General features: G+C 44.1%; 1 protein-coding gene and 1 long non-coding RNA gene across 4 annotated transcripts; one reads left to right on the plus strand and one right to left on the minus strand.

The window, feature by feature from the left end:
* The first annotated feature begins 22,334 nt into the window (after window positions 1-22,334).
* LOC309339360 lies at window positions 22,335-24,898 on the plus strand. Its single transcript, XR_014155237.1, has 2 exons — window positions 22,335-23,718; window positions 23,947-24,898. It is a non-coding gene; the product is annotated as an uncharacterized lncRNA (long non-coding RNA).
* A 31-nt stretch (window positions 24,899-24,929) lies between these two features.
* On the minus strand, window positions 24,930-44,054 carry KLHL31 (kelch like family member 31). 3 transcript variants are annotated; one of them, XM_081857082.1, is made up of 3 exons: window positions 43,966-44,054; window positions 38,326-39,529; window positions 24,930-27,421 (listed from the first exon to the last, which is right to left on the minus strand). In XM_081857082.1, the coding sequence occupies exons 2-3, from the start codon at window positions 39,495-39,497 to the stop codon at window positions 26,689-26,691; spliced, it is 1,905 nt and encodes a 634-aa protein (XP_081713208.1). In that variant the 5' UTR covers window positions 39,498-39,529; window positions 43,966-44,054; the 3' UTR covers window positions 24,930-26,688. The 3 variants fall into 3 exon arrangements, with proteins under 3 accessions (XP_081713208.1, XP_081713206.1, XP_081713207.1); XM_081857080.1 differs by having other exon boundaries at window positions 43,861-44,038; XM_081857081.1 differs by lacking the exon at window positions 43,966-44,054 and adding an exon at window positions 41,748-41,891.
* Window positions 44,055-59,900: the final 15,846 nt, after the last annotated feature.

Raw genomic sequence — 59,900 nt, forward strand, 5'->3', positions numbered from 1 at the left:
GGAAAAATTCCTGTGGATGTCTATGATTGCCTCAATGCATGTTGACTCTGTGTTTGTTGAAAAGTGACTCCAATGATTTCAGCCTATTTCTAGTTGAAAGAGGCCATCTTCATGGGGGTATGTGTGGATAAAATGTAATATATTATTTTGGGGTGTGCTTTCCTTTACACCAAGGATCAGCAGACTTTTTCAGCAGGGGGCCGGTCCACTGTCCCTCAGACCTTGTTGGGGGCTGGACTATATTTTGGGGAAAAAATAATGAACGAATTCCTATGCCCCACAAATAACCCAGAGATGCATTTTAAATAAAAGGACACATTCTACTCATGTAAAAACACTATGATTCCTGGACCATCTGTGAGCTGGATTTAGAAGGCAATAATAATAATAATAATAATAATAATAATAATAATAATATTTATTTATTTATACCCTGCCCATCTGGCTGAGTTTCCCCAGCCACTCTGGGTGGCTTCCAATCAAGTGTTATAAACAATACAGCATTAAATATTAAAAACTTCCCTAAACAGGGCTGCCTTCAGATGTCTTTTAAAGAGAAGATAGCTGCTTATTTCCTTCACATCTGAAGGGAGGGCATTCCACAAGGCAGGTGCCACTACCGAGAAGGCCCTCTGTCTGGTTCCCTGTAACCTCACTTCTCGCAATGAGGGAACCGCCAAAAGGCCCTCGGCGCTGGATCTCAGTGCCCGGGCTGAACAATGGGCCAAATCCAGCCCCCTTGCCTTAGTTTGCCTACCCATGCTTTACACTAATCAGGGTGCATGATTATTATTATTATTATTATTATTAACCCCCCCCCCAAGGACCAAAAGGGTTTTGACTGTGATTGACATCTCTTCTGGAAGGCTGTCATCATGACTTATTGGAGGATTCCATTCAGTTTTCAGTCAGTGCATTGTTACTCCTTCCTTACCCAAAGGGAGAAGCATTTTTCTACCAGACTCATCGGCACACAATATACCTCCCTAAGAGCATATTGCTTGCAGTAATTGCACCTGTGGAATGTTGGGCAATGGAAGAAGTCATGTAAATGTCGTGACTCCTCCCCCGCCCTCACCAACAACAACATGGCAGATGTCACTTTTGGTATGGATCTCATTTGTCAGGAAATTAATTCTTTTTCACATTACAAGTTGCATACAACTTTCACTCAGTGTTTCGGAAGATAATATTACAATCATAGCTGTGCTAAGGAAAGGGTATTCTGAGGACATGAAATGCCCATGTCTGTTGCACTCAGATGGATGTTTTATTGTGAAATTGGTGCTCTTACATGCAAGGTTTTTGGCGGCATCAAAACAACATAATTGGCATGAAAATAGCAGCCCGTATTTCCCTTCCCCCAGATTTAATTTAGATTTACTGCTTTCCTTTCCACGGAAAATCCATTTTTAAAAAGTTGTCAATCATCCTTTTGGGATATCTGACCCATTTGCAATGCTACACCCCAGATTGGAAGCACCATTAATCATACAAAGCAGTATGAGAAGAATTGAGGGTGTACAGACCCAATTGGAAATGAATTTGTTCTAGATGCAGACCCTCTCCCTCACAGGTGACTCACTTCTGATCTGACTGCAATTTAATATCCGGGCTAGTTAACATCCTGCTTCACTATCTTAAAGCCATCTTTTTTATATATGCAGCCTAAATACTAATGGCGAGCCTTTTCATATGTGGCCAAAACAGAAGACATGCAGGTAATATTCTACCCAATCAAAGCCTGACACAGCCTAGGGAGTTTAAACTGATCTGGGAGAGACACGATTTGGAATCATGAGTCTCAGAAATAAATGGCAAGAGCATAAATAGAGTGCATCTGCTTCCCCAATGACAAATCACTGCTTGTGTTTACTAAGGTGATTCCACAATAGTCATTTCAGTCCAAAATATAAACTCGTTGGGTTGAATCCAGTGCTAATCCTGCTCAGAGCAGACCCACTGACATTAATGAATGTGACTAACTTAGGTTCATTCATTTTCTAAAGTAGAAACCTTCATTGTCAGCCAGCTACTGTACATGGAACACAGAATGACTGCTACTCCTTTACCACAATGCCAAGAACTGCCCCCCCTCCCCGAATCTAATGGCTTTAGCACCACCATATAGTAATCAGTGTCATGTTAAGGAAATCAAGCCAGTATTTTATGTGTTCCATTTCATCAGAGCCTATAGCATTTCAGCTGAAGTTTTAACACACACGAATGAAGTTGCAGGGTCAAAAAGAAAATACATGTCCCAGCATGTCTTTGAAGAAAGAAAGAAAAGAAAGACTGCCTTTCTTATTTTCTCTCCCCTTCCCTCTCCTCTTAGCATAGTCATGCTGTCTTTACAATTCCATCAGCTTTTAAACTGCTCCAGGAAACGCGTCAGAAAAACGTTTTTTTTTAACAGCTCGTCACCCCATCTATTAAAATAAATGCGTGTAAGTAAATAAATAAGTATAAAACCACAACCCATTTATTTTACAAACCTGAGACTCACAGTGTGTCCACGGAAACTCACATCAATAGTGAAAGAACTTTGCTTCAGGATGAGAACAGAAATTGTGCAGCGGCGCGGTGGCAGCAGGAGGCCCCATTAGCTAAAGTGGTGCTTCAGGTTAAGAACAGTTTCAGGTTAAGAACAGACCTCCAGAACGAATTAAATACTTAACCCGAGGTACCACTGTAATAAAGAATCAGACAACAAGACTGGCCGGGGAAGCTGTGCCCAAGAGCTTTGCTACTGTGTAAGTGTGGCCTTCAAGGAAACATCTCTGGGCATGCTCAGAACAGATGTGTTGATTCCTGGGTCTACTAGAGAAGTTAATTTTGCTGGATAGCCATCATGACAACATGGAGTGAGGGGGAGAACCAGGGCTAAGAGCCAGTAGCTGCATTAACATACAAATTTACTTCCACATTGTTTTTCTGCCTGGAGAGGGGGTGGGGCTGGGACCTCCTCGCCATAGGAATACTTTTGGACTGAAATTGGCTGACTGGTGCATAAAACGGATTGGCCAGAGAATGGGAGGGAGGGAAGGAGAAATGTTCCCCGTGTTTTTCTAAGGATGTGTGGTACAGGAAAGAGCATGGCGTTGAGATCTGGGGAAACTTTTTTTTAAAAATTGCTTGACATTTCACTAGTTGCCCGAATGGACTAGCCACTACACAAGTAGGAGAAACAAAATGTGGAAAAAAACACGACAAACCTAAATAGTGGAATTCAGCAGTGTCACATTTTAAAGGTATCTTCTCAGTTAACAATATGTACTAATATCATGGCAGCGTCTCAGCTGCATGGGGCCCTGATTCTGTGCAGACCGCACAAATCTGCCTCCGGGAAATGGATTCGATTTTTCTTGTTATGTTCCTTTTTGTCATGTGAGGTGCGCTCAAGTGCTGGAATGCTATTGAGTACAGTTACGTAGTGTGGCTGAGTGGGGGGGGTATCCTTTCTCTACGCTTGCTGAAGTATCCCCAGGAATAGGGTATTAAAAAAATACTGTATTTTTTGCACCATAACACTCACTTTTTTCCTCCTAGAAAGTAAGAGGAAATGTCTGTGCGTGTTATGGAGCGAATGCCAGCGGGTGGCGGGGGGGATCTGCTGCAGTCGTGAGCAGAGGATCCATGGTTTCCCTTCCTTCCCTCCTCCGTGGTTACAAAGCATGGATCCACATGGCTCCTCAGGATTTTTGCATTGGGCTACTCCAAACTCACTGTCAGATCACATGTCTGTGGCCACAGCATGAACCACAAAAATCATATATCCACTATTTCGTTTAGAATATTTTTTTTCTTGTTTTCCTCCTCTAAAAACTACGTGCGTGTTATGGTCTGGTGCGTGTTATAGAGCGAAAAATACGGTAATTCTTGAGCGTATGATTGAAAAAGGAGCTTATTAGGAAAACCACATTGCTGAACACGATATTGAAAAAGAATTTATTAGAGGGCAAAAGGGAGGGGATCCGTCACATAAATAGGAGGCAGCATATACCAGAGAGTACAATTACACTGCGCAGGAGAGCAAAACTTCTTCCTCGATGGCTGGGCATTCAGACACTGGATTTTAAGCAGGGAACAGTGAAGGAATGTAGCCTGAGCAGAGGTGGAGTTGCACATCACCAATGGCAACAGAACAAAACATGCATGGGGAGATGCCAAAGCCATTTTGGGTCTCCTTGCAGTAGAAACACAAATATTTCTGAATGGGTATAGCATGAGAAGCGTCCCTCTTCCAACATTTTTAATATAATGTTTTATTTCACAATATTAAAACCATACTGTCAGGGAACTGCCATCGGACCCAGAGGAGGAGAGAGGGCTCCAGAGGGATTCAGGAGAGTGTCCCGGGATGGGGAGAAGCAGCCCATCTTCTGGGGAAGGAAATCAGCATAGCACCAGTGGAGAAGGGGGGCAGATGAGGGAATCGGCGAGGCGGTCCCATGACTCCTCGCCGGGGACCAGCGGGGAGAGCACGGGTCCTCCGCTGCCCACACCCTCCTTGCGCAGAAGGCTTCCGTGCAGGGAGAGTAGGCGGAGACTAGGCGTCAAAGAGCTTCTTTGCTGGAAGAAGTTCGAGAAACGCCCACTGATGGATTCTGCCAGCGATTGAGACAGCCATGGGTGAGTGGCTGTCCGGACAGAAAAGGTTCACTCAGGCCACCCAGCCAGGTGTGGCGCCGGTTTACGCACAAGCAACCCCTAGAACCATCACACATATGTTTATTTTAGAGAGAAATATCCCTCTAACTTGGAACCCTTAGGCTATGTGCACGACAGTGTCTTAACATGCTACATGGGCAAAATTTCCTTAAGATGAAACCACAAGGATTTTTGTTTTAAAAGAAGGGCGATTGAAAGGTGCTTGCTAACTATCTAAGCCTGAGAAACAGTTTGGCTCAAGCTTATGCTAAATCACCACCCAGCCAGCTATGAAGCTCAATGACTCTCACAGCCTAACTTTATGCAGAAAATTTTTGCAAGGATAAAATAGGGGGAGAGAACCACATACAGTGGTACCTCGGGTTACATACACTTCAGGTTACATACACTTCAGGTTACAGACTCCGCTAACGCAGAAATAGTACCTCAGGTTAAGAACTTTGCTTCAGGATGAGAACAGAAATCGTGCTCCAGTGGCAGCGGGAGGCCCCATTAACTAAAGTGGTGCTTCAGGTTAAGAACAGTTTCAGGTTAAGAACAGACCTCAGGAACAAATTAAGTACTTAACCCAAGGTATCACTGTACATAGTGGGAGGATATCAGTGAAACAAACAAGCAAACTGTGCTCTCTTTGTTGGAATAGTTAGCATTTGAGAGCAGCTTAATTCGCCTGAAATGATAGCTAGCTTTTGAGCTCGTCATTCTACTGCAGACTATTGCTTTGCATCGACCCATTTGCAAGTGTGTAAATATTAGTAAAACCACATATAGTAAAACCATATACTGTACTGCCTTTTGCCAGTTCAACAGCAGCTTTTGACCCTACGGACAATGGAAAACTAGGGAGGTTTTTGGAGTGCTTCGCCTCACCCCTGGGTTTGCATGAAGTCAGGGTGTGGTTGGGGAGCAAAAGAAAAGTTAGGTTTGCACAAAAACAGTGTCCGTGTGAAAAGAGAGAGAGACAGAGGGAAAAGACAGTTGCTTGGAACAATGGGACAGATCTGAATAGACTGGGAAGGGAGAAACCTAGATGGGTCATTTGAGGGGGGAGGTTTTAACAAAGAGAAATAATTGAGATAGCTACAACACAGAAGTCAACACCAAAAAGTGAACACAACAAAGACTTTCTGAACTCCCTTCTCGCAGTACAGTACTCAGATCTCATTTTAAGAGGTTTGGTCTTAAGGGTCTAGTTATTTTAAAGTTACAGAGTAGCAACCATTTGTTTTTTTGTGTTACGAATTGTTGGGAAATGTTTCTTGATACTCGCACAGTTGTCTGTAAATTTGATTGATATCCATACTGGTCTTGGTGTATATTTTATTGCTATTATGTATGATGTGTTTGCTTCTGCTTCTTATGGATTAAACAAATGTATGATTCAAAGAAAGGCATAAAAGATCTGTTAGGTAGCAGCAGCAGTAGCATGCATTGTGTTGCCAGGTGTGTCAAGAATGAGTGCTAACACGGTGGCTTCTGTCATTTGCTGGCGCCCAGTCTAGGGGTGGGGACCAAACTCTGTATTTTCTTCTTGGTTCCCCCACCCAGTCTCACCCATGTTTTTGTTGTAAATTGATACAATGCAGCAGTGCTTTTTTTCCTAGAAAAATAGGTGCCGGTACTCACCATGAAGTTGTTGCAGTAAGTGCCAGAAACTCCAGCGGGTGAAGAATGCCGCAGCGAGACTCCTTACAGGGTCCTTGCTGTGGGATCACATTCACCCAGTGCTATACCAGCTGCACTGGCTCCTGGTGGAGTACAGGATCAGGTTTAAGGTGCTGGTTTTAACCTTCAAAGCCCTATATGGCCTAGGACCCTCTTACCTACAAGACCGCCTCTCCTGGTATGTCCCACAGAGGACCGTATGGTCTTCAAATAAAAACATCTTGGAGGTCCCAGGCCACAGAGAGGTTAGGCTGGTCTCAACCAGAGCCAGGGCTTTTTCTGCTGTGGCTCCGATCTGGTGGAAAGCTCTGTCACAAGAGACTAGGGCCCTGTGGGACTTGACATCTTTCCTCAGGGCCTGCAAGACAGAGCTGTTCCACCAGGCCTTTGGTCAGGGCGCAGCCTGACCCCCTCCTTTGGCAATCTTCACAGAACTCTAGCCCAATAGTTGTCATTAATCTGATTTGAATTGATTTTATAATGAAATTATTTTAGTATATTGTATCATTTTACTGTTGTTAGCCGCTCTGAGCCCGGCTTCAGCTGGGGAGGGCAGGATATAAATAAAATTTATTATTATTATTATTATTATTATTATTATTATTACTACTACTACTACTACTACTACTACTACTATTATTTTAACAACGAAAAAGAGGTGCCAGTACCGTGTACCCTTGCATACCCCCTGAAAAGAAGCACTGCAATGCAGACTTTCACTATATCCTTGCTCTGAACAGTGACACCATCAATGTTGCTTGAGACGGGCAGCTTACCGTATTTTTCCGTGTATAGCACGTCCTCATGTATAAGACGACCCCTATTATTTTGGACAGTGACAAAAAAAATTGGGGGGGGGGACATTGCCTAGGCCTGGCCGTAGCAACCAATCACACCCTGCCAAGCTCCTGTGACTGCCGCCACCAATCGCACATCCCCACTCTGTATAAGATGATCCCCAATTTTTGCCTTTTATTTCTAATGAAATAATATTGTCTTATACATGCAATTATACAGTAATTCCTGGCCTACACCTGCCCAAGGAGCTGTTGGCCCGGTCACACTGTACAACAACAGAGCCCAAGATAGAGAACCCAACTTAAAGAGCATCCCTCGCCCACTTGCAGACAGTGCTTTTTTCTTTTAAAAAAATGATTAGGGGCACTCTCATTCTGTCTGAGACTCAGGAAACACCATGACAGGAAATGAGGCTGCCATCAGAGATGGTAACAACAAAACTGACCAATCACCATGCCAACTCCTACTTCACACATTAAATGCTCGCTTCCCCCCTGAGACTCAGGAAACACCATGACAGGAAATGAGGCTGCCATCAGGGGTAGCAACGGAACTGACGATTCACCGTGCTAGAGAAGAAACTAAATTTTTTTAAATGTTTGCTTTCTTCTCTCGTTAGATTCACAAAATGTTTAGGGGTACCCCTAGGGAAAAAAACAAAACACACTGCCTGCAGACATGGTCTGTCTCCATCAGCTACAAATTGCCTCCTGTCAACCCAACAGGGAAACTTTACAAAAGCCACTTTCTGTGCTTCTTTTTAAGGAGCAGTCTGGTTATTTTTTTCTCGGTGTGCGGCTTAGTTCGTTTTCTGATTTTTTTAAGGCTGGAATGAGTGGAGGTGCTCTTAGCTGAGATTCCCAAAGAAAGGCTGTTCAATGGGCTAACAACCAACCATTGATGTCTCTTCCCACTCTCTCATACACCCCATAAAGGAAAAAGAAAAATGTATCCAGCCTCTGCTCAACAATTTCCATTATTCTCTGATTTCCCCTATACTGATCTGTCACCAACAAACTAGAAACCCTCGTGATCACTTGCCAGATCAAAGAGGGTCGGCTAATTACCTGGGCGGTCTGGCAGAAGACATCATCACTCATGCTCTGAAAAAGTCCCAGAGCTGTTGTCCCCCTCTACTACATCATTGCTTTTAAGACCACTGTTAGGAGCTCCATAACATTCTCCTCCATTCCAAATCTGAAAGGCATTTCTTTAATAGTGGCCTTCCAGATGTTTATTGTGGGACAGTAATAATCGGATGCAGGTGGCACTGTGGGTTAAACCACAGGGCCTAGGACTTGCTGATCAGAAGGTTGGCAGTTCAAATCCCCACGACGGGGTGAGCTCCCGTTGCTTGGTCCCTGCTCCTGCCAAACTAGCAGTTCGAAAGCACGTCAAAGTGCAAGTAGATAAATAGGTACTATTCCGGCGGGAAGGTAAACGGCATTTCTGTGCGCTGCTCTGGTTCGCCAGCAGCGGCTTAGTCATGCTGGCCACATGACCCGGAAGCTGTACACCGGCTCCCTCGGCCAATAAATCGAGATGAGCGCCGCAACCCCAGAATTGGTCATGACTGGACCTAATGGTCAGGGGTCCTTTTACCTTTAAATAATAAATAATTAATAATAATAATAATAATAAATAGATTATTTATACCCCGTCCTTCTGGCTGGGTTTCTCCAGCCACTCTGGGCGGCTTCCAACAAAATATTAAAAATACAATAAAACATCAGAAATAAAAAACTTCCCTAAACAGGGCTGCCTTTAGATGTGTTCTAAAAGTCAGATAGTTGTTTATTTCCTTGACATCTGATGGGAGGGCGTTCCACAGGGCGGGCGCCACCCCTGAGAAGGCCCTCTGTCTGGTACTCCTCATAAATGCAGGGTTTTTTTTGCAGAGGGCACATGACGTTGTTGGCATCCAAATGCCAGCCCATAATCGCTGCCCTATTTAATCCATATTTCCCTTCTCTGGGAAAATGTCAGTAAATGTAAAAGGAAAATCAGTTTATCAGCTACCCATTTTCACTGATAAGCTCCCGTTTGGAAACACCCATAAAAACCATAAACCACTTTAACAGAACCCAGCGCTGTTGACTTCTCTGGATGCAACTTCCCTGAGTGTGGCCGGGGGTGGGGGTGGGGGACGGGAAGGGACGACTTTCCTCTCGCCTCACTGGGGTTGCTGTAGCACCCAGGGCACACGGCCTACAAATAATCTATTTGCAGGACAAAAGGAAATGGGTCCAACATATTTCCTCTGTCATCTGATATCTCAGAGACAGATTGAAGGCTGGGATTTGCAGTGGTTTTCCCTTTGTTTTCCCGTTGAATTCATTATATAAGAGGCTTTTGTTTGACGTGGGCCCAGCCTTCTCTCCCCATTTAGCAATCCCTCTGTGGTTTGGATTTGTAGAATAGGACCCACTAGGGACTGTTAATGCTGATAAGCTCCCTTGTATTTCAGCTGGTGGTTCAGTAACATGACTGCTCACATGGTGGTGAGAATAATGGCACACAGTCCTAAATGAGGCTCCATTTTGGGGTAGCTGTCATCTTAGGAACAGCCTCTGCATCATTCTCTTGCACCTCCAGGAGCGCATGCATGTGTTCCACGCATGAGATCTGTGTCAGATGAGAGAAAGTGACTGATGGGCCCTCTGAAAACCAGTGTCTGCTTTTCTTTTAGCATTCTTCCCCTTGATATTATAGCATTCATTTCAATGAATCCTGGAGCACATGTAATAAAAGTGATCCTCAAACGTTTGGGAAGGATCATCGCTCAGCGACAGAGTATATACCCTTGTGAGCAGCAGGTCCCGAGTTCAGTCTGGAACCGTCATTTAAATGGGAAAAAGAACTCAGAAAATTGCCGCCAATCAAAGTTTGGATTTGATATCCCGCTTTATCACTACCCGAAGGAGTCTCAAAGTGGCTAACATTCTCCTTTCCCTTCCTCCCCCAAAACAAACACTCTGTGAGGTGAGTGGGGCTGAGAGACTTCAAAGAAGTGTGACTGGCCCAAGGTCACCCAGCAGCTGCATGTGGAGGAGCGGAGACGCGAACCCGGTTCCCCAGATTACAAGACTACTGCTCTTAACCACTACACCACACTGGTTGATATTGGGCTAACTGGACAAAACTCCTCCTTTTAAGTCAGTCAGTTGCTACAATGATTTGTGAAATTCAGCACAGCCTCTCCCTGAATTTGAAATCAGTTTGAACTTACAGAAGCATGCTTCGCCTGGCTGATTAACTCTTGCAGCCAAAAGGTGTGCTGGATTGCTTGCACGAACAGAGCTCACGCGGCTAATCCCACAAATGAAGTTTTAGGTCAGATAAAAGCTAATGACAGATTGAAAGTACAAGGAGGAGAATGACTTGGATGAGTGATACACCTCCCTCGCTTCTCATCTGGGGTGAAAAACAGTTAAACTTTTGAGAACCAAGACCCAGTGAAAAAGGACTCCCTGCCCCCACTGCCAATACTCCTTCTGCTGGTTGTTACTGCAAACTGGATTTACAGAAGCTGTCCTGGTTTCCGATTTTATCCTGGAATTTCCTGCTTTTCCTTGGGATGTCCCTATTTCCATTGGGGGAAATGCTGGAGTGTGTGGTAGGACATCCCTATTTTAATCAGATAAATATTGGAGTTATGCGACTCCTGAGCTAAGGAGATGAGTAACTATACAACCTTTAGAAGACATTTGAAGGCAGTCCTGTATAGGGAAGTTTTTTTTAATGCTTAATGTTTTATTATGTTTTTATATATGTTGGAAGCCACTCAGAGTGGTTGGGGCATAAATAATGAAATCATCACCATCATCTTCATTGGAGAAATGTTGGAGGGTACGGTAACTAACAGTACTTGAGCCAGCCTAAATTTTTCAAATGAGATCAGTCCAGTAGAATCATACCCAACGTTTCCTCAGGGCCTCAATCCCATCTGGTTGCAGGGCAAGGAGTTCAGAATACAGTATTGGCTTGCTATCCAAGTAGATTGTAGAGGAGGGATAAGCCAGGAGGATCATAGGATCTCTCTTAGTTGCCTCCCTCGACTTTTGCATCATTCATAGGAGGTTGTTCTGAAACCAGGCCTATTTAACCTGCCAAATTTGCAAAGGCATGACCAACTCAGTTTTTCCCCCAAGGCTTAAATTCCACCATAGGATCTAGCCTGCCATGCTAGCAGAGCAGTTAGTTCCAACCCTTCGTGTGTTTGTTTTGTTTTGTTTCTTTGTGGAGCTGATGCTTTCTGTCCCACCCACTGTCCTTGCTTCCTGCTTGCTAATTGCAGTCCCAGTGCCTTAACTCCAGGGAATTGCTCAAATGGAATTTCCCATTCCCACCCCTAGCATCAAACTAGCCTGCACTCTGTACCTCTGGCAACCATTAAATTAATTTGAATGGGAAACAGCAAACCCTACCAGCATAAATCTTCCATGACTGGTTTTTACACGCCCTGCCTCTGTAATATTAGTTGGGTAGCAGAGGACATAGTGGGTCTTCTTTTGCTGCCAAATAAGACCCTTAGGATCATGTCTGATCTAGCTAGTTTTCTAGCTGCTGTTTTGTCTGTTAAAAAGGAATGGGTTGATTCCCATATGACTGCCTGCCAGCACGATTTAGAATAATGGGGGAGGATAAAGAATGCCAGACTGTGGGCCCTAGATTACTCTCCTTGGGGCTGCCTTCAGAGGTGGACTTTGCCTCTGATTATTCCTGGGCCACAGCAAGCACGAGTGGTGGACTTTTCTAGGAAGCTGAAACTCCAGTAGGTGTTAAAGCTCTGCAGTGTCTGGTTCCAATCTCTAGCTGGAACAGAACCCATAAGGATCTGTGAATGGGATATACAGGGAAGCAGTTGAGGGCAGTACCAGCTGAGAACAGAAATTGAGGGTATTTGAGTTTAACTGTAGTAAGAGTTGTGGCATTCCGTTGGGCTCTCTCTGTTTCGTTCTTCAACTTCCCACGGCATCCATTAACAAAGCTTGCAGCCACAAATATGACACAGCATCAGAAGAGAATCTGGAAACAAAACAATAAAGCAAAAAACCAAAACCACCACACCAACCACCACCAAAGACAAACAAACCACAAAACACCAGCTGAATTCTAGAGCAGGCATAGCCAAACTCGGCCCTCCAGATGTTTTGAGACTACAATTCCCATCATCCCTGACCACCGGTCTTGTTAGCTAGGGGTGATGGAAGTTGTAGTCCCAAAACATCTGGAGGGCCGAGTTTGCCTATGCCTGTTCTAGAGAGAACTGAAATAAAGCCATCATTTGTGTTTCATTCACTACAAGGAGAGCAGGTAAGCATAAGACTTCAGTCAGCAGTGTTTTTTAATGAAGCTGGTAAAGAAGCAAGAGAGCTGTTTGATGACAATGTAAATAAGGAGTGGATTTTGAATTATTAAATATATATATATGTTTCAGCAAACTGTCCATGAGAGGATCCTGTAGCCTCCTAGATGTTGTTTGGCTTCCCAGCATAGACAATGTTCAGAGATTATGGGAGTTGGAGTCCAACAATACTTGTAGTGTCACAGATTTCCCAAAGGAGGATTTCTAGGCACAATTTGGTGATTTATACTGTACCTTTTGCATGCTTCTGCCACACCTGTGGTTCAACTCACTACATCTGATTAAGGGGCTGGGATGACAAGAGTTGATCCTCTGGCACTGGGAGAGCTTTTTAAAAAACCATTCCGTGCTTGGCTTAAAACACTACCATAGAATCATCTTTCAGCACTTATGCCTCATAGCGTCACGAAACCATTCGTCGGTTAATTATTGCCCTGCGGATCAATGTTTATAATCCTTTCCTTGAAAGAACTTGCTTGTGTGTTTCAGATCACTAAAACAGATGCCTCAGTCATGACATGCTGCTTGCATAGCAGCTAAGTAGTTCTCATTAGATCGCTTATAGGGCAAGTGAATAGAAGCCTTCCTATAGAAACAATGCCAATTCTTTTGCTGCGGACATGTTGTCCATAGTTCTCCTGCCTTTTCATTAGGGCCTTTGCCTGTGCTAGCTGCCTTCCACAGAGATATTTAGCAGGTGAAACATATCCAGCCATGGAGACAAAGGGACAAAGTGCACAACTTTCATGTTTCAGGAGCATGCATGTGCTGCAATCCTAGGCTTGGCCACAGCTAACAGCATTGATGCAAAGCTTCTTTATTTAGATTTAAAGTATCAACCCCCCCCTCTCTCTCTCTTAGTACGTGCTGGCAATGGCTGCTTTGCAATATGAAGTGTAAAGGTAAAGGTACACCTGACCATTAGGTCCAGTCGCAGACGACTCTGGGGTTGCGCGCTCATCTCACTCTATAAACCGAGGGAGCCGGCGTTTGTCCGCAGACAGCTTCCGGGTCATGTGGCCAGCATGACTAAGCTGCTTCTGGCAAACCAGAGCAGCGCACAGAAACGCCATTTACCTTCCCGCTGGAGCAGTACCTATTTATCTACTTGCACTTTGACATGCTTTTGAACTGCTAGGTGGGCAGGAGCAGGGAACGAGCAACGGGAGCTCACCCCATCACGGGGATTCAAACCGCCAACCTTCTGATCGACAAGCCCTAGACTCTGTGGTTTAACCCACAGCGCCACCCACGTCCCTAATATGAAGTGTAGCTACCTACATTTCCACCTCTGCATTTCTCAAGGCGTCGTAGTCTGATCATCGATGAAAGGCAGGGCTCAGACAGGCTCCAGACTAGGCTCAGGTTGAAGAAACAGCATCGGTTGTGGGAAGGTCTTGGAGAAAGGAGAAACAGGGGGTAGGACTTCTAGGTCAGCAAGATTACAGCTTCCCTATTTTTGCAGTGTGGTTGGGAGGACCTAACAGACTTGTATTGAATTCCTCCAGGAAAATCAGTGCATGCTGGGTTAAGCCCTGTGAACTGCCCTGAGACCTGTGGGTATAAGGTATACAAATTTAATAAATAAATAATAAAATAAAGTAAGCTGGGAAACTAAGTGGTGCACCAGCTGCTCTCTTTCCCTGCAGAAACAAAGGAGCAGCCACACCCTACTATCCTAGGTTTAAAGTGGGAGACTTATCTGGCCTCTAAAGAGGGGTGAAGGGAGGTGACACGAAGCCTTGATTTCTTGGCCAGTGGCTTCATAGTGGCAAAGGATGCGATTCACAACCATATCTGTATCAGAGCAATTCCTGTTGAACTTCGTGGCACTTAACTTCCAAGTAAATATGAATAAAATTAGGGGTGTCAGGGTGTGCATAAATTTCAATAATGACCTTCTTAGACTTTGATCAGTGTTTATTCAGAGCCCGGTGTCCTATGAGTGAGATTAGTGGTATTTGGAGAAGTTAACCCATAAATAGTTTTCTCTTCTGACTAGTAGTTTGGCCTTCTAGGCAGTGCCAAGGGAGAAATCATTCCAGTACAGCTTTGTGTAGTTAGCGAGAATGCCTTCCTGAAAAGAAAGTCCAAAGGGTGAGTTCTGGAATGCAGGCTGAAGGTAATGTGAGTTAGCTCTCATATTTGGCTAATGGATATCTGAAAAGGACAATCGGCTTATTTAAATTTGGCAGAGATGAATTCATGGATAGAGTACTTGGACTCTTACCTTTTGATCAAACCTGCAACATTTCATGGGGAAACCACAAAAACAGCTTTCACAAAATGCTGGCAGGTTGTTCAGTGAGAAGGAATGCATTTTTTGTTCAATGTGGTGGGTTGATGGGTAGCTACAAAGACACATAGCCTTGTGTCAATGCTCTTTGAGTGCAGCAGCTGGGGGTGCACATCTATACCTGCAGCCAGGTATATACCATAGCGATCTGACCAGCCATTTTGTATCCCTTTAGGATGTCAGGCTGCAATGCTGCTCTAACAAGGCAAGCCTCAGTTGCCAGCATTTCCCTGTCAGGATCGAGACCTAGCAATCCTGTGTTTCTTTGGCTTCCTGGTCCGCAAACCTCAGCTTCCCAAGCTCCCGGGCTCACCTGCCACAGCTCTTCCTGTCTCTAAGGCTTATGGTCACTTTTGCCCCCCCCCCCCCCGTTCTATGTTCTTCTGATATTCTACTCCTTCAACTCAAAGTTGCCACCACAGTTTATTTCCTAAGGTTATTGTGTTTCAGATAACTCTGCCCCTCTTCTGTTAGTCATTCTGTTGTTCCTTGGCCAGTTTCTCTAGTACTCAACGCGGCCATACCATACAGTTCCTCCTGATCTTAAGCACAATGAAGTTTGTTCAGAGTCCGTTCTCAGATTACACACTTCTTGCCTCAATGGAACATTATTTGATATTTGACGTTTAACTGCCCCTTTCCTCAAGTCTCGTTCATCCAACCATCTTTTCTCGCACTCTCAATTCATTGCCCACCCTCAGCGCTTCAGTTCCTCTGGCCTAATTGTTTGCTAGCTTCTTTATATCCCAGGAACCTCTTTGCCAATCCTCAGTCCGTCTCGTAAGGTTTTACTTTCAGCCATTCTGACCAATTTCCCTTCCCTCACAGAAGATGGACTTTGAACTGCTTGGTTCCCTGAACATGCCATGCCTGCGTGGCCCAAGCCAATGCATTTCAAAGGCTTCTCTGCCACAAGTAGAAATTGCTCGAATCCCATTGCTGCCCTCTAGTGCCAATTTCAGCAGAGACTTAGCAGCACATTTCTGTGGGAAGGAGTGCCATGCATATTCATAGCACAAAGGGTTATTTGAGGTTAATAATCTAAAGGTCAGGCTCCATGCTAGAGGAGGTGCTGCTGACAATATGCTCTCGAACATGTGAAAGCTGCAGCTGGCTTATCTTCATTATACGTTTTGCAGCAAACTTTTTTACCTAGTGAAGGACAGACAGCAGCTGTCTAAGATGGCAGTCATCAAAGAGAAGAGCCACACCATTACGCTGCAACACGAACAGAAATTTGTTATGGTGAACAAAGGAGAGGTTGCATTCAGTGATTGTCTCTTAACTGATGTTTTCCATAATAACTATTTCATGAATGGACCACGCTGGATAGCTCAGTTGGTTGGAGCATGGTGCTGACAATGCCAAGTTTGCGGGTTCAATCCAGCTGCATATTCCTCCACTGCAAAGGATTGGACTAGTTGCCCCTCAGGGTCCCTTCCAGCTCTGCAATCCAATGATTCTACTTTTCGCTCTATCTCAAACAAGGTTGGGGAAGCTCTGGCCAGAGCTGTCTTTCCCATAGGGCTTAGTGGTGCATCGCGCCAGGGCGCCGGCCTCTCAGGGATGCCCCAGCAAGTGGGGGAGCTGCATGGCTTTGCCGGCGGCCTCCCCTTGCCCTGCACACCCGCCAGCTGCGCCCCGTCAACCATAAGGCTGGTGGTTGTGCAACATCCCTCCCAAGCTTCCTCGGGAGGAGAGTGATCCCTGCAGAAGCTTAGTATGGAAGCTGCGCCCCCCCAACCTATGGCTGGTAGGCATGCAGCTTTCCTCCCAAGCCTCCAAGCCTCTGCAGGGATTGCTGTCCTGCAGCTGCATGGGGGAGAGTTGCGCCCTTCTGGGTGGCTGGCAGTGCACAGCTACGGCCACCCTAACACTAGCAGTGGTAACTTGGGGGCGCTGGGCGGATATTTGCACACCGCCGCCGGTAGCACCCCAGCTGCTAAAGATGGCTCTGGCTCTGGCCTTCTCATAGTGGCTCAGACTGTTAGTACATCCAGCCTAATATTTTCTGCACTGGCTGGCAGAGGCTCTTCAGACACGGGGATCTTCCAGCCCGAGTTGGAGATGCTTGGGATTGAACCATGTGCTCTACCACTGAGCTATGTCCCACTTATTATAAGAGTCCCAGATCAGAGGGATAATATTCTCTGTAAAATAAACATGTAGCTTTAATATTTTGAAATAAAACATTGATTTTGGGTCAGAGAAGAGAATATTTTCACACTTCACCCGTGCAGAAAAGTTTGCATTTGTACTGCAAGGAGATCCAAAGTTCTTAGAGCATCATGCGCCCCCAGGCATGTTTTGTTCTGTTGCCATTGGTGATGTGCAACTCCACCTCTGCTTAGGCAACATTCCTTCACTGCTCCCTGCTTAAAACCTGTTGTATGAATGCCCAGCCATTGGGGAAGAGGTTATGCGCTCCTGTTGCTATTCATTCATACTCTCCCGGACATGTACTCTCCTGTTTATGTGCTGAATCTACCCCCTCAATAATTCCCTCCCCCAATTGTGCATCATCACTCATGCATTCAAGCACTCCCCCCCCCCCAGGCATGCTTCCCCAAAACATTATCCAGGTGTTGTTGTGACTCCCCAGCAAGGCCAATGGTCAGAGATTATGGGTGCTGCAGTCCAACTACATCTGAAAGGCCAAAAATCCCCACTCCCGTTTTACGGAATGTATTGGACATAGCCTGTTGAGGCAGGTGACCCTATTCTAGTCAGGAAGAATTGGAACAAAATTGCATTTCAAGCTCAAAGAGAGAATTTACTGCTTTGTCCTATACATAATTGGCTTTGAGTTCATAAAGAAAGTGTTGTATTCTTGGTGTGAAATTCAAGAACGTTCTTCATGTCCTCCAGTTCCTTTATTCCGTCAGTTGTAATGTTGCCCCCACCACCACCGCAGTCTTTAAAAAGTGGTTTAGACTGACAGTGTTCGGATTCATTAAAATTATACAGCTTGCTCTGAACATTGCAGGTTTGTGGTACCCTACCATTCCAAATATGGTCCAAGACTTAAGGTGGCCTGCATATTCTTGATTGCTCACTCTCCCATTTTGGCAGTCGGGATGAAAATCACCTCTCCAAAGCTGCTATTTGCATTTTAAGGGAAGCTCCCATTGGTGCCCATGGAGGCTTCCATTGAAATGAAAATAGCAGCTTTAGAGAGGCATTTTTTTGTCAGTGCTGGCAGAGAGAGCAGAAGAACTCCCCACCCACAACCTGCAGGTGGCTCAAGAATCATGCCCCACCCCCTGTTATTTACATAACAAAACTGTGCAGATTAATTTCACACATGCAGTTAATATCACATCCCCCACCTAGGCAAGCAGCAAAACCCAGCAGGTTTAGCAAGCTCCTGGTGAGCTGTGTTCAGCTCAGCAGGTCAGATAGCTCAGGCAAACATGATAATGCACCTGAGTTGCTACCACATTTATTAGCAAATCACTTTACTCATCATAAGCACATCTATTGGTCTGATTTCAATGGGATTTACTTCCTGGCAAAATATTTAGACTTGGAACCCTATTAGGCTTCTCACGAAAGGAAAAGCCTGGTTGTGTGAATCTTATTTCAGCCAGAATTGTGTGAATTTGAATGACATTTTTCTCTCTTACAATTTCAGCCTTTGGCTGATACTGTATCTTTCAACTGCACATAATGTATACTGTGGGTTTGTTTGTTTTTTAAATACAATATATATTTCCAGTTTTAATTACAACAGCATTTCTTGATTTGGTTTTCCAATGTGTCGGCATCATTTTACTCCTTTGCAGAGTTGTAGCACAGTCTCATCTTCTTTGTTTACCCTTCTTCTTCGAAAGAGAGTTAGCACAGAAGCATGAAGAACGTACAAAAGAAGTTAATATGAAAACATCGCCTGAGGATTGTATAATCACGTGGCTCATTGATGTGTTTTAAAAGAAGAAAATGCACACATTTTATGTTAACAGGGCACTTTAAAGCCAAATGCATATTTAAAAATGCAGTACAGGGTCTATTGCTCCCTAACCTGCCTCACAGGGCTGTTGTGAAATAAAATTGGGGGTTGGAGAGAGGACCATTAATAATCTGAGTAATGGTGGGATACAAATATGATATAATTGGTAGAGAATCTGCTTTACCTGCAGAAGACCACAGGTTCAGTTCCCAGGATATGTAGGTAGAGCTGCATCTTCAATTGTCCATAGTGCAGACGTGACCCATGTCAGAGTTAGCCAGAGTGTTACCCTCCAGATGTTCTGGAGCTCCAGATGTTCTGGAGCTCCATCTCCTAGTCTGTATCCCAAAGCCTTGAAACAGCAGAAATGATGGACTGTACTTTCATGCAAGGAATCAGAAAATTAAGAACTTAATTGACAGTCAACACAGCTTTCCATAAAGTACACAGGGTGTGAAATAAATATTCCAAGTACTACATAATGGAGGGGAAAAATCACCAAGGGGAATAATAAAAAGAATATTTTATGGTCAGAGTACTTATATTACTTCAGTTGAGATGGGTTTCATTTCAACAGACTTCACAATTGCCTTGAAGGTTTTATGAGTAAATAGAGTGGCTGGATCCAGACACATCAAAGAAGCGTTTCAGTTAAACACGTAAATTTAAACAGGGAAACAAGTAGAGAAAAATGGGACCCCACTTCGCCATCTGGTGGCACATTGTTATATCGCACATAAATTGCTTTTCCTTTACCAGTCTAGCTCAGTCCGGTGTTTGCTGTGCTAGTAACACATTTACTGTTCCACCATAGTGCATCAAATTTTTAAGTAATAAATTTCTCAAACTACATTTGTGCATCTTCCACTAAGAAAGGTATGTGTTCCCTTGTACCTACCACAGTCTAGCCTGAAAGTGTTTTCATTTTATAACTTCATCTTTTGAAAACAAGGAAACCTGAGCCCCTCCAAAAAGTTGTTGGACTCCCATCAGGTCCAACCAGCACGGACAGTGGTCAGGGGTGTTGCAAGTCCAACAAAAACCCGGAGTGTCAGGTTTCTCACCCCTGTTTCTAAAGCACGTCTGTGGACGTCACAATATTGGAAACTGCTCAGTGTCGTTAATCTCTGTTAACTTAGATCTATATCTTAAGTGAAGCAGAGAAGAAAGAGGAGACGAGCAGATGTATACCAGACAACGTGTTTTCCCCATTCATATTTGTTAGTGAGAATATGAAAGCTACCATCATTTTATTCCCTACAATCTAATAAATCATAAATCAGTTGAACCTTCAATCAGTTTATTAGTATAACATTAGATTTTCATTGACAGCAACCTCTCTCTCACACATCGTACAACATGGATCCAGGTATTTTGTCCAACATTCACTTACCCTTAGACTCGCTCAAGTTTTTCCAGAGATAATAGTGCAAATGGCATCACACTGTCTTATTGTGAATGACACCTTCCTATCCGCAAGTTTTATTACCATGCTTCAATCCTGTCAATGCATTGCAGGCTTAGCCTCTGTGGCAAGGTTTACCAACAACCTCCTTTTACTGCTGCAGCTACTGTGCTTCAAGCTCTAGAACAGGGAACATGTGGTATTTATTGGATTCTAGCTGCTGCCACACACACAGAAATTAGCAGCTGAAGCGACTAATTATCTCCATGCCACTTATTACAATGCCAGGAAGAGCATGTCAGGTTTCTGTTAATGACACAGGAACAGGGCTTGCATAGGAGGTAATAACCTTTAGCAAACAGTAACACACAACTATTATTCCTTTTTTACATTTCTTTTGCTACAATCTCAGTTTAATTTTGAAAAGTATTATTAACTCCACTGGGATGCGGGTGGCACTGTGGGTTAAACCACAGAGCCTAGGACTTGCTGATCAGAAGGTCGGCGGTTTGAATCCCTGTGACCGGGTGAGCTCCCGTTGCTCGGTCCCTGCTCCTGCCAACCTAGCAGTTTGAAAGCACATCAAAGTGCAAGTAGATAAATAGGTACCGCTCCAGCGGGAAGGTAAACGGTGTTTCCGTGTGCTGCTCTGGTTCACCAGAAGTGGCTTAGTCATGCTGGCCACATGACCCCGGAAGCTGTACGCCGGCTCCCTCGGCCAATAAAGCAAGATGAGCGCCGCAACCCCAGAGTTTGTCACGACTGGACCTAATAGTCAGGGGTACCTTTACCTTTACCTATTATTAACTCCAGTCTGGAGTTGCACTGACTGAAGACTGCTCATTTTGAAATTATTAGCTCCAGAGGTGTTTTGGACTACCATGCCCATGAGTCCCAGCCAGCACAGTAAGGAACATGATCATGGCCATGCTGGCTTGAGCAGATGAGAGTTTTAGTCCAAAACAAATGGAAGGCAAAGGCTGCCCCGACATGAGAAATTTTGCACGTATTTGTATCCCTGTTGAAACTGATGGGACTAAAGGCCCATGGACACTTCTGCTTGTCTGTTGTCTAGAAAGCACAGGCCCAAGCAGTTTTCCTCTTGACCCACCATTTCTAGGCATAGGTTGGAGTGGTTTCCCCCCTTGACCCACTCCTTTCCCAGGGAAAACCCACTCTTTAGTGCTAGGTAAAGGTAAAGGGACCCCTGACCATTAGGTCCAGTCATGGCCGACTCTGGGGTTGTGGCGCTCATCTGGCTTTATTGGCCAAGGGAGCCGGCGTACAACTTCCGGGTCATGTGGCCAGCATGACTAAGCCGCTTCTGGCGAACCAGAGCAGTGCACGGAAATGCCGTTTACCTTCCCGCCAGAGCGGTACCTATTTATCTACTTGCACTTTGACGTGCTTTCGAACTGCTAGGTTGGCAGGAGCAGGGACCGAGCAACAGGAGCTCACCCCGTCACGGGGATTCGAACCACCGACCTTCTGATCAGCAAGGCCTAGGCTCTGTGGTTTAACCCACAGCGCCACCCGTGCCCCTCTCTTTAGTGCTAAATGGGAGCAAATGTCAATCCGGAGCAGAGACCCCATCTCCTCAATCTGATTGCGACATCACGCGTGGGAAGTCGCTTGACTTCCTGACATTTCAAGGAGCCAAGGGGTGGTGCCAAACTGCCTCTGAACTTTGAGGAGGTCCAGCTCCCTCAAAACAAAAACATGGGGTGGGGTGGACAAAAGTGCCTCGGCCATTAGGAGCTGGCACCTATGATCTGGAGAAAAAAGCCGAATTGTCATTTGCTCCAATTAAGCTATAAAGAATGATTTTCCCTGGAGGACAGCATCAGGACAAGAGGAAGCGAGGGTGACTCTTACTGCAGAATCGGCAAAAGATGCCACCACACCTGTAGTAGCCATTAATACAAGACTCCTGGAGCCATGAACCTGTCACATTGGTTCTACAGTGGTACCTCGGGTTACATACGCTTCATGTTACATACGCTTCAGGTTACATACTCCACTAACTCAGAAATAGTGCTTCAGGTTAAGAACTTTGCTTCAGGATAAGAACAGAAATCTGACGGTGTGGCGGCAGCAGGAGGCCCCATTAGCTAAAGTGATGCTTCAGGTTAAGAACAGTTTCAGGTTAAGAACGGACCTCCAGAACCTGAGGTACCACTGTATTTCCATGTGGTCTCTCATTCATTGTTTTCCAAAATCTTACATTATGACACTTTAGGTGGATTGGAGTTTTAAAGGGCCACTTGTTATGATGAGAGGTAGCTTAAGAGCCTAAGAAAAAACTTGTGACGTTAGACCAGTAGTCCATCTAAGCCAACATCCTGTTTTCAACAGTGGCCAACCAGATGCCTGCAGTCACCCACTGCTGTTGTTCCTCAGCAAATGGCATTCTGTGGCAAATTGTCTCTAAACGTGGAAGTTTCATATAGCCAGCAATAACGGCTATTAGCTATTGGTAGATGGGTCATCTATGATGTTAGACCTTTTCATCTGTTACATTGAACACAGGTAAAAGCCATCTCCATTATGCTTATACAAATTGTTTTGTGCAAAAAAAAGGAAAAAAAAAGGTGTACACTTGTTTATTGGTACAGTGCCACTATTCCATACACTGGTACACAGATTGTACATATTTTGAATTTAATGTGTATCTCCCACTGAAGTCTAATCCCCATCTAAGCCAGTAGCCATAACTATGTATTGTGGTTGCAAATTCCATATTTTAAATGTTTAATATTTTAACTGTGGGTTATATGAAGTAGTACTTTCTTTTGCCTGTTTTGAATCTCATCATTTCAGAGTCAAATTTGAGCAGATGCACCTCTGATTGAATTCCCTCTCATGCTTCATAACTGCATAGCCTGCCTTAGAGAAAGCCACAATCCTACTAAACTTCAAATGGGATGAAAAGACCTTCTTAAGGGCTCCACTTTGTGCAAACGGAGGCCTTGGCCAGTTACGTGAAAACTTGGAAAAGAAAACTTTCTTCCTACCTGACAGACTGCCTTCTGTTCAAGATTTCCCAACTCCTAATTTTTCATCCAACAACATGACCTCTGCAGACAACTACCATCCTTTATATTAATGAAACTGCTATCTGGAAACAAAAGAGCCCGGCGAAAACAGCATCTTTTATAGGGTCAGGAACGGGGACTGCGAAAGTGACAGTGACAAAAAATAAAAATGACAACATGCGTCGCCAAACTCAAGACCTAAACACAAAATCCACCTTCCTTAACCTTCACTTTATCTCAATGCATTCTTCATGTACACAGAGGACCTATGCACACCCTTCTCCTTCATCAGCTTGCATTCAATGTCACATCCGAGGGAGACAAACATATGCTCATGTTTAATAACATGCAATCATTACCCCTCCAAACAAGGGAGGGTGCGGGAAATGCTGTGCTTAGGCCTTATACCTATACATCCCATTTAGATCATAGGCAGGCTGACCTGAATGGCCTACTTTTTGGGGGGGGAGGGGGAGGAGTTCTAGAATCCCTTTGATCTGTCAATCACACCAAGCAAGTGTGTATAAAGTGGTACCTCAGGTTACATACACTTCAGGTTACAGACTCTGCTAACCCAGAAATAGTGCTTCAGGTTAAGAACTTTGCTTCAGGATGAGAACAGAAATCGTGCTCCGGCGGTGCAGCGGCAGCAGGAGGCCCCATTAGCTAAAGTGGTGCTTCAGGTTAAGAACAGTTTCAGGTTAAGTACAGACCTCCGGAATGAATTAAGTACTTAACCCGAGGTACCACTGTATTCAGAAAGACCTCGTAACACTGAAGGAACAACTGGATTGTAGAAGTGACCCTGAGTCTGCATTCTGGCCAGGGCTGGACACCACAATTGCCCACAGAGCCCTAGTTATGTAGTGTTGCTGCAAGGCACTGTGGGAAAACTACAATGGCAGCTGCCATAGGAACCAACTCCCAGGGGCAGAGAGGGCTTTGCCTCCCCCTCCGTAAAATATTCAAGGGGCCTGCGCCCCCCCCAAGTTGATGGGCATTGCCATTCAAATGGTGTGCATGCACCACGTCATGTGATTGATTATGCAGGGCGGGGCTTACCTGCCCCCCCATATTTTATTCAAGTTGGCACCCCTGGCAGCTGCCCATCACTCATCCGTGTACTGAAAAAAGGGGCACTGGGAAGTGATGTCAGCCACTGCTGCGCTTGACTTTTGTGTAAGAAATGCCTTGGTGGATCAAACAAGGGTTCTAGTCCAGAATGTTGCAAGAATCCCAGCAGGCACCAGAAGGCCCACCAGGCATGGGATGGCAGCCTGACTAATAGTAGTAGTAGTAGTAATAATAATAATTTATTATTTATACCCCGCCCATCTGGCTGGGTTACCCCAGCCACTCTGGGCGGCTTCCAACAAATTATTAAACATTAATGTTAAACATTAAAAGCTTCCCTAAACAGGGCTGCCTTCAGATGTCTTCTAAAAGTCTGGTAGTTGTTCTGGTGGGAGCGCATTCCACAGGGCAGGTGCCACTACCAAGAAGGCCCTCTGCCTGGTTCCTGGTTCCTAGTAGCTCTTGATTTTAAACCTATCAGAGCCTACGGCCCCAACCCCCCTGCCATGATACTTAGCTTGGGGACGGTCTGCCCATAGAGCCACTCCTGATTTATTCCACTTCCCTCCCTCCCTCCCTCCCTCTCTCTCTCTCTCTCTCTCTCTCTCTCTCTCTCTCACACACACACACACACACACACACACAAATAAACAAACAAAACCCCCAAAACAATTTGGGTCATTTTTTTCTTGCAGATTGTGAAGAGACAGAGATTATTTCTATTTTTTACATTATTGGTTTGAAATATGACTCAGCAACATGGATAGGGCCATTCAAGTATATAAACGAGGGGTGGGGGGGATGCTTTTCAGACTCATCTAGTTAAAGCTGACTATTCTTCTTCCATACTACATAATATAAGCAATTCAAGTGGTAATGCTTTATTAAATTAACAATAAGGTTTTGGATTCCCAAAGTTTCCCCTGTCATTCCACCCTAAACAATACTACTTAAAACTACCTTATTGGACCAAAGTGTTTTTTCCAGTTTCAGCTTACCTATTACTATGAGCCATTAAGCTTACATTTTAGAATACCACGTGGTTAGCTTTTGTTTTTTTAAAAAGTAATGTACAAACCTTTTTTGCTGTTGTTATAGATCTAATGCAGTAGTGTTTACAAAAATGCTGTAATCCCCCCTCCCCCCCCCCGTTTTTAGATTTTAAAAAATAGCTGAATGGTATGACCGAGATGAATTTCAATTCAAGCTGCAATCCTCTGCACACTGCTACCGAAGTAAGCTCCATTAAGCTCAATGGAGCTTACTTTTGAATACACAGGCAGAGCATTGAGTTCTTGGAATACAATCAGGAGCTGTCAAGATCAATGGGGGCTTTGCCATTAACTCAGTGAGGGGTGTGTGTGTTGTATTATTACATTCCTTCACAGTGAAAAGGACGTTTTTTAATAGCAGCTCCTACCTGCTCTTCATCCTATAGAGTGGCCTTCCTTAACTTGGTGTTAAGGAAGGTCGAGTTTCTCAATCCACCAGATCTGCAGCTCAGCCTGGTGGCTCGTGTAGGCAAACTCTTTGTGGTACAGCCCCGGGGCGCCACCAATGCTCCTCCTGCCCCAATGTCAACCAATGAAGTTCTTCCAAAAGTGGCCCAAAGTTGAGCATAAAGGCACACGAGCTTAAACCTACTTCCTCCCCCCCCCCAAGAAAAGCTCAACAACTCTTGTTCAATCCAGTAAGTAGATCACTGCCAGTTTATTTATAGTGGGAGTAGATCACAGTCTCTTGGAAGTTGGACCTGCCTGATCTATGTTAATTAACCTAGAGCAGAACTTTTATGTGAAAATGATGTCATTAAACTGGAGAAAGCTGGCCAAAGTCTAGAAATGCCAGAGTTGAACTTCTGTAGGTCTGCTGTCTCACCCCTACATGGAAATTATTGAACGAAGGAAATCTAATGCATATGCAGGTAACATTTTGGGCACTCTGCGATGTTTGACATAGCCCTATGCATTGCAGCCCAAAGAGACTTTAAAATATTAAGTGGTATACAAATTGATTAAAGAAAAGAATAGTCCTGGGATAACGGTATGTTAGTTTTACATAGCACATGAGTACTATATTTTCAAATATATGTTGGATGTCTTTGCCTATCCTCTTTTAGGCCGAAGCTCCAACTCTTGAGAATTTTATCCAAATAAGCTGTGCAACCTGGGAAACAGCTCTCGAAAGAAGTGAGGTGCTTTTAATGTTTAAAGTCAGAGGCCTGTGGCTTTGTCCTGATGTGGCAAATGCTTTACATTTTTTAAATTTCTCAGGTCATACCATGCATTTCCAATGACATGAAAATGGGCTGGTTTTGCAGAACCGAAATTCACTGGCAAGCAAAGGTCGCCTCCCCCCCACCCCCCTTCCTATAGGCACGTAAAAAAGGGTTTAACCTAGTCTTTCTAAACCTATGTTTTTAAATACTTAAATACTGACTGGTACTGAAGATACTGAGCTAGCCCTGGATTCCCGGGTTTTGGTATTGGGCATGGCAATGGTACAGCATGACACTCCGACAGTGGCCTCCGGCAACTCATCCTCATCGGTCCATTCATTAAGACCAGGGTTGTAGCACTGAATACATTTCTTGTATTTCTTTTCTATTTCATTCCAGCCTCCCACCAAGTAAATTTTCCCATTGAGGATGGAAGCGCCGGCGGTGCTCACGCCAGTTGGGAGAGGAGCGGCGTAATTCCACTGGCCGGGGTAAGAACTGTAACACTCCACAGGAAGCACGTCTACCCTTTCCCCTCGGCCTCCCAGTTGGGACCCTCCCATGACATAGACCTTTTCCCCAAGGGTGGTGGCGCAGTGCCACCCTCTCGGGGTACTCAGGCTGGGCTTGTCTTGCCAGCTGTCGCTAGCCGGGTCATACATGCAAACCGAGCGGGAATAAGCATTATTGATGTAGCCTCCGGTGACCAGGATCCTACCATCTATGACTGCGCTAGCATGGCAGCACCTAGCCACCTCCAGAGGGGCTTTCATTTGCCATTGATTAATTGCCGGGACATAACATTCGACCGAAGAGAGACACCCTTCCGAGTTGCGGCCGCCCACTGCGAAAAGAAGACCGTTGAACACATTCAGGCTGAAATGGGTGCGCTTTTGATTCATGTTGGCCAGGTGTATCCATGTGTTGAAACGAGGGTCATACCTGGAAGAAATAGGGAGGGGGAAAGGATTACTGCTGCGATCCAGATACGAACTTCGTCTATAGTTCCAAGCCACAACATTTGTATTTGCTGTAGCTGCCACTCTCTTGTTTGCTACTTTTCTCAGAAATGAAAACTCCCAAACATTGCCATTATTAAGGGCTAAACTAGATGCAAGCCCATTATCGGATCTTAGCTTTTCCCAAAACTAAAAGCAGCGATCAGCCCAAAGTCTATCATAATAATAATTAAATAATAATAATTTATTATTTATACCCCGCCTATCTGGCTTGGTTTCCTCAGCCACTCTGGGCAGCTCCAAACAGAATATTAAAAGCACGATAAAACATCAAACATTAAAAACTTCCCTAAACAGGGCTGCCTTCAGATGTCTTCTAAAAGTCAGATAGTTGTTTATTTCCTTGACATCTGACAGGAGGGCGTTCCACACGGCGGGCATCACAACTGAGAAGGCCCTCTGCCTGGTTCCCTGTAACCTCACTTCTTGCTGTGAGGAAACCTCCAGAAGGCCCTCAGTGCTCAGTCTCAGGGTCTGGGCTGAACAATGGTGGTGGAGATGCTCCTTCAGGTATACTGGGCCAAGGCTGTTTAGGGATTTAAAGGTCGGGGCCATAGTGTTGACCAAAAAGGCTGTATTACTCTCTTATCTCCTGTACAGTGGTACCTCAGGTTACAGACTCTGCTAACGCAGAAATAGTTCCTTGGGTTAAGAACTTTGCTTCAGGATGAGAACAAAAATCACACAGCAGCAGCAGGAGGCCCCATTAATTAAAGTGGTACCTCAGGTTAAGAACAGTTTCAGGTTAAGAACGGACCTCCAAAACGAATTAAGTTCTTAACCCGAGGTACCACTGTACTGTTTTCCTAGTTGAAATCACCCCCTCCCCCAAACTGCTCATTGCTTATATGGCATACTGTCCAACTTTTCCAGAGCCCAAACAAAAACGAGCATCTTCCGGAATGTGCTCCCGAGTGAGTCACGTGACCTACGGTACACTGCGCTCTTAACATGAAAATTCACTTTTTCCCCGAGTAAGGTCTCACAAGCCACCCCCAAAAACATGTTTTTGGACACCATGGGAGGTCACGGCCCCCAAAAGTGCTTTTTCGGAGTGACAGCGTAGCATGAGAGTGCAGCACCCAAAATGGCCGCTGCGATCTTGTGTGGGAAAACGTGATGTCCCATTTTTTTCCTGGGGAACTTGGGAGGTATGATATGGCAGCTGGATGATTCCTGCTATGGAGCAAATAGAAGTTTCAGGCAGGAGAGATGGTCGGCTGGAGTCCTGCACTAACACGTCTTTGCTCTGCCCCCCCCCCCAGTTGGCAGCTGGTTGGGTAGCCGGAGAAGGGGCGGAGCAACAGTTAGCAACTAACAGGGGTATCACTCTGGCATGGAAAGCTTGTGCAGGGTCACAAACCCTGCCCACTGCTTTGATGAGAGAGCGGTAATTACATCCAGAAAGTGGCGTGTGGGAGAAGATAAAATCTTCCTTCCCTGGTAAAGGTAAAGGGACCTCTGACCATTAGGTCCAGTCACGGACAACTCTGGGGTTCCGATGCTCATCTTGCTTTATTGGCTGAGGGAGCCGGCGTACAGCTTCCAGGTCATGTGACCAGCATGACTAAGCCGCTTCTGGCAGCGCACGGAAACGCCGTTTACCTTCCTGCTGGAGCGATACCTATTTATCTACTTGCTTTCAAACTGCTAGGTTGGCAGGAGCAGGGACCAAGCAACGGGAGCTCACCCTGTTGTGGGGATTTGAACCGCCGACCTTCTGATCAGCAAGTCCTAGGCTCTGTGGTTTAACCCACAGCACCATCAATGTCCCTTTCCTTCCCTGGTACTGTGGTCCTATTCATGCTCATACATGCATCTTCATAAGAAAAGCCCTTCTGGATCAGACAAAAAGCCTATCTACTCCAGCTTCCTGTTTCCCACAGCAGTCAACCCGATGATAGGCATGAAGGCAATAGCCATCTCCAGCTGTTTGATGCACAGCAACTTGTATTCAAAGTCATACTGCCTCTGATCTTCAATATGGTATGTATATAGCCATCGGGACTTGCAGCCATTGATAACCTTGTCCTCCACGAATTTATCCAACCCCATTTGAAAACTGTCTAACTTGGTGGCCATATATCTTTGGGGAAACAGAACTTTCTACATTGGGGGTTCTAGTTCATAACTGCTTGTGATGACTCATATCTCAGCTGGATAGCATTACCTTGGTTTCCGGCATGGAGACATGTAAAAACAATGGACAAGGGAGTTGGCACTGAAAGAATGATCCCAAGGAAAGCATAAGAATTGCAATACTGGCTGAGCTGCTTGCTCAATAGGTCCATAGTTTAATCAACGAACAAAATGGGGAGGCAATGAATGACATGAACCATTTGACATGGCAACCAAAATGGTCAAAGGCCTGGAAACGATGCCTTATGAGGAACGGCTAAGGCAGCTGGGCATGTTTAGCCTGGAGAAGAGGAGGTTAAGGGGTGATATGATAGCCATGTTCAAATATATAAAAGGATGTCACATAGAGGAGGGAGAAAGGTTGTTTTCTGCTGCTCCAGAGAAGCGGACACGGAGCAATGGATCCAAACTACAAGAAAGAAGATTCCACCTAAACATTAGGAAGAACTTCCTGACAGTAAGAGCTGTTCGACAGTGGAATTTGCTGCCAAGGAGTGTGGTGGAGTCTCCTTCTTTGGAGGTCTTTAAGCAGAGGCTTGACAACCATATGTCAGGAGTGCTCTGATGGTGTTTCTTGCTTGGCAGGGGGTTGGACTCGATGGCCCTTGTGGTCTCTTCCAACTCTATGATTCTATGATTCTATGACATCAATTGTCTTAAATTATTGTTATACTAGCAGCAGGCTGGGCTCAGTAAGATGTTTGAATCTCGCTTGGTAACAGCTCTGTAATAAAACTAGTTTTAATAATATGCACATTTCATATTATTTATTATGTACTTCATTACATATTCCCCCCCATTATGTTCCAGTGAGTGATACCTAATTAAGTCATACTCAGAGTAGATATATTAAAATCATTGGGCTTCCTCTGAGTATGACTAATATTGGGTATCACCCAGTAATTTGTTGCATGTGAGTACTGGAAAAAGCTTGAGTTTAGTATGCATAGTGTATCTATTCTTTTGATTCTGGCATGTGGAAAATCAAATTGCTAGCTCACCAATAAAACCAAACTGAATGGACATTTAATATAATCTCACCTCTCTTAGTAAACTTATTTCATTTGTCCCTAGTTATTTCCCAGAAATGTTTGAAATACCCACTGACTATTGTATATGAATGCTAAGACAAAACATATGCATATACACATACAAAAGGAGAGATGGAGAAAGAAAACTTCTTCCTTGGAGAATGTTCTTACTATTTGTTAATGTCGTTAAAAGTACATGACTCAAAATCTAATATTGGAAATGGCCAGAAATGGCACTTTGTGGAGTAACATATTCTAGTTTCATTACATTTTATTATATTCTCTGTGAAATGAGCCTATCTGTTATTTGTATGTAACTACACAGAATTTATGTATTTATTTCTGCCAAGGCACCTAAGGTTGTTTATAATTTACTGTAAAATTGGGAGGAGGGGCAAGAGAAAGAGGCTGTCTGGTTGGATCATACAAGAAATGAGGGAGTATTTTCTATTGACTTTCTGGGATCAGAAATACGGTCCTGGCATTCTTGTGGCCACTGTAAACAAGTCTGCCTTCTCAAGTCATATTTACAATACCTTCATCCCTTTCCTAAAATGTCCGATAGCACTACGCATAATGCTTCAGATAACAGTGAGGAAATGGCAGGATTAAAATCCTGGCTTTATAGTAACTTCAGAAAATATACTAGCCCAAATGTTTAAAATTGGGGTAACAGAATCTTCCAGTTGCAATATAGTTGCTGCTAGCCAGTCTGATTTGTAACATTTGCAATCTACAAAAACTTATGCTACAATGAACCTGTTTGTTATTAAGGGGGCCACAAGATTGTTTGCTGTTTTCTTGGCAACCGATTAATATGGCTACATCCTTAGAATTTGCCCTGTGAGAATAGGAATATTTGTTGCATTGCTATATGTCGCTAATTCTAAGAAGCAGGAAAGACAGTATTAATTCAAAAGAAAATAATATCAGCCTTGTTGTTTAGTTGTCTTGCAAGGGCCTACGACTCTGTAATAATATAGAATAAAATAAGGTTCCTCAATCTCTATATTCCTCTCTCTTCTGACTCTGCTTTCAGCTACAAAAAGAAAAAAAAGTTTGTGACCTGCTTTAATTTGGACATAGTGGCTGTTTCCAGACAACCTGTCTGCCAAGCATTTGCCAGATTTGGTTATACAAAGTTGATCAAGAGGTTAGACTATGTCAGCTATTTATTGAGTGTTCATTCTAAGTTGCATTTGGGGAGGTTATACAGGGTTGCATCAAGCAGTTGCTATCCCATGTTTCCAGGGCATTTCCCCATAACTTTTTATAATCACAATAAGTCTGTTTCTGGGGAGAAGCAGCAGTTCAAATATGCCAAATGACCTTTACTTACTTAACGTGCATTTGCCAGTATGTGACTGAATCCCACCCCAAAATACTCTGGATATATAAGCCTATAAAGTACTCTAAAGCATATAAATACATTTGCTGGTTCAAGTTATGAAATATATTATTTATATCCTGTAGCCACAATTGAACACAGAGTTAACATTTATAATTATATGTTCTATACTGGATTTACAAAATTAAAATATGGAGCGTTCTTTTCATGTTTCATCTTTAGTGCCTATTGAATGATAACTTTACGACCAGAAGTAAATAATTTAATTTCAAAATTATCAAGCCTAAGCATGGCTTTAGGACTGATATAAAGGAAGAGCAATTTGATTTCCATTATATTCCCCTCGGTACATGATAATACTTAAGATTAGTGCTCAAAGCACTTCACTAGTCCTTTCAACAACCCTGTAAGGTACGCCAATATTATCATCCCCATATTTCAGAAAGAGGCTGAGACAGAGAGGCTCGTCTAACCATAACAAGTGAGTGGATAGCATAAACTCAGTCTGTGAGCAACTGTGCTGCAGTTGCTGAAATGAATAATGGCCATGACAGAGAGATAAGCTTGCTTCAAGGTACCTGTTGAACTAATGGCTGAGGTGAAATTTGAAACACAGATGGCCTGCTAAACAACCCCATCTCTCCAGTACAGTTGCTATTCATGTGCCACTCCCTATCCCAGCAGAGCTAATAACAGCTGGAAGTGTGTGACTTACAGTGCTGGAAATGGCATGGGAGCAGAGGATTAAATACTATTCAAAATAGCACTACAGGGATTGTTCATTAGCAAAACCAGCATCAAGGAGACTCCTCCTTGTCAGTTCTGCTCTACTACGAGCTCTTATGTTAAGCCGTGTAGATGGACTTTGCAAGATGGAATAGATGAAGGAAAGATAAATATGGATAGATACCTTTTAAAGCCTTTTAATGAGAGCTAGCATTGAGGGACACGGGTGGCACTGTGGGTTAAACCACAGAGCCTAGGACTTGCAGATCAGAAGGTCAGCGGTTCAAATCCCCGCAACAGGGTGAGCTCCCGTTGCTCAGTCCCTGCTCCTGCCAACCTAGCAGTTCAAAAGCACATCAAAAGTGCAAGTAGATAAATAGGTAGATAAATAAGCGAGATGAGCGCTGCAACCCCAGAGTCAGCCATGACTGGAACTAATGGTCAGGGGTCCCTTTACCTTTATCTTTAACATTATCAGCAGCACTTAACCCCCCCCCCCAAATATTCCAGCAATCTGACTGAATCCTCAGTGCATTTCTAAATGGCTTTTCTGCTTAGGGATGCTTGAGGCTTTCATTCAGTCCCCATTTTGAAGCAAACTGACTTGATCTGAACTTCCTGGACACAGAAAAGAAGACAGTTGTCCTTCAGTTTTCGTACTTCGACTCACATCACCCTTTCTGCCAGTGTGTAACCTCCACAGGGTCTGGGTTGCTATGTCATGTGACCAAGCTGAATGGATTTTGGAATGAATTAAGTCTCCCCATCCTGCCCTGTCCTCACCAGTACCCCAGAACACCCCCTTTGGGTGCCTTGACTGAGCAGGGCTGAGACAGGACTTAGCCCAGTGTCTCTTTGGCTGAGCTACAGATACACCTATTCCAAACTCTGGTCATCCCAGTATACCTTGGGTTTGGATTGCTCCCAAAGTCCAGTTCTATTTTAAAGGCTTGCTTTGTCTTAAATTAGGGAACTAGCCAGCAGTAGGCCGGTTCCTGAATAGAGTTTGGAATAAGGTTAGGGGAATAAGGAATAAGCAAGGTGAAATGTTAGAAGCAAAAAAAAAAATAAAAAAAATTGCAGCCTAATGTGTGTACACTGCTTCCCAAACCAGTGGTTGAAGTGCCCTGGATATTCCCATTAATGCCCATTGTTCCCAATGGGCACTATTCTTCCAGGGGTAATAACAGCTGCAATCCACTTGGGGCAGTCCCATAGAAAATCCTGCCTCACTTGTCTGCTCTCCCCCCCCCCAAAGACATAGTAGACTGCTAGCAATGTGTAATCTCAGTAAAATCCATATCACCCCTTGAAGCCTGAAGTTGGAAATAAGAACAGTGAAAGGGATAGGAAGGACCAACGTCTATACCATCTTGACGGCTTCTGAGACTTTCAGACAGAAAAGAGGAGATATGGATTGTGTTTATTTATTAATGAGCTGGTTGAATGTAAAACTGAGGATCAAATTTGGCAAAATGTGAAGGGTGGGTGACGCTGGGAGATTGGCAACGTTGGGGGGGGTGTATATTATATATTTATACCAAAAAATTCTAGGGGTTTCATTTTCATCTCTGCACACCGCACCAGTGAGGCTGAATTGTAGATTACTGGGGCCAGATGTCAGACAACACTGTCCAAGGCCACGTTAAGGAGGAATGCATGCATGTTGACTGGGAGGAAGCAAGATCTGTTTTTCTCAGGCAAAGTGTTACTCAAGAGGTATCAGAAGGAAATGTTTGAAAATGGATGAACAACTCTTATAGAGAGATAGAAGAGGATTTACTCTACTCAACTGTTTTGAGGACATGCTATAACAATGTATAAAAGCCATAGCAGAAATTGGTAATTGAACAGTTGATGTGTAGGGAGAAGGGATGAATGTATTTTGAAATGAGAGTTGGAAAAGTTATTTTATTGGGAGCACCAAGGGAAGGAGGAAAATAGAGGGGACATCTGGGGTGGGAGGAAAGTCAACGTTTAGATTTGTATTGAATTTGTATTAATTTGATGAGGATTTGTTAAAAATTATGGAATATCAATAAAAATAATTGGCCAAAAAAAAAAACCCCTCAATGTGTCTAGCATCACATCTGGCTTGAACCTATGGAACTGTAAAGGCTCTCTGCATAGCTGATAGAAATGTGTCTCTGTTTTAAATGTGTTGGATGGATATCTTTGAAAGAAACACATATCAAATACTATCCGAGAGTAGGAATGCCTGTCACATTTAATGGTACAAGCATGGTAAAAACCATGCTGAAACCATCCATCTTTGCCACAACCCACAATCTATGAGAATCCAGACATAGGGGCACCTTGCTCTCCTGTGGGTGATCCTCATCCATACACGGAACTCACTAAGCCATTTCCTCTAACATCTCTATAAATACATGGAAGAAATGAAGCAATGTTCATGATAGTGTGGAAGGGTTGCAGGAGGACTTGTCTCATGAGCATCCTCAGATTCACAGTGAGAAAGCTGCCTTATAGGCCAGACTGTTTGCCCATCTAGCCCAGTTTTGTCTCCTCAGCCAATCTGCAATCCTTTGATGTGGAGATGCCAGAGCATCTAAAAAGCATGTGCTGTACCCCCGAGCTACAGCCGCTGCCCCAATTTATGGGATCGTACACATTGCCTCTTTTGCTACATATACACCTGTTGGGGAAAACTGCGAAGGGAGTAATTTTCTCATTCCATATGCTCTGCCCGAATACTCAGCAAAATAGGTACATGATGTGCAATCAAGACACTCAATGCAATTCTGCTTGGGATCCAAGCATAAGTCGACTCTGAGCTTCTGGGAGGAAGAATAGGGAATTTTTAATAAACAGCATGAGACCTGGGGCAGCAGTGCCACCAGCAGCCAGTGCCATAGCTATGGAGGGGCTAGCTGGGTTTTTCCCCTGGGTGAAGCCTCCAGAGGGGCACCATTGAGACTCCCACCCTGTTTGTGTGTGTGTGTGCAAGTGTGCATGGGGGAGTCTTTGACCCAGGTGAAATAAAGTCTAGTTTCACCCCTGCCAACAGCCAAATCTACCTCACAGGATTATTGGGCAAGGGGGAGAGAAATCACGTGCACCACCCTGAGCTCCTTAGAGTAAGGCAAGGATAAAAAGTCTCTGTGCTTTTTCCCCTACCCATGTCCATCATGTTTTGAATTAAAATTGATCATGTATTCATTTATTCAACTCACCTTTCTTGGTGCTTCTGGCCTTCCCATCGGTGATAGTCAACGAAGTTCAATTCAGAGTAGACCCACTGAAATTAATGGACCTAACTGAGTCATGATGATTAATTTTGGTGTGTCTACTCTGAGTAAAACTTAATTGAATACAACTCCCAAACTCCTAAGCCATTTCAGGCAGTGTTGAAAATGCCTCTCTTGCATCTGAATGACCAACTTGGAGGATGGGAAGGATTTATGTTCACATTAAAAAAGAGAGAAAAAGAGTTTATGGGCTGCTTTCAGGGATCAGCCTTGTTGGGCACCTGCTAAGGCACATCCTGCCAGCAGGGGGATCACAGTCACCTCCTGAAACCTCCTCTTTGCTGCTTCTGCCTGTTTGCCTGCCATTGCCAAGCAAGTGAGCAGGGAGGAGCAAGAAGAAGCAGCACTGGCAAAGTGAGTAGAGGGAGCAAGGGCTCTTTGTGCTGCCTTCTTTCTGTGGGAGGTGATGTTGATTAAGCCCCAAGGGAGAAGGATGCATCAGACAGGGATGTGGGTATGGGTCCACTGAAGCTTACTGAGAACACCTTGTCCAAATGTTTTCCCCAAACCTGGATCTCCAGCACTGGGTGGTTTTCATGTTAAGATTAACATGGTCGCATCCCAGCTGACTGGATGCTGTGCTGAGTGGTTGGCCAGGCTAAGCAGATGGCCATGCCCCTTCCCAGGGCCGCCATGGATTGGCTCATTTGAAGGACGGGTTAGGCGGGAACCCATGAGCCTCTGCGGCCACAGGAGCAGACAGGGAAACAATCTAAACCTACTCATCCGGGGGAGAGAGGAGATGCCACACTGGGCTGCAACTGCTGCTCACTGGCAAGACAGTAAATGACCATTCTGACCCAGCTCTGGCTGCCTGGTCATAAGAGGCTCCCAGTGCAAATCTTTCCACTGTACACCATATGACCATCATTTACAGAAACACGATATATAGACCACAAAACTGGGAAACACAGCCATTTCTACACCCTGTACAGTTCCTAGTTTAGTGTTGATGCAGTGCATGTTGGGAAATCAGTGATGCCATTACATGATCACCACCCCTCACATTTGAGAAGCCCAGATGCATTAACCCCACACAGATACTGCTCCCAGTGTGTTTGTGGTTTTCTGTGCATAAAAGATAGTGTATGTTTATTCTCCTGAGCATGGCCCACTGACAACTTTAATATTGGCAAGATAACCCAAAGAGATAAAGAAGATAATGGGTCCTTATCCGTGTTGTAGGCCAGGTGAGGGGTACCTTTGTCCCTCCAGAGGTTGCTGAACCACAACTCCCAGACCCCTTTCTTGCTTGGACTAATGGGATAAACATCTGCAGCCCCGTTCCACACCCCATTTGCAGGGTAATAAAGCAAATGCACTTGATACCTTACACCATTTAGAATCATAGAATTGTAGAGTTGGAAGGGACCCCAAGGGGCAATGCAATCCTTTGCCCAATGTGGGGCTCAAACCCGTCACCCTGAGATTAAGAGTCTCATGCTCTTACATATAGGCCAGTAAATATATTACAATGACAAAGAAAAGGAAAACGTGCCTGTCTAATCCTATTTCAAATTAGTACGCCAACTGTGAAGCACCAACAGCTCTTGGGTGGAGAAGCATTTGAGTCTTATCCAACATGCATATCATCCGAGACATTTGAGTTATTCAGGCGTTCATAAGGGGACTTAAACACACAACGAATGGGGAGCGTGCATGAGCCTGCTTGCGCTGTCCCCATTGTCTTCCATGGCTGCAGGAGGCTTTCCTGCAGGAGACAGTCACCCTTGAACATACCAACGTCAATGGAAACAGGGAGTGGAGCTAGCATGCTTGTACATGCTTTTTCCTCTTTGCAACACCCCTGTTGTAAACATATAAATAGGGACCCTGTTAATCTAACTTTGTCACAAAGGCCATTTTTTCTGGCTGTTTTTTCCTTCCAAAAATAATAATCGACCTTTGCAGGTACAGTGGTGAACAACTTGGATTAAGAACACTGCAAACCCAGAAGTAGGTGTTTTGGATTGTGAACTTTGCCTTGAAATCAGAACATGTTTTACTTCCTGTTGAGTGTGTTCCATTTGTAAATTGAGCCCCCCGCTGCTATGGGAAAGCAGGCCTTGATTTAAGAACGCTTTGGTTTAAGAAAGGACTTCCGGAACGGAGTAAGTTCGTAAACCAAGGTACCACTGTATTCCCTTTTGGTACGGCTTGGATAGCGTTTGTCAATCACAGGCACCTATGCTAAAAACAACAACCTCAATCAAGATTGTTCTTCCGTTGCTGTTTATGCATCTGCATCTCCCTCTCCCTCCCTCTCCGGAGCTGTTATGTGCTGAACATACTACCTCTATAAATAACCAGTTACCTGCAGAAATTGCTGACCGCATGCTTAGCCTGATTCCTGGCATCATTCTGGTCTTCTCCACCTGCCACGTAGAGGAATCCATCCATCACGGTGACACACTGGTTGAAGCTTTTAGCAGGCATCTCAGTAAGCCTCTTCCATCCATTGTCAGGGTCTCTGTATAAAATGTCTCTGCTAAGGGATTTCTCTGTTAAAGCTGGGCGTCCCCCAACTGTAACCAGGACTCGTAATCCTCCACGAATCCTTGTTCTCCTAGACTGCAATGTATTCTGGTGGTAGGGAAGCAAATGGTAATTCATGGCATCTACTAGAAGTCTATGGCAATCTGCATCTTGCATCATTCTTGGTACAGTCTGAACATAATTCACCAGGTCTTGGGCAGAGATGGTACCAAAGCGAATGTTGCTCAACAGATCCGCAGCATATTTTGCTCTTTTTTGGTCAAATTCCAGCCATCTCGTTGCAATTTGGAAGGCAACGAGTTCAGAAGGCAACTGCAAGTCATCGTCTGCAAGAAGTTCATTGATCCGGTCAAAAGTGAGCTTTAAGAACTGATCCGATTCGGAAAACTCAATGAAGTTGTCTCTGATGAATTTCTGAGCTGCTTCCTTGGTGGTTTTGAGTCCATATGTCTCTGCGATGTTGGCAACATACGTGCAATTCTCCACGTTGATTTCTTGCATCAAAAAATCACTGCACATCTTCACAAGGGTATGAATCTGAAGGTAGATGGCTGTGGAGATGATGCTACCTATAGTATAGAGCGAGAGAGTGAGCTTTCCTGTGTAGGCATATGCAATGACAGTAGCTAGGCCCAGGGGAGATACATCGTTGAGGTCCACTCTCTGAGTTGATGGATCTTTCTTCAAGATGTTGTGGAAGTAATCACTGCAGGAAGCCATCACCACCTTGTGCACATCGAAAGACTTTGTTTTGGTACCGATGACTAAATCACAGAGAAAGTTCTCCAGTCTCATCCTGCACAGCCCTTCCAAAAGGTTGGGACTGTAGAGAGCATCGGAAACCTCAGTTGAGACACAGCTGAAGCCATTCCCCCCTTCCAAAAGGCCGTTCAAGCCGTTCAGCTTGCTGAGAGGACCATCTTCCACGATGATGGTCAGCTCATTGATATCCACCTTGCTCTTTTTGACGTTCTTCTTCTTGGGCGCCATGACTGCAATATAATATCACAGCCAGGAGCTAGCTAGAAGAAGGAAAAGGAGAAGGAGAAAAGGACAACTTTTAGACCTGTATTTCAGTGCATTGGTTTTCAGCACCTCACTGAAAACGACCGCAAAGCATCCTTGCAGGCGGCAAGAGGAAACGGAAAAATAAGAAATGTGGAACAGCAGGAGATTACGGAAAACTCCGCAATCACACACCTCTGTAACCTCATGCAAGGTGAATAAATGTTGCTTGGTAAATGGTGGCTTGTATCTACTCAGTGTCTCGTGTCAAACTCGTACTCCCCAAGTGGTTTGTAAAAATATAATACTGAAAAGAAAAACCAGCTGAAATTACAAAATCAAACATCAATTTAAATGCCTGCTGAAATAATAAAAATATATTCAGAAGTTCAGTAGGGAGTGGGCCTGTCCGACAACTTGAAGGGAGTTCACTAAACTATGATCCTTTCTGAATGGCTGACACACCCAAGTCGGACACTGAGATAATAGCAGGGAGCCCTATTAGTGGTTTGCTGTGGGCCAGAATCTGACTCATGTCAATGAGTTGAGCTTTTAGAGTTGTGGGTCCAGCTCAATGGAACTCCCTGCCACAAGAAGTTATACACGGGCACTATCCCTACAGAGCTTCAGATGCCTGGTCAAATCAGTTTTTATTTTTGGAGGCTTTTTCACCCTGAATGCTTCCGAGATGTTTTGCAGCATTGTTTTATATAGGCAGTTTCAAAATTAGGTTTAATTTCTGTTTTAAGTTATGTATATCATATATCATGATTGTAAGCTGCTTTGGGACCTACATAAAGAAAAGGGGGTATATAAAATTTTAAAATAAATAAATAATCTCTCAGACCAATCTGCTTCACAGGGTTGCTGGGCCCATAACACAAGAAAATTGTGCATTGTCCTTGAGCCCCATTTTTTTTCTTTTTTCTTTTTTTGTAGTGTGGACAAGCTGACCAATAGATAGGATTCGCAGCCCAATCCTAAAGCACATTTAGTATGAAGCAAGTCCCACTGAGCCTGGATAGCTCAGTTGGTTAGACCATGGTGCTGATAACACCAAGGTTGCAGGTTCGATCCCTGTATGGACCAGCTGCATATTCCTGCATTGCAGGGGGTTGGACTAGATGATCCTTAGGGTCCCTTCCAACTCTACAGTTCTGTGATTCTGTGAAGTTCCAAATCAGTATGTTTCAGGATTGGGAGTGTGCATATTTATTCACTTAAACTGGAGACTGCCTCTGTGCTTCATATGTAAGAACAGACTGCTCTTCTCTTTTGTAGATAGACTCAGTGGCCTGAGGGAATTATTTTCTTCCAAAACAGCATGACTAGACTAAGAGATAACAGTGAAAAAGAAACATACAATTTTGAAATAATAAATCAAGTTGAAAGTTGTGGCTCTTTTACACCTAACTACTACTGAATTGGATACCACTATAGTCTTTCAATCTGTTTTGTTGTACATAAAAAAGCGTTTATTGTATTTTTAAAAAATAGCCTGGGGAGAGGGGAGAATATTGGGTTGTTTTGTTTTTAATTATGTATTTTGTGTTTTATATTGTGTAGGGCGAATACAAATTTACTTACTTACTTACTTACTTAATAATAAAAATAATAACCTGTTTTAATTATTGTCGGGACATTTTATATACAGCTTAACATCTTTGGTCAAAATCCTTAAGCAATTTACAGAAATTATGAAACCAAAATATAGTAAATGGTATACATTAAAATAAGGGGCAGAAAGATAGTAATACAATAAATGCACTGTAAAAAAATCCAATAATAATACAATAACAGCATAGATGAATTTTTAAGATGGGTTCACATGACAGTTTTCCTCATGAGAAGTAATGTTTCTTCACTCCTTGCCCATGTGGCAAGTGCCATACAACACTGAGTACAGCACGTGTTTAATTTGCATTCAGCTGAAATCGACAACCTCCCTTCTTTTCAGACCATGTAGTAGTTGGGGATCTGAAATGGTATTAAATGATATAGAGCTCCACCAAAGGACCAGGAGTACAGGGAAGCAAAACAAAATCCTACTTGTATTGGCAGGAGAATGGTTATGGATGACCTCAATATTTATTTGCACCTGCCCCACTGAAATCAACAGGATTTATCTTTTGAGCAATTGCAGACCAGCCTAATTTACAGTTTGTCCCCACAAAGCACTGGCAGATTTGTGCATTTTGGTTTTCACCAAATCAGCTTTCTGGTCTAAACTCTCACCATGAATTGATCCAGACTTCCAACTGAGTACCCTGTCACATGACATGGGAAACTTTCCTGAATAATTCAGTCGCTTCTTCCTCCTCATAAGACAAGTGCTATGCCAGCCTCAAACAACACTGAAGGGCACCAGGCTGGGTGAAACTGTTGTAATGCCAAAAGCAGAAAGCCAGCAACCCACATTATTGCCTACAACTCAGGCCTGTAGGGTTGGTAGAGGACCAATGAGAAACCAACCTTCCAAGTGTCCCTATTTTCCAGGGACATCCCTGATTTAGAGAAGTCATCCCGGTTTCTGATTTGATCCCGGAATGTCCCACTTTTCCTTGGGATGTCCCTACTTTCACTGGAGAAATATTGGAGGGTGTGGAGTTATGCGATCCCTGAGCTGTCTGAAGACAAGCCTGTATAGGGAAGTTTTTTTTTAAAGAAAAGTTTAATGTTTTATTTTGTTTTTATATATGTTGGACGCTGCCCAGAGTGGCTGGGGCAACTCAGTAAGATGTGTGGGGTATAAACAGTAAAAAATATCATTATGGAATGGGACATCCCTATTTTCATCGGAGAAATGCATAGCTGTCAACTTTTCCCTTTCCTTGCGAAGAATCCTATTTGGAATAAGGGAATGTCCCTTTAAAAAAGGAAAATGTTGACAGCTATGGAGAAGTGTTGGAGGGTATGTGACAGAGTGAAGCATCACCTACATGGATTTGGATGCTCTTGGGAAGGTAGACTAGGACCTGAGTTCAAATCCTCTCTAAGCCATAGAGCATAATTTTGGACCAGTCACTCTATCTCAGCATAACCAAACCCCAAGAGTCAGTCCTGAGGATAGAATAGTGAAGGGAGAAGACATTTGATCCACATTTGATCTGCTTGGAGGAAGAGGAAAATCAAGCGAATGCATTGGCAGCCCACTCTTAGATCAAGCGAATGCATTGGCAGCCCAAAACAAGCCCTTGCGAGTCCCCTTCAAAGAGCGATGCCAAATGTTAAAACAGGCAAGGGTTAAGGAATGCTGTATAGTGGAGTACCATCTGCATAAGCTCTTTCTTGCACAGTTTTTAAAAAGCACGAGCCATTCAGCATTTTAAGTATAGAAAGGAATGGTTAGTTCCTCTTTCAGGGGATATGACGTCCACCTGTCACCCAGTCCCTCCTGCTAGGTGGCAGCTATGTGCAAGCGAGCGAGATGATTGTGTGTGTGTGTGTGTGTGTGTTAGAAGCATCAGCCATCGCCCGCGTACCAGAATGAGCAGAGGTCCCAGAATGTCACTTTGCCAAAGTGGCGGGTCAGCTGCTCCCCCCCCCCCAGCTGCATTCCTCAAGCTGCATCTGTTGAAAGCTATCAGGGACGTTTCCAAGAATAGCATCGCTCTCTGGGGTCTCTCAAAGCCGCTTGCCATTTTAAGGCACGTCCAGTTTAAAGTGCATTTCGTGCTTGGGGTTTTAATTCTTTTTAAGGGAGAAAAAAAGAAATATTGCCAGGTATACATTTGCATCCCTTTCTATTTTCCATTACTAAAAAAAAAAATTCTGTTTATTTCACCGGCACAGGTTGAAAATAGCCAGCATGCTTTGGATATGTATCAATTCTCTCTTAGCTGGGTATGCCGATATTCCTTTGGCAAGTGCAATGAACATTTAAAGACAGCCAAGTATCCTTTACATATTTAAAGCTTAATATGAGATCTATGTAAGGATTTGTAGCTCAGGTTTTTTTTAAAAAAATAATAATTTAAAAACAAATTCTATCAATATTTAAAACCGTTGTTTTTCTACGACAGGCTAGCAGGGAAGTGCCGCCAGCCCTGTGAAATTTTAGCAGCAAAAGTCCTTGCTTGGAGCAAACTTTCACCATGTTACTTGTCAAAAACTGTACAGGAAAACACGCAGTTAAAGGAAAGCCTTTGCCAACTTCATTTTCCTTAGGGCCTCCACCCCTCCCCATAGCTATAGCTGGCCACGTTAAGTTTGTAGCCTGGAGGCAATTCATCCCAGGGCATTTTCAGCTCTTAAATAGAAGGAACACCACCACCTCACCGCCTAGGAACACTCAGAAACCCAGAAAGCTAATCAGCTCAATAAGAACAGGATTAGAGAGCAGCCTTACCCTTCTCAGCAACAGAGTCTTCCCAGGACTGACCAGCACAATGTCTACGAGAATATTTCTTGAAAAGGATGAGAAAAGGCAGGGAGAAGGGGAAATGGATTTCACCTGAGAAGTCCTAGCTAGCCACAGAAATTTCAAGTGTGACCCTGCTGCCACTGTAGATGAGAGAGTCTGGAGCCTGCGCTCTGGGGCACTTTAAAAATGACCCCTCCCTCCCATCCTTTCCTGTCACCCAAAAGGGTTTATGTTTCCTCTGCTTGCTTGGCTTTGAATCTGAAGTCAACTCAACTGGACGTCTACAGGATAATAAAATGAGGGTTAAGCTCCTAGAAATTACATTCCTTCCATCGCTGCTGTACTACAGCAGGGTTACCGTTCCACCGTAAATGACTAAAAACATTGTCCTTAGAATAACTACATTTAAAAAAAACCTTTACCCCTCTGAACTTTGGTTAACTCCTACTGAAAGTTTTCCCTGCTCCTCCCTTCCAGCAGGTTTTCATATACAGTGGTACCTCGGGTTAAGAACTTAATTCGTTCTGGAGGTCCGTTCTTAACCTGAAACTGTTCTTAACCTGAAGCACCACTTTAGCTAATGGGGCCTCCTGCTGTCACTGCACTGCTGGAGCACGATTTCTGTTCTCATCCTGAAGCAAAGTTCTTAACCCCAGGTACTATTTCTGGGTTAGCGGAGTCTGTAACCTGAAGCGTCTGTAACCCGCGGTTCCCTCATTGCGAGAAGTGAGGCTACAGGGAACCAGACAGAGGGCCTTCTCGGTAGTGGCGCCCGCCCTGTGGAACGCCCTCCCATCAGATGTCAAAGAGATAAAGAATTACCTGACATTCAGAAGACATCTTAAGGCAGCCCTGTAACCCGAGGTACCAAGGTACAGTGGTACCTTGATTTAAGAACAGCTTAGTTTATGAACAACTTGGATTAAGAACGCTGCAAACCTGGAAACAGGTGTTTTGGTTTGTGAACTTTGCCTTGGAAGCAGAACATGTTTCGCTTCCTGTTGAGTGTGTTCCATTTGTAAATTGAGTCCCCCGCTGCTATGGGAAAGCATGCCTTGGTTTAAGAATGCTTTGGTTTAAGAAAGGACTTCCGGAACAGATTAAGTTCATAAACCAAGGTACCACTGTAGACTGAAAGGCTGTAAAACTTTTTATTTTTTATTTTTTAAAATAATATTTATTAACATTTTTAAAACTGCAAAAGCTGCAAAAGAAAGACAAAGGATTAAGCAAAGCAAAACAATACAATACAAAAACAAACAAAAAACACACAACACCAACCCCCAAACATTAAATTAATAAAACCAAACAAACACAATTTTTTTAAAAAAACCTAATAAGTTCAGTATCTTAATTTTCATTTACTTGTTTCATCGCCCTCCTCGCACCTCCCTTTTTGTATTCCACTTTAATTAACTATTTCAGCAATTCCTTTCCATCTTCCTTTGTTTTCTGTCGTGTAATTTATCTTAACATATTCTAACCTTATTTTTCCCTTTAATATATAATTGTCTTAACATATTTTAACCTCTAATATTCTATTTGTACTTAATTCCTTGTAACATTTCTACTAAAACCATATAGCTCCTTTCCAACACTTTTCTAAAACTCATTAATTGTACAATATTTTTATAAATAGTCTTTAAACTTTTTCCAGTCTTCTTCCACCGACTCTTCTCCCTGGTCCTGGATTCTGCCAGTCATATCCGCCAATTCCCTATAGTCCATTAACCTGGTGATCTTCTGTCCGATGCTCTTAACTCTTTTCCAAGTCCCTTCTGCGAGTCTTCTTCATATTTATACATGAACTTTACTTTGTCTTCCACTGATCTTATTTTCATTTTCCTTCCTTTGAGGCTAAAGAGTAGATCTCAGGGAAACTCCCACCTAAAGATGATTTTATTCCTTCTCTACAGGGCAACCAAATCTCTGTAGTTGAATCTAAGATCCGAAAGGTATTTCAGGACATCTTTCAGAATTTCCACTCTTGACTGTTGTTCTTCTAAGTTCCTCTGGTAGTTCCAACAGTCTCTTATTTTGTTCTTCTCTTTTTTCCCTCCTCTTCCAAGTCCGAGAGCCCTCACAGTTTTAATCTCTTCTTGACCCAAGTCCCGGTCCCAAAAGTCATCAAATTCCTGTGTAAGAAAATCTATCAAACTTTCCTTCTCCAGTTCAGGTAGGGCTCTGATCCTCAAAATCTGATTTTCTTTAAATTCAATCATAGCAGGCATCAACTTATAGTCATCAGATTGCATCTGTAAGGCTGGGACTCTCTCTCTCTCCAATTGTGTTACTTTAGGTTCAACGGCAATAACTTTCTCCCTAGCTGTAAAACTTTTTATGGGTTTCGTTGTAAATTGGCGTGTATAGGGTATTAGGGTATGGGTAGTATCTCTGGTGAGGGACACATCATGCTTCTCAAGTCCCCTTTTGGTCCCCACCCTGCACTCAGCTCTCACCTGTGGCTACTAGAAGCTGTCAGCATGTAACAATGGCCACACCCTTCCAGCAACTCCTTCAGTCAAGCTAGTGTCAAATGTATTGCTCTGCTTTCCTTTGGACCACATTAGCAAGGCCAAGATATAATCTGGGTAGCCTTTCCATTGCAGACCATTTGCCCTGAACACTTTGCAAACTGTTCCCCTTCTGCAGCATTTCGCCCCATACCCTCTAACATGTCCAGCCCCCAACCCAGGCTGTGTGTCTTCCGGGCCATGTTCTCAGGGGAATCACGTGACTTGCACGTGAGCCCGGAGCCAAAAAAAACAGGATGTCCCAATTTAACCAGAGCAGTTGAGGGGTATGTAGTCCTCCATTTGTTTGTGTTCCCAGCTCGTGTAGAAGAATTCGGCCTTGAACCATAGAATCATAGAATCATAGAATCATAGAATCATAGAATCATAGAATCATAGAATCATAGAATCATAGAATCATAGAATCATAGAATCATAGAATCATAGAGTTGGAAGAGACCACAAGGGCCATCGAGTCCAACCCCCTGCCAAGCAGGAAACACCATCAGAGCACTCCTGACATATGGTTGTCAAGCCTCTGCTTAAAGACCTCCAAAGAAGGAGACTCCACCACACTCCTTGGCAGCAAATTCCACTGTTGAACAGCTCTCACTGTCAGGAAGTTCCTCCTAATGTTTAGCTGGAATCTTTTTTCTTGTAGTTTGGAACCATTGCTCCGTGTCCGCTTCTCTGGAGCAGCAGAAAACAACCTTTCTCCCTCCTCTATGTGACATCCTTTTATATATTTATAAACTTTAGTTCTGATTCTGAAAACGTTAAGCCAAAGGGAGGTTTATTTATTGACAACTGTTGGTGGTGCTGGAAATCGTTGGCGCATGATGCCAAGGCCTAAGCAGCTAACAGAAGCCATTAAGATATAATCACGAGGTCTCTCGATAGCCAAGGGTGTGAGCCAGCCCTTAAGTAGGTCTTGGCAATGCCTTGTGTTTCATAGGTCAATATAGGTCAACTGCACTTTTTCTCAGTCCACAACCGTTTTTTTGCGAGCTACTGAGGACTGTGTATTTTCTCAGCAACGGCTGTAAACTGAATTGGATTTCCCCTGCGGACATGCGTCTGAAACATAAACAAAGCGCACTTAGAGTTGACATCAGGCAGCAGTTTTGTAAACTGAACGAACAGAGAATCTCTTCACCCACAACATCAGTCCTCAGAGTAAGAATGATCTTGCTTGGCAGAGAAATGCTGGTTGGCCCGCCATGTCTCTACGATGAGAAAATAAACTTCCTTTCCTTCTTATAACTAGGTTTGTTGTTGTTGTTATTGTTGTTTAGTCGTTTAGTCGTGTCCGACTCTTCGTGACCCCATGGACCAGAGCACGCCAGGCACTCCTGTCTTCCACTGCCTCCCGCAGTTTGGTCAAACACATGTTGGTAGCTTCGAGAACACTGTCCAACCATCTTGTCGTCCCCTTCTCCTTGTGCCCTCCATCTTTCCCAACACCAGGGTCTTTTCCAGGGAGTCTTCTCTTCTCATGAGGTGGCCAAAGTATTGGAGCCTCAGCTTCAGGATCTGTCCTTCCAGTGAGCATTCAGGGCTGATTTCCTTAAGAATGGATAGGTTTGATCTTATAACTAGGTTTACTATGCCTAATTTTTCCTAGTGGTCTCTTGTGCATTTTAGAGCTGCATCCCTCACAGAATAAACATAGTTCAAAAAGGATAATGTGAAGCCAGGGGTAGGCGGCATATTGTACATAAGGATATGGGGGAGGGGGGAGGGAGAAGGATTAGCAACGAATGAGGAATGGCTTTTGAAACTGATGGACTATGCTGAAATGGCGAAATTCACTGCCGAACTAAGAGGACATAATGACGAAGTGTTTAAGGAGGAACAGAGACCACTGGTGGATTATCTATCAAAGTATCACCCATACATGAAGTTGTGGGCAGGATTTGAAATATAAGCGGTGGATTACTGATGTGATCACCCTCTGTTCTCTGGCAGGGAGGGAGAATGCCATTTGGTGGTTCGCCTCAGGTGCCAAAATGTCTTGGGCTGGCCCTGCCACTAGTCAATGTGGCCTCCAAGTTCAAAGGCAGCGAGTTCCAAGGTCCTCATGCCCAGTTTGTGGGCTTGCCATGAGGCATCATACAGTCATACCTCAGGTTGACTGTTTTCGGGTTGCGCTCCGCAGTGACCCGGAAGTAATGGAACGGGTTACTTCTGGGTTTTGCCGCTTGCACATGCGCAGACGGTCAAAATGACGTCACGCGCATGCACAGAAGTGGCGAATTGTGACCCGCACACACGCAGAGGCACAGACACAGGTTGTGTTCACTTCAGGATGCAAACGGGGCTCCGGAACGGATCCTGTTCATATCCAGAGGTACCACTGTATTGTCATATTGTCTACAGTAGGAGACCAGGTGCTTGAGTCAATAGGCTGGTCCGGTGGGCTTTTTCTTATGTTCTTATCAGCACCCGGAATTGCACAAATGCTCTTCATAGCAAAGAAATATAGGAAGGTTTCGCCTGTCAAATGTCTGGCTGTCACACAGTTCATAAGGCAGGGGGAAAACTGAAAACAATATGAAGTTGATGCTGAATGTCGGCACAATACATCAGAGAAAATTGCACTATAACCTTGTTAGGGAGTTGTGCCCCAAAATGGTATATTAGCTCATGCAGGAGATATGGTAGCCTAATAAGCCCATCCACTGGGTCCCTGGCCTTCCCAGGTTGATCCTGCATTTCCTTGAATATGAATATAAGTCATCATTTGATTGGAGATCCTGCTCGATCAGGGTTCCTGGTCATGCACTGGGTTCTTCTCATATCCAAGCAACACAAGAGGGCAGAAACAGAGAAGGCAGGCCTGACATATTACAGAGATGTTGCTGTGTGACTGGTGTGCATGACTCCTCACCTCCAAGTGTTGGTTCTGACCTTTAAAGCCCTAAAAGACCTCGGCCCAGTATACCTGAAGGAGCATCTTTGCCCCCATCGTTCAGCCTGGACACTGAGGTCCAGTGCCAAGGGCCTTCTGGTGCTTCCCTCACTTACAGGAAACCAGACAGAGGGCCTTCTCGGTGGTGGTGCCCGCCGTGTGGAATGCCCTCCCATCAGATGTCAAGAAAAGAAACAGTTATCTGACTTTTAGAAGACATCTGAAGGCAGCCCTGTTTAGGGAAGTTTTTAATGTTTGATGCCTTATCATGTTTTAAATATTCTGTGGGGAGCCACCCAGAGTGGCTGGGGAAATCCTGCTGGATGGGCGGGTTATAAATAAATAAATAATTATTATTATTATTATTATTATTATTATTATTATTATTATTATCATCATCATCACCTCCCACATTTATATATATCATTGTAGAGTCAGAAGGGATCATGAAGATCATCAACCCCCTGCAATGCAGGAATTTGCAGCTGTCCCTGAGGATCGAACCTGCAACCTAGGCGTTATCAGCACCAACTGAGCTATCCAGGCTTGCACATGGGCAGAGATTTATCTAACCAACTGAGCTATCCAGGCTTGCCCATGGGCAGAGATTTATCTAACCAACTGAGCTATCCAGGCTTGCCCATGGGCAGAGATTTCTTGTAACAGGGACTTGTGCAGAAAATTATCGCCACAGGGAAAGTCATGATGTCGTGACTGAGAGCTCTTTCAGAGGACTCCCAACAGCACCACTATTATTCACAGTGCTGAAGCGCTACTAGTTCTCCAACAACTGAATAGGCAGCCAAATGCCTTATCAGGGATGAAGGTCCATGGAAAGACTGCATGCAGTTCCCTGCAGGAAAGTGGGTTTCTGTGTAGGGAATGCCTGTGAATTGCTGTTGATTGTGTTCAGGCTTTGGCCTCTCCTGTGTGTTGGGAGAGTGAGGTCAGCCTTTTTTTCGCCCAGTCTAGCTACTGGCATTTACACTGCCCATTTATAGTACAATGTAAATGGAGCTGTCTGTCCTATGGTATTCCCATACATAGCAACTGATCTCATTGCCAACTCAGCTATTCCATGCTTTCTAGAGAGAGGGAGAGAGAGAGAGACTGCGCACAGGAGGCACTTTCCATAAAAGGATGGCTAGGGAATCTTGCTTTATTCTGTGTGGGGCTTACTGATTCAACTAGCAAATCAGTGCGATTAATGAGCCAACTGGGTATAATAGCAGGAAAAGATTTTTCTGGCCCACCACAAACCTAACTGCGGGAAAGGTGGTAAGAACTGATTATCAGGGGGTTTAAGTAGATGTGCCCAAGGAGAGTCATAGAATTGTAGCGTTTGTAGGGACCCCAAGGGTCATCCATTCCAACCCCTTGCAATTTAACAGGGCAGGGGGGGAATGTTTATATTCTAAATAGCTTTGTTCAAGCTCTAACCCCCTCTTCGTCTTGCTGGAGGGTTGCTTTGAGAAAGGAGAAAGTGGCAGGTGTCAAAGCCTTTTCTTCCCACCTCGACAGACTGTTGCCAGTAATATTATTAATAATCCTCCTCTTCTTATATTTAAATATACAAAAAGATAACCAACCATTATTCACACAGCCACAGAGTGAATACAATGAACAAAATGATCCAAATAGACCTTCTGCAATTTTTATCTCTGGGTTTGGTAGTTCTGGGGGACCAGATGAAGCTCATGGGCTCCCAGTTGCCGATTCCCTCATATCTTCTGACCTCAAGCATGTTTCAAAAGAATGTGCTGATTTTCCAACTAATCTTACCAATGGCACTCTTTCTGTCTACTCAGAAACTAGCAGCAGCACACATTGCCTGCTATTACTTTTTAGAATGCAAGTTGCATACCTTCCTGCTCTAAAGTTAAAATGCCATCTATACCTGGCACTTCTGCTAGCTCTAGGAAAATCGTATTTATATACTGGAACTAATTAGAATTTCGGCTTTGTTTCTGCAGCCACTGCAAAAGCAACTGCATCCAGGAAATGCTGGTTCCTTTTATGAGCCTTGACTCAGCAGGCCTTGAAATAAATGCAGGTATCTCACCCCCCCCCCCCGGCTGCTGCTTGCTTCTGACATTTTATACAAGTTGTTTTTCTGGGGTTGTTGTTTTTTTCTGCCTGTCTTTATTTTCATTCTTTATTTATTGTGAGTTAGAGAATTTGGGAGGGGGAATCTATGCAGAAAATATTCTCCTTGTGTATCACTAACCCATTTAAAAATAGCTATGCAAAAATATGATCAGGCTGAAATACTGAGCAAGCTGCAAATATTTCCTAATACTGTACATGGAAACTGGTCTTCCAAATAAAAATATCAGGCTTTGTGGATCTCTGCTCCTGAATTTCAGCAACTAATAAAGAAACCTAATTTTAGCATGCTGATGCCAAAATTTAAGGGCTTTGTTTTTGATAGACACCAGGTTTCTGCCACCTAGAGCCTGCAAACTGGCATTCTCTTGGGTTCAAAATACAGTCGTACCTTGATTCTTGAACTGAATCCATTCCAGGAGTCTGTTCAACTCCCAGAACCATTCAAAAAACAAGGCATGGCTTCCGATTGGCTGCAGGAGCATCCTGCAGGAGCATCCTGCAGCCAATCGGAAGCCACAGAACCCACACCGGATGTTGGGCTTCCAAAAATCATTCAAAAACTGAAACTGTCACTTCTTGGTTTCGGTCATTCGGGAGCCGATTTGTTCAGGAGCCAAGGCGTTTGAGATCCAAGGTACAACTGTATGAGATGAGTTGGGGACATTCCATGCAACCCATCTGAATGATGGTGACAATAGCCTTGCTTAAACCATACCTATACCCATCTGCTAAACCAAATCAAAGACTGGCTTCAGGGTATATTGTCCTCTCGCAGGCCTCTTCCACTCTTGGTGTGTCCAGTGGGTCCTGGTGTCAAGGAGCCAACAGGGAGAACGGGTCGTTCACAGAACAGAGAAAGACAATGACACGCCAGCTAATTTACAGTTAACTTCTGTATTAAGGAAGCAGAACAGAGTACACACATAGACTTCTGAGGGTTTCTCCTGTCTAGATGGAGCAGTTGTCCAGACTGGCTTCACTTCCTATCCCTCTGTGTCAGGCCCCTCCCTTTGTCTACGGTGAGCCCCAAGCCACCCCCTCTGTTTCTGCCTGGCTCTCTGCTCTGTGACATACAATAGACGCCTCGTTCTGGGAGTAGCTTCTTGCAGGCTGTCAGCAGAGAAGCTGTCAAGGTGACTCTCTGGTGGAGCTGCTAAGTCTGATTCCTGCCGCTGCCCTGTACTAGGGCACCTGCCTGTCTCCTCCTCTTCGTCCTCCAAACTCCCAGCCTCCAGCACTTCCCAGCTCTTCCCCTCCTCTGGGATGTAGCTGATTTCCCACCACCAAGAGCCCAGATCCAAATCCTCTCACTCTGTGCTTTCCCTGGGGGGCTCTTGGTCAGGCACCCTCCACCACTTCTCATCCAGCCAGTCCCTGACATCTGGTAGACTTATACCTAGCTTTGTGGGCAGTGCCCCAAGCAGTTCAGAGTGGCTGTCTCCAGCCACCCTTTGAATTTCACAGTGTCTGTTATGTACTGAGTTGAATAGGATCCAAATTGCAGCAGTCTGATTGGTCCTAGAACAATAGGATTCAGAATGCAGCAGTCCAATTGGTCCTAGAACAATAGGATCCAGAATGCAGCAGTCTGATTGGTCCGCAGGAGCCACCCAATCCAACTCCAGGTGGAAGTGAATCCACAACCTGATTGGCCTACAGGAGAATCCCGGAATTAGTCAGTCACGTGGGGCCCATTGTGTAAATAATGTATTTAAAGCAGACATTTCAGGGGAACTTCCATTCCTCCTCACTACTATGAGCTGAATAAAGAGCATGAAATACACACTCGACTCCCAAGTATATTTCAGTGTCCCAATCTGGTTTCATTCTAGGGAAACTTTCCCCAAACTGGCTGTCTTCTGGCTGGGGCCATTGGGAGCATTGGGGGAAATGTAAACGGTGCTTTTAGCTCTCCTCTGTAGCTGCATCTGGGTGTTGGGCCAGAGGGTGTGAGGTTGTTTTTTTTCTAAAGGAGGCCCAGGCTGGGATCAAGAGTATTTGGGGCCTTAGCAGCTGTCAAAGGATGCCAGGTGTGGATACTGGCCCTGACCATATTCTCCGATGTTTCAGAGTTGAAAATAGGGACACATCTGCTCGCAGTATCTCTGTCCTCACAGCAAAGATCATTGCTTGAGCCACCTGTCCCGTCCTTGCAAAGTTGCAGTGCCTCTCCTCTGCTGGCAGATTATGCTGCAGCAGCTTGCAATTTATCCCGCAGTGGCTTCAGAAGCCGGGCATTGTGTTAAATTAGTCATAACCTTTTTTTCCTTTCTTTTAAGAAAGCAGCAACCTCACAGGTTAACCATTTTTAATCGAACAAATACTTGCAACCTTCCCATGCGCCTTCCCATGTTTACTGGGAGTAAACAGAAGAGTAAGCATTGCCTACCTATTAGTAAGGGACGCTGGTGGCGCTGTGGGTTAAACCACAGAGCCTAGGACTTGCCAATCAGAAGGTTGCGGTTCAAATCCCTGTGACGGGGTGAGCTCCTGTTGCTCGATCCCAGCTCCTGCCAACCTAGCAGTTTGAAAGCATGTCAAAGTGCAAGTAGATAAATAGGTACCATTCTGGCGGGAAGGTAAACGGCATTTCCGTGTGCTGCTCTGGTTTGCCAGAAGCGGCTTAGTCATGCTGGCCACATGACCCGGAAGCTGTACGCCGGCTCCCTCGGCCAATAAAGCGAGATGAGCGCCGCAACCCCAGAGCAACCTCCCTTTAATCGATGGACTAGCAATATGACAACGCTTCCAACTTATGAACAGACTGCTTATAGAGGTAGACTTTGTTTGGATAAATATGACAACATTTAGAATGAGTTTATACAGAATGTAGTAGGGTATTAACATCAATATATGTACAGTGGTACCTTGGGTTACATATGGTTCAGGTTACATATGCTTCAGGTTACAGACTCCGCTAACCCAGAAATAGTGCTTCAGGTTAAGAACTTTGCTTCAGGATGAGAACAGAAATCGTGCTCCGGTGGCGCGGCGGCAGCGGGAGGCCCCATTAGCTAAAGTGGTGCTTCAGGTTAAGAACAGTTTCAGGTTAAGTACGGACCTCCGGAACGAATTAAGTACTTAACCCGAGGTACCACTGTATTAGGATAATAACACTTTATCAATTTATATACGTAGGTATGACATATATTACATTGCATTTTTGTATATCACCCCCTTTCTAATACACATCTTTGCTCTTTTTTTCCTCCTCATTTTCCTCTCTTTTTCCTTTGTATCACTTTATTTCTTTATAATTGAAATTATTTCAGTAAAAATATTAATATTAAAACGTGTCTTCTTGGTGCAGCCTTATTTTGGGGTACAAGCTTGGTGAGTATTCCATCGCAGGAGAGGGACAAAGGACAACCTCTGTAGAACTTATATAGTCTATTAAAAAACTTCAACAAAGGAATCACAAAGAAGTCCACATTGCTGGTGCTGGCAGCAGTGTCATTTTCTGATGTTCCCCACCTTTCAGAGAATATATGCTTATAATTTATAAAACGCCAAACCTTAGGTGCTGTATAAAAATGAATGGATCTGTTCCCAAGACATAGCAAGGGAAGAAAATGAAAGGTTATTAACAGACTAATGTTGAGGAGATCACAGTATGATAAGGCTTTAAGTTATTGGTGGCTTTGCATTGCATGATTATATTATTATCTAGCAAGTGAATAAGCACATGGTGCAATAAACCAGATTAAAACAATGGACGTTTGTCCTGTTTCGCTCCTATGGGAATGAGCAATGGGTATATGGGTGTAGCCGGAGGGGCAGGGGGTAGCTGCCCCCCCCATTAAGTAAAACAATAACAATACTTAAGTAACTGAGCAATCACATTGGTTCTCTCTCTCCCCCCCCCAACAAAAGTCCTGCCGCCTCTAACAAAAAGCCTACCCCACCCCAACAAAAATCCTGGCTAGGCTCATGAAGGGGTAAGCGCCTATTTGTTACTATTAAGCCCTAAAGTTACAAGCTCTTGCTCCTTCTCAAAGGCTGATTTCAAATGGGGGTTTAATATTGCCAACAGGTTGCTCAGACGTGCCACTGGCAACAGCTTTTCAAAACTTTATTGGATTTTTCCTGGAAAGGGAAATGCCAGATTCAATGGGGGTGGGGTAAGGGTGAGGGGTGGCATTTGATGGTGTGGAGGATGCTTGTGAAAAACGTGCATGCACAAGTAGCACTATCCCTTAATAAACAACCACCTGGAAGCACCCTTGGGCTGTAATCTGAACCCCATCTGCCTGGTGATAATTCCCATTTAATTCAATGGGATTTATTTCTGAGTAGACATGGTTAGACTTGTGCTGTTACTTGGTCACTGCAAAGACCACACTGAGGTCAGGTAAGGATATAATTTAACTGGGAGCTCTATTGATTCTTGATAATTTCGTACCACTTAAAGGAAATATATTTGTTTTTTCCCCAAATTTCAATATTCGCTTGATTTATTTCCTCTCTCTTATTGTTAAATTCATTGAATAGGGGGGTGTTTTTTTGCGAGAAGCTTATTTTGAGCAAAATAAGAGATGACAGCAATAATTTGTGTCAATCACATTTACAAAAATATCCTTGCTCAGAACAACTCCATCTGGTGTCTCCTCTGCTAAATCTTTAAGGAATACTCTATGAGGAGAGGTCTAGATCAACCATGAGAATGAGCTTGTAACTTTTGACTTTCACATATAAAGAATGGTTTTCTTCCATGTTGTTTTGTCAAAAGACAATGTTGTCGGGGCTGCCTGGTTGGGGCATGTCAGAACTATATACTCTAAAGCTCTGTAGATGCCCTAAACGTTGATCTGTTTATCAGTGAAATTTCACACACTGCATGAGTCAGAGAACAGGAGGAATTTGGCTACTAAACCTGTAAAGCTGCAGCTATAATGAACAGCAGATACTACTTGGCCACTACTTGGCCACTGCTGCCCTCTGTGGGAAATAACTAATTTTTGCCAGACTTTCCCTAAACATCTCTTGCACTGTGGGGCCTCCATTGGGAAGGTCACGATGAGGTTTCCTATTAAGCCACAGCTCAAAAATGCATTTTTTTCCCACAGGCATCAGGTTGGTCACTGTGATAACAGGATGTTGGATAGGATGGATTATTGTCCTCATCCAGCAGCAGCTTCTTCTTATGAATGAGAGTAGAACCTTCTCAGTAATTACACCCCATGCTTTGAACTCTCTCTATTTCTGGAATGTTTGTGCTGTTCTGCTTTAAAGAAAATTATAGCTGGGCTTCAGAGTAGGGTAATGGATTTTTTACCCCAGTGGCTTGAATATATGTAATGGCTTAAATTTTGACTCTAGTGATTTCTAGCTACAAGGACTTCTTTGCTTCCTAAATTTGTTGTTGTTTAGTCGTTTAGTCATATCAGACTCTTCGTGACCCCATGGACCAGAGCATGCCAGGCACATCTTCCACTGCCTCCCGCAGTTTGGTCAAACACATGCTGGTAGCTTCTAGAACACTGTCCAACCGTCTTGTCCTCTGTTGTCCCCTTCTCCTTGTGCCCTCCATCTTTCCCAACATCAGGGTCTTTTCCAGGGAGTCTTCTCTTCTCATGAGGTGGCCAAAGTATTGGACCTCAGCTTCAGGATCTGTCCATCCAGTGAGCACTCAGGGCTGATTTCCTTCAGAATGGAGAGGTTTGATCTTCTTGCAGTCCATGGGACTCTCAAGAGTCTCCTCCAGCACCATAATTCAAAAACTATACGGGTCTTTTGGCTCCAAACACACCATGCATTTAAAGCCCATGGCTTCTTCCAAAGAAACTGTAGTTTTTGCTACAGTTCCCAGCACCCTTAACAAACTACAGGGTTATTTGGGGGCAGTCATGGAGTTTAAGTGTACACAGCAACCTCGAAAAGTAGAACTGCAGATCAACTCTCATGTCAGGCCATCTTATTTCCACCTAAGCAGATCGTAAATTGCCATTCCTATGGAGCAGGGAAGGGCACTCCTTGGTTTGCCCTTAAAATCCACAGCGAGGAGTTGGGATCAAGCTTTTGTGCTGTAGGGAACTTGGTTCAATTTTTATAGCTGGCGTGTTGATCTGTGTCTACTGCTGGATCTGCTCCAACATGTGCCTCACATTGCCACAAGATGTCGCCGTTTCCAAGGCTCACCAAATTTGCTTTATTGTTAACTAACAATGTTTATACCGTTCCCCACAATAGCAATTAATTTGGAAAGATTCGTAGCTTAAAAAAATAGCAAAAATTGAGCAAAGCCTGGTTTCATTTATTTATTTTTTGGCCACTTTTAAATCAAATATCTGAGCAGGAAACAATATCGAATCACGTTACCATAAGAAACTCGTTTTAAAACAAGTAAGAACCGTAAATAAAGTCACAAAACAGTTCAGTGAATCTGAAAAGCACATCATTAAAAAGATCAATGACATGCCTGGGTAAATTAAAATGTCTGCAAAAGATGCCTAGCACCCACTGAGGACCACACCAACCAGATCTGTGAGGGGAGGCCACATTAAACCGTGGACCATTAACATCAAGCAGACATCTTTTTAATTCTGTAGCTAGGATGATTTCTGCTCATGATGGCATTGGGGCTGTTATACCTGATCTCACTGCCAATTTGGCTTGTGCCTCCAAAGCCTTTGGGACACCCATACCTACAGCCTTTCTCCTTAGCTGATTTCTATTTCTCCCCAATTTTAGTCAAATCACACCCAACCTGCAACTTCCCAAAATGCAGGTCTACTAAGGAAGGGGAAATAAATAAATAAATAAATAAATAAATAAATAAATAAATAATTTATTTATTTATCCCCAGCCACTCTGGGCAGCTTCCAACAAAATATTAAAAATACAATAAAACATCAGACATTAAAAACTTCCATAAACAGGGCTGCCTTCAGATGTTATCTCCCCTTCTGCATCCACCAAATGTTCCCCTGTCACTTAGGACAAGGGGAAATTGCAGCTAAAATTGCATCTGAACACTAGGCTCTGCCTACATCAGAACTGTCTACTCCTTTTTTTTCTAAATTATTATTATTGCTGCCGCTGCCAAAATCAGCAGGGATTTTTTTTTTGGGAGGGGGGCAGCAGAAACATTTTCTTGTGGGGCCTGACCTGGGTTAGTTACCCCTGCTGTATAGGATCCACGTTCTTGAATTACTTTGTGAATTTGGCACTTTCTCGTGCACAGAAATGTGGGGAGCTGCTTCGGATCCAACTACTTCAACCAGCTCCATCTTGCTAACTGTCTGTGACTCTTTCGAGTTTCATGTGGGTCTTTTGTAGCAGAGGTAGATTTAGGGCAGAACGACTGGTTCCACCGTACTGGGTCCAAGCAGGGTGTCACAACTATGGTGAGCAGAATGGAAGGTGAGGGGGGCATCAAATTTTGGCCTTGCACAGGGTGCTGCTGAAATGTGAAAGTCCATCCCTCTTCTCAGTCCTCTTCAGGGATGCCAGGAATCCATCCTGGGGTCTGGTACGTGCCAGACATCTGCTCTGCCTGGTTACAAGGCCCTGCGTTGGTTAGGTAGACTTTTTCTCCTATTGGGCATTCCCCTTTTGTGTTAGCAGCAGTTCCATTGTGAATGAATGTGCCCTCCATTCTGAGGCCCTTTGAATGTATTCAGTGCAGGGATTATGCTTAAGCACTGATTGTGTCCCAGGTCAAAAGAAGGTTCTGCCGAGTCAGCAAAGTGACTGGTCAACAAAAGCATGTGTAGAATTCCTTTTAATACTGCAGCCATATAGCTGAGCCGGGCAGGGAGGAGGAAGGAGGCAGTATTCATAAGCAGGAATGCCGTGTCACCTAGGGTTGCCATATTTCAAAAAGTAAAGAATCAGGAAAGTTGTCGAGCTTTTTGACTTGTCCTGGTAATGTCTGGGAAAATCTGGACATATGGCAGCCCTACTGTAGCCCTGTGTTATGTGTTGCTGAAGGATGTGCTAACTGGAGGAAGAAACCCCTGAATGCTAAAGTTCCCTCCCAACACATTATCAGGTAACCGATCACTATAGGTGAAATGAAGGTTTGGGAGCAATTGGCTTCCATGCCTTATTCCGGGGCTGAAATGATGGAGGTACCGTATTTTTCGCTCTATAGGACACACATTTCCCCCTCCAAAAATCAAGGGGAAATGTGTGTGCGTCCTATGGAGTGAATGCAGGCTCCTTGGCTTCAGTGATAGCAACGCAAAGCCTCCAAAGTGCAGAGGGAGCGCTCCCTCCGTGCTCCGGAGGCTTCAGGTTCCTTTTGCTGAAGCCAGGAGAGCAAGACTCTCCTGGCTGCAGCAGAGAGGTAGAGCTGCGCAGCGCCCCTTCAGCGAAACAGGAGGAGAAATGGAAGGGCCCCCGTTTCTCCTGCCGCTTCACTGAAGGGGTGCTGAGCAGAGAGGGGGAGAATTTTTTTTCTTGTTCTCCTCCTCTAAAACAAGGTGCGCCCTATGCTCGGGTGCGTCCTATAGAGCGAAAAATACAGTAAATGTTGTGGGGAGCGAAAT

Source organism: Podarcis erhardii, assembly GCF_964252035.2.
Source record: "Podarcis erhardii genome assembly, chromosome: 3".
Classification (NCBI taxonomy): Eukaryota; Metazoa; Chordata; class Lepidosauria; order Squamata; family Lacertidae; genus Podarcis; species Podarcis erhardii.

What these genes read in the sequence shown, in the direction of transcription:
- KLHL31 (XM_081857082.1), bottom strand. Translation starts at nt 39,497, where the DNA reads ATGGCGCCCAAGAAGAAGAACGTCAAAAAGAGCAAGGTGGATATCAAT. An exon ending in GCGGTCAGCAATTTCTGCAG is followed by an intron (nt 27,422 to 38,325) that starts GTAACTGGTTAT and finishes TATTTCTTCCAG; the next exon opens with GTATGACCCTCGTTTCAACA.